At 38.8% G+C, this 71226-nt stretch overlaps 7 protein-coding genes, 1 non-coding gene and 1 pseudogene across 10 annotated transcripts; 2 read left to right on the plus strand and 7 right to left on the minus strand.

Moving 5' to 3' along the window:
* Nucleotides 1–3769: 3769 nt before the first annotated feature.
* On the minus strand, nt 3770–8942 carry LOC122667813 (cell cycle checkpoint control protein RAD9A). Of its 3 annotated transcripts, none has more exons than XM_043864253.1 (10): nt 8645–8942; nt 7808–7927; nt 7616–7724; nt 6876–7127; nt 6670–6785; nt 6243–6307; nt 5396–5646; nt 5165–5318; nt 4151–4191; nt 3770–4054 (listed from the first exon to the last, which is right to left on the minus strand). In XM_043864253.1, the coding sequence occupies exons 1-10, from the start codon at nt 8747–8749 to the stop codon at nt 3930–3932; spliced, it is 1338 nt and encodes a 445-aa protein (XP_043720188.1). In that variant the 5' UTR covers nt 8750–8942; the 3' UTR covers nt 3770–3929. The 3 variants fall into 3 exon arrangements, with proteins under 3 accessions (XP_043720188.1, XP_043720187.1, XP_043720189.1); XM_043864252.1 differs by having other exon boundaries at nt 5396–5652; XM_043864254.1 differs by lacking the exon at nt 6876–7127 and having other exon boundaries at nt 5396–5652.
* A 2191-nt stretch (nt 8943–11133) lies between these two features.
* Nucleotides 11134–32873, minus strand: LOC122667814 (protein LOW PSII ACCUMULATION 1, chloroplastic). Its single transcript, XM_043864255.1, has 9 exons — nt 32616–32873; nt 30657–30760; nt 30200–30335; nt 14189–14420; nt 13609–13766; nt 12747–12935; nt 12198–12298; nt 11626–11722; nt 11134–11307 (listed from the first exon to the last, which is right to left on the minus strand). Exons 1-9 carry the CDS (start codon nt 32829–32831, stop codon nt 11233–11235), a joined length of 1308 nt encoding a protein of 435 aa, XP_043720190.1. The 5' UTR covers nt 32832–32873; the 3' UTR covers nt 11134–11232.
* On the minus strand, nt 17438–18359 carry LOC122667233 (glyoxylate/hydroxypyruvate/pyruvate reductase 2KGR-like). The gene has a single exon (XM_043863480.1). The coding sequence runs from the start codon at nt 18263–18265 to the stop codon at nt 17438–17440; it is 828 nt and encodes a 275-aa protein (XP_043719415.1). The 5' UTR covers nt 18266–18359.
* A 2529-nt stretch (nt 32874–35402) lies between the features above and the next one.
* LOC122670205 lies at nt 35403–35495 on the plus strand. Its single transcript, XR_006334179.1, has one exon. It is a non-coding gene; the product is annotated as a small nucleolar RNA Z103 (small nucleolar RNA).
* Nucleotides 35496–39442: 3947 nt separating this feature from the next.
* On the plus strand, nt 39443–41408 carry LOC122668494 (annotated as a pseudogene).
* Nucleotides 41409–62804: 21396 nt separating this feature from the next.
* On the minus strand, nt 62805–63788 carry LOC122670084 (E3 ubiquitin-protein ligase APD2-like; the record flags this gene model as incomplete). Its single annotated transcript, XM_043867047.1, has 2 exons — nt 62805–63380; nt 63469–63788. Coding segments are annotated over 2 exons (393 nt in total), but the record flags the coding sequence as incomplete, so codon positions are not given.
* Nucleotides 63789–65749: 1961 nt separating this feature from the next.
* On the minus strand, nt 65750–66358 carry LOC122670082 (endoglucanase 6-like). The gene is made up of 2 exons (XM_043867045.1): nt 66140–66358; nt 65750–65818 (listed from the first exon to the last, which is right to left on the minus strand). Exons 1-2 carry the CDS (start codon nt 66323–66325, stop codon nt 65750–65752), a joined length of 255 nt encoding a protein of 84 aa, XP_043722980.1. The 5' UTR covers nt 66326–66358.
* A 2051-nt stretch (nt 66359–68409) lies between these two features.
* LOC122668495 (protein FAR1-RELATED SEQUENCE 5-like) lies at nt 68410–69018 on the minus strand. Its single transcript, XM_043865053.1, has one exon. The coding sequence runs from the start codon at nt 69016–69018 to the stop codon at nt 68410–68412; it is 609 nt and encodes a 202-aa protein (XP_043720988.1).
* A 543-nt stretch (nt 69019–69561) lies between these two features.
* Nucleotides 69562–70171, minus strand: LOC122668496 (protein FAR1-RELATED SEQUENCE 5-like). The gene is made up of 2 exons (XM_043865054.1): nt 70050–70171; nt 69562–69979 (listed from the first exon to the last, which is right to left on the minus strand). Exons 1-2 carry the CDS (start codon nt 70169–70171, stop codon nt 69562–69564), a joined length of 540 nt encoding a protein of 179 aa, XP_043720989.1.
* Between the last annotated feature and the right edge of the window lie 1055 nt (nt 70172–71226).

A 71226-nucleotide genomic window follows, 5' to 3' on the forward strand; every position in this document is an offset into this window, starting at 1 on the left:
TTATTCTTTTTCGAATTGATCTCAACTGTATGCCAAAAAAGGCCCAAAAAATAGTATAATTTTTAAATGGATTTAAAATACATGTTATTTTTTATTTTTTTTATTTCTAAAAAAAATTAATTTAATATCATAAAATTTTATGGTTCACAATCTCACATTTCAAATAATAATATTTAATCAAGGAGACATGAGTTGGTTTTACTATTCATGTTTATATTATCATTTTTTTAAGTCCAGTATTTCTCAAATCTAAACATTTGTCGTCTATTTTTATTTTTAATTCCATTTTCGAAATGCTTGATTGTATTTTTTAGCACCTTATTCAAATTTAGAGTTATTTTAAATACGACGTACTATATAACTCTTTTTTTTCTTTTTTTTTGTCATTTCCATTATAACTGTACTACAAAAAAGAAAAGGACTAAGTTTTTCGTCGCCCATGATGAAGAGATTCCCTATCTTTATCACGACTAGATGGGTTCTCAAAGGTAGCATGATTTTCGTACAATAGGGGAGACTTAGTCACTAGAATCTTTTGTATCCATTTGGGAAAGGCGGAGAAAGTCACTAGTTAGATTCTATTTGGTTCGTCCTTCATATATGGACTTCAATGTTACAGTTGATGCTGCTGAAGCTTTAGCTGCAAGAAAATTCTTTCTTGAGGGTGAGGCCATACATACATGAAGGTTCTGCTCAATTATGTTTTGTGTGGAATTGTGGAAATAAGAGGTCATTATTTAAATGTTACTTTATCATTTTAAGACTCCATTATGGGCCAACGGGCCATTACAATTATGATTTATAGATTCTAGATGAGTACTGCATCAGCTTAGGGCAGTTTATGTATATGCCATATAAAATGGCTTTGGTTCTCACCATTGCATAAATAAATTTAGGGAAAAAGATCCTCACAATGCTAAAGCGGGGGAATCCTTTTCCCGCTCTCTCACCATAATGAGCCGTGTGGTTCACACTGGCATTCTCTTTCAAGGATTTTAAATTTAAAATCAGTCACTGTCAATTCTTAAAAATCTTAGAATCGATTACTCTGGAACAACTGGAATCATGATCAGTTCAAATGATTCAATTCCGATTCTTAAAACATTGCTCTCTTCTCAAACAAAATGTGGATTCCCTTATTGAACAAATCTGTCTCCCACCCTCTTATTGGTGCAATTTCTCATTTTGATTTGTGCACTAGGGGAAGAGAATGTCACCCAATTGTGCAACGCACGCTACCCCTGCGCCCTGACACATGGACTCGTGAAATGACCACAACACCCCTTGGAACCCTAGAAATGATCAGGGGTGCGACAGTCATTTCACATGCCTTTGAGTCAGGATATAGGGGCGGCGTGTCTGACGCAACCGAGTGGCATTCTTTCTCCCACATATATATATATAATTGTCAATTTCCTATAAAGGTTAGGTGGTGAAAATTGTGAGCACACATTAGCATTTAATTTCCACAAACATATGATAATGAGTGTAGCGTAAACTCGTACCTAAATAAAGGAAGGGAAGCTTCTTGATCAGGACGAAAATGACTGGATATTAGTGAATTGGACCTAAGAATCTTTTAGTTGGCTGGTTTCTTTAACACCTATTAAATGGGAAAGTAATTAAAAAAAAAAAAAAAAAGGGAAGGTGGGGAGAATGTTCATCTATGCCCCTCGTGCTTTCATGAATGAATGCGGAAAACAAAAAAATCTTATAGTTACATATCAGGGACAGGGAACCAGCCAAGCTAACTCAATTTCCTGAAGAAGGGTGCTCTTCCAACATCGAGCTCCTAGCTCTCCTTCTCTATTTTCAAAAGTATATAGAAATCGTAGCCAAGGGAAGTGAGTGAACTAGCCGGGCAGAAAAGGGCAATTACCTCTCTCTATAAAAGGGAAAAGAAAGGTTTATCCGCTCAACGATGTCAGAGCCTCTCCGGGTTGGAAGTCTAATAGTAATCACACAACTTTCATCACATTTGATAATGATATTTTTCAATGTAGAATTTACTTTATTTTTCAAATAAAAAATTGATTGTAGAATAAAATATAAAATTTAATGTCCATATTTAAAAGAGCAAAGTTTTCTTTCATCCATTTCACCGTAGGAGCTACCCTATGCCAATTGGATGGTCAGTAACACTCAGTAACAAATAATTAAAAATGAATTGGTTGGGAGGACAGTTGCTAGCGCAGCTGGTTTGAGGGTGATGCAATAGAGCCTAGCCCCCGGTTCAAGACGTTCTGTTACTCATCTAATCTAGGCCACCCACCACCTCCCACCAACAAGGGGAAGAAACAAAAAATCTAATTCCCATCTTTCCAAAACTACCACCCATGACCATGAGAGAGAGACGACTTGTTATCCTTGATCCTGGTGGGTACAACTACTCAATTTCCTTCATGGACCCCTTTGTCTCTTTCTCTCTCCTTTTTCTTCCCACTCCATTTGTTTTTTTTTTAATTTTAAATTTATATATTTGCCTGGTTTAAGGAATTTACTTACAGGTTCAAAACAACTACAATAGCTGCAAAGAAAGAACCCACTTTAACAACTGACCTTTTCAATACCTACCGACCAAGCATACATTATTTAACTTAGACTGGTAAAGAAAATATTAGGGTCAATGATAATAATCCATTCCCAGCATGGCATGTATAGTAGTCTTCAACTTAGACATTTTTTCTTGACCCATATTTGTCCAAGGTGATTTGACATTTTTATTAGACTCCTTAGAATAAGGAATGCTATCATTAAATCCTGCACTTTATTATTGAGGATCTGAAATATCCTTTCGCAATTAAAAAGATCAGATCTCATGGATTAAGAGATTCTCTCTTCACCATTGATGAAAAGAAACTTGATGAGAGAGAGATCCAATGGCTAACATCTTTTTATTTTCTTTTCTTTTCTTTTTTTTCCGCGGGGGGGGGGCACTGAATTATCGACATCTGATTTGATTGATCCTGATCTAGAAAATTCTCCCAATAGAAGGAGTTGTTGGATCATTAGTCCAACCTCCTCCTCTGTCTCCAGTCCACACTTAAATCGGAGAAGAGTTCTAAACTAGCTCGCTTTCCAGTCAGATCTCACAGTCAGAGTTTAGCAGGATCACAGTAACAGGTTGGCTAAAAACTCATCAGTAATGTTAATTTCTCATTAAACTTGCCACACTAGATATGTGCTACAGTGATTCACACACAACCTGAAATTCAAAGATTGCTGAATCCTTTGAGGTAGTAAGATCACTTGAGCTTGAAGATAACTGTTAAATAACATCAAGTTGGACTAAAGACTGGCACTTCCATGCAAGGGTTTTGTCAAACCAAATGCAGCTAAAATATGCACAACTAGTTTGCATACTAATTGTTAAATTAACATTTTTCTAGAACCTTATCATCTCACTCTGATGAATCTACAAAATAGTCTCCTAATCACAAGAAAATGTACTCTGCTGTAATACTTATTCTGTTTTGAATGCAAGTATTCTAATTCATATTTAATATTTGAATAACACTGAAAGAGTGTTTCTTAGGAAAGCATGCTACAAATGTTGTGAAAAATGGTTTCATCCAGCCCAAAGTGCCAAACGAGGAAAATTTTACCTCTCTACCTTGGGGACATGTAATGGATCGAAGTATTCAATCAGCCAACCAGAAGACCCAGATATCAGAAAATTGAAGATATTATCCCCTTGGGCATCCTTGAAAGAAAAAGGAAACACACACACAAACTAACTCATCAACCTTGGAATTAAAGGAACAGACATATCTAATTGAGATAAATTGATGTAAAAGAAAGGAGCAGTTACAACAGTACATGTATCACGAGGAGAGAAATGGTCATTTACAATAGGAAACAGAATGAAAACATTTCTTTCCATTTTCTCAAAGAACTGAAACAAGCTTCCGCTAGAATAATTGCTTGTCCTAGTATGGAGGTGTTGACTGAACAAATAATTCACCTTCCTCTTCTTCATCATTGTCATCACCTGTGCCTACCCAATTACTACGGTGATGTTGTGACCAACTTGGATTGTTCATTTCAGCCCTCACTGCTAAGGGAAATGGAAGAATGTAACTTAAAACATATACTAGTAACATTTACATCTCAGTAATATTTTACCATGCAAAATAGTATTTCCACTAACCTTGTGGCTCTTCCTCGTGATCTATTTCCACGCGATGCTCGCTACAGTATCTAGTGAAGATAAACATTATTGATTCTAAGGGAATCGACCAATATTCTCAAACATGACATGAAATCAAATACATGCATGTTAATGAAATATTTCCTCCATCACACAATTACCATCCACTTTGGGAACCCCTCTAATTTTCAATGTTTCCCTTCCATACTAGCACAAATTTTCTTCATGTTTGGTAATAATGAATATGCCAAACAACATAAGATGGCAAAACATAAACTTCATAAAGCTAATAACTTATTTGTGAGATGACAAAGAATTGGATAGATAGAAACACCATATGTGCACCAAATTACTCTATTTCCATTTCTGCAGCAGAGGATAGAGCTACATAAATTGAACAGCTTTCATTTGTATTCTGACCTATTTAGACAACTAATCCAAGCTTATCACTTGATTCTGTTCATCTGAAGCTTAGATGCAGCTTCAAGATCCAAGGATAAGAGTATAGGTTTTTGCTGCAAATCTGCAAATTTATATAGAGCTGTAAACTGAAGTAAGCATCTCATTTATCATGTTGACTCCATTACCAGACTCATCGATGGTTGATAGTGGTTTAGCATAATTGCGGTTCTGAAGGTTAAGTACAATTTCCTCCACACCAATCCCTTTCACAAACCCTTTCTATTTATTTAGCACGTCATCTATACTCCTGGTACTCATTAATGGATAATGGGAGATACTACAAAACCTTTAACATGTAGATTTTTCTTCCAAGTGACCTTAGAGATGGAATTTTTCTTAGAAACCAGCTTACTAGGAACAATAAGATGATAGCATCCCCACGCAAGTGCACTAAGCACATAAAAATCCCTTATCTAGGCCTGCTCAGAGTCTATATGGAAAGGACTTTGGACTCAGAAACACATCACCAGGGGAGTTAATCAGAGTAAGAATAAGTTAACAAATACTATTCCTATTTTAATATATTCTACCAGAAGGAAAATTTCAGGATACAGATCAGACCCATCAGGCATATTTCTTATTGCAGATCCAGTCTTTGAATTATCCACTGTCTTAGACCTCCCCCTTCCAGCCAGCACATTAGCATTTGAATTCATTTCCACTTGAACATGTCTTTCTTCCGCACCATTGCCACTTTTGGCACTTGCTGTTATAAACCAGGCAGGTTAAAATTCTTGAAGATATATATTGTAAAAGAGTTGGTTAAGCGATGAAGAAGTATACCTGAAAGTTCAGACCAGATTTTGGTGTGGTCAGATGGATGCTCAGAAGTTGCAACTCTGAATCTTTCTCTTTGTGCTTGAGATCCTGTTCCTTGATCAGCCTGACAGTGTGAGGTGGTGGCCAAGGGTGGATTCTCTGAAAGGTTTCCTTCATGAAGCTGTGACGCAAGCATGGTTGCAAGGAACAGTGTTGCATCAAAGTCTGAACTGGAGCCATCATCTAGACCAAATTTTGGAGCCATTAGAATTGGCCTGTTCCTCCAAAACCAATTTCTTCAATATCAAAATCATAATCTAGGTAAATTATAAACTTTCAAAAAAAAATATATATAGAGGAAGAGAAGATGAATCCAGTGAGAATTCTAAACCATCCAATAAACATTATATTCCTTAATTAGTAGTAAAAAAGGTGTGTGCCATTTATTTAGATAGGCTAGAAACCACCAACTAAATGATCCTGACAGTGCCAAGAATTTTTAGTGATCATTAATTCCTATCTCTTACAAGAATCCAAATCAAGTAATTTATGGAATGGTATATATATATATAAAACAAAATTTCCTTAGTCCTTTTCCTGTGAAACAAAGCCAAGCCTTTTCCGCATTCCATATAAATAAAGAGATACACTTCACACTTCACAGAAGTTAGTTTTCTTGTCTGCAGCACAAGCATTGGCTGGAAAGCTAGTACTCCACCAATTAACAGATTTACTAGATGATAAAAGTATCAGGAAAATTAATTTTTTTTAAACTTCCCTCAGCATGATCACAATAATCAATAGCAACAACAACAATGGAACTACCAATAATAAAAACAAAAAGATGGCTCCGGGATTATAAATATCTTACTCGCCAGCTTTTTCAAAAAATAACTGAATGTCAACCTCACATCCCTCGCAGAAGGACAGAAATGCCTGGCATTTGACAAATAAAAAAGAAGACTATGCTTCAGAAGGAGAAAACAGGAGGTTGGGGGGAGAGATATTCCCGCAACTAAAAAAAATGATGGAATAATAATATCGGCAAAAGAACTTGTCAAGGCTAACTCTGGATAACAGTGAGATACTGATAGTGATGGTGAGATATTATCTGACATCCAACAGATGCGTTGCTCACAGCTCGGCAACCAGAAGGAGGGGCTCAACAACCATCATTGCACCTCTTTCCAGCTATTGAGTTGTGTGCATCACTTGTTTCCACCTCCAATCATTTCACTGGACATAAGATTTCTAGTTAAACTCAAAACAACTGAGTACAAGAATGTGGTTCACTATGCCTTCAGTTCCTTCACTCCAAATGTCACATCCACAGGATCACCGCAGTGTGTATATTGCAAAAACTCTTCATTAGGATCTATCCACAGTTGGGTGTGTAAGGCTGCATCACTATCCTCTGCAATTGAAATACAAAAGAAGCTTAAGACCCATAGAAAAATAAAAAATTATAGAAATGAGAATATGACAACAATAAATCTATAAGGACCTTTCGTTGGGTCAGTATAACTTCTAAGCTCAACTGCTTTCCCTCCTATATCACTTGCTGCATCAGAAGGTAAAGAAGTGGGATTGGTGGCTATGATTATAATCTCCTGAAGGGATGACTGGAAGTTTGCTAGCAATCTGTTGAAATCTCGAGGCCTCACTACAAAGTTACTTGGAAAGCGTGTCCTATCAAGAGAAAGATGTTGAATGTCTGGTTCAATGTTGCAGGTAATCCAGTAGGCTTTCTTCACACCTACATCAGGTTTCTCAAACAATGGTTACCATGAAGGGCTTACTAGAATAATCAAATATTGATAAATATGCACCAACTGATTGTCTATATGCAGCCTGCCACCCAATACTAGATACCTATTCCAGCAAATAATCAATTTCTAGTTTGAAGTTAATATGTATCTCCTCAAGGGACCATAGCCAATTGGCCACAAATTCTACCAGACAAGCCTAACTATACAATGTAGAGCTAAAACTTAGACGGCTACTTAAAGTAAGTTCAGAGTGTCATTCATATTTTTACGATAATGCCAAAGTGATGTGTCACACAAATTCAAATTTCCACCTTAAGAGTCGATGTAAGTAAAAGGTGGCACAATGCTCCAATGCAGTAATTGAGACACAAACTCAAAGTCTGAATTTTGAAGTGAGGAATGTCCAACATATGTACTTACTCCCCGGACGTTTCCTGTGCAAAAATGAGAATAAGAAAGGAAGGCAGGATTTTACCGTTAAGGCAGTCTAAAGTCCATTGCACTTTTGATGCATCAGAGTTGGGCAAACGAATGCTCAGATGATCAACACTTGCAACAGGCGTCCTTAGAACAGAACAAACAGCCTAAGCATGCCCAGTCAGGAGAAGCAGTAGCATAGTACAAGCCCCAAAATTTTTAAGGAACATATTCAAGTTCACTGTAATACCTTCAAGAGCACGCTACATTGCACCTGGGCTGCCATTATTGTATAAACATCAAAGAAATGAGGCTTAAATGTTATAGCCTGATAAGCGGACCGTGATGAATTGAGAGTGTAAAAAGCAAGCTGCACAACACAAAAGATATATGTAAAATAAGAAGAATCTACTTTGCATCAGATAAATCAGGCTTAAATGTTATAGCCTGATAAGTGGAGTGATGAATTGAGAGTGAAAATCAAGGTGCACCACAAATAAACACATACAAAAAAATAGAAAATCTTGTAAGTGCTAGTTTGGGCAATTCGGAAAGACAATAGCCCTCAGGAAACAGGAGGGTCAACCTCATATGATCAAATTCAAAGTGTGGACTAGCAAACTCATATTCTATCCCTCCTAATCTTCCTTTTGTTTTTGGGTTTCAGATCCAGCAAAGAATGTAGCTATAAAATATACGCACTAATGATCAAAATGTCTGTTCTTCAAAAACCCTAAGAAAGTAAGTATACATTATTTCTTGCAATCAATATTTTCCAACTTCCTTATAATCTCCTTAACACAATTAGTAATAAAACCACCCTCGTCATGGAAATTCACAATTTAATCTAGTAATGAGTTAGATGAAATTAAAAGAAAATGCTTCAACGTATCGTCGGAAACAAAATGCACTGCTATATTTGATTAAGAGCGTCCCAGTTGAGGGTTGAAATCCCTACAATCACGTCATTAATTGAACTCGAGATCGATGTGATTTCAAGTCAAGACTATACAGGGAAAACAAGAAGCCAATACCTAAGTGTTGTGGGTGTGAGATCGTGAGGGGTTGAGGAGTGATACATTGGTACCTGAGAAGGAGAAGCTTCGATGGCGAGCTCGTGACCGATACGTGCAAGGCAAGTGATGCAACGAGCAAAAGTTTTGAGAGAGTTGCCGCTCAGACTCAGCTCCATCGGCTCCGATTTGCTTATGCGATTCTGCACTGAAGCTCTATTTTGCTTACTCTATCAAAGATCGTTCTCCTTTCTTCTTCACTGCTTTCATTCTTACCTGAAAACAATTCACTTCTTCTTTATTCACCTCAAGAACAACTGCGAGAGGAACAGAGACATTAGATGGCTTTGATTTGCGCGGGAGGCCTCGCTCAACCTCTTCAGAGCGGCAAAAGTACAACTCACTCGTCGAGCCAAGCGACTAGCGAAGGCTGTCCCAGAGGCGGGAAAGAGAAAGTACACGGGTTTTGCGAAGGTTAGCACCTCTCACGTATCCAATACAAACACGTTATACAGGATCTTTGGGCATTGTGAACAAGGGCCGGTTTGGGTCGGGCCTAATCAGTCCCCTATCAATTTAAGGTCCCACATCGTTACCGACAAGGTTCGTAATCTCGGTATGGGCTGGATCGGATCGGATCGGGATTGCCAAACCCGGGCAAATATGACACTTTTGTCCCTATTTTTTTTGACCTTTTTACCCTTGTCCATATAGCTGGATCGGATCAGATTGGTCTTGGCCGATACCGATCTGATCCATCCAAAATCGACTTTAGTTAACCGGACCTCGTAGGACTAAGCATGGACACACTTTTATTCAATTTCTAGAGTTGGGAGAGGGTTCTTTGAGCAAAGAGCATATAGGAGCGCATCAAAGAGGTGTGACAGAATGGTTTCGTACATGGGAGGGTAGCAAAGTCATGTCATATAAAGAAGAGAGAGAGGATGGTTGCGCACACTCTCTTGGTGGTTCAGAGAACCTTTTCCCTACAAAGTTATAGTCCTCACTCGGTACTCCTTACATTGGTTGGTTCAAGTCCTCTCTGCCTTTATATATTTAAGGGTAAATTACATGTCACCCCCCGATTTTCAAATGAAACTCAGATCACCCACTGATGTAGACCCCAATATGACAAATTAGTCTCTACCATTAGTTTTATGCTATTAAGTGATGATGTCAGTCAGTTAAATAAAATTAAATCCCTAAACTACCCTTGACCAATGTTGAAGATGAAGGAAGGGTAGTATTATAAATTTAATTCTAATGTTTTAATACAAGGGTAAAATAGTCCTTTCACACCAATAACTAACAGCAGACTAACACCGTTACTATAAACTTATAGAGGGGGTGATCTGAGTTTCGTTTGAAAACCAGGGGTGATGTGTAATTTACCCTATATTTAAAAAATCACTCCTCTTAATGAATTCAAGTTTTGAGTTGGACCTTTTAACATTGTATTAGAGCTCATGGGTACTTAGTTATTTCCTCGAGTAATTTTTCCATGTGTACGACAACATGTCATTCCACCTACACTACAAGTGAGGAGAGTATTAGAATTATAGGGATAGAGTTTTAGTCTCACATCAGTTTGTTCAAGTCCTTGGTGCCTTCATATACTTGAGGAGTTTTCTCCACCTAATACTTTTAAGGTTTTAGGTTAGATCCTCCACCATGTTGAGACTTGAGAGTTGAAAGAGTTATAATCTCATGCTACTTTGTTCCAGGCTCTTGGAGCTTCAGATACTTGAGAAATTCTTACCACTTAATACCTCAAGGTTTTGGACGTAATCCCTAGTATAAAGAGGTCTACATGCCAATGAGGAGAGACTAGAGAGAGTCAGAGAGAATCCTGCCCGTATGGGGATCATTTTCCCTTAACAAATACCCTTCAGATTGCTATCTCCTGCCCTTCCATTAGAATATGTGTCAAGAGGGAGTAGGGACTGCTCCCTTCCTCACCCCTTGCATGGTTTTGCACCTTCTTGCCACCAAGTAGGTGAACTAGAAGTTGTAACCTTGTTTTTTTTGTCTCTTATGTTCTTCCCAGAAGTCTTTTAATTCAAGGTAACCCTATCATTTTACATAGAAGCTGCATCAAGTGACCTTCAACTTTTTGAAAAACCCTTCTATCCCTACATAAAATTCAACATTAAATGACTTTTGGGAACAAGACAATAGGCAAAAACGTAGGGTTAAAATCCTGTTGTAACCAACCTTGATATCTATAAGGGAAAATAACACGCTGCCTGCTCACGTGGACCATTGGGGGAACCTAAGATGGCCTTTTGAAGATAATAAAGCTGTGCAATGCATAACAATCTAGTAAATATCATGTCGAATTGTAGACTCTAGCGGGGAAGTTGAAGTATTTCAATGGGGTTTAGTCAATTTTAACACTCTCCACTACAAGCATTTCCCTATCAATTTATAACACTCATTCAGTGTCTGCTTATTTACCTGATAGGGTCCAGTTTGATTATCATTATGATGCAATACTGAAGATTTGTGCCCTAAGATTTTGTTAATAGATACTCCAATGGAACACCTTTCTCATTATAAAAATTGGTTAATATTCGGAATCCAGATTAAAATCGATGTTACAAAGGCATTTTTTTGGCACCTTATGCATCAAGAATATTCCTCTCTGATTTGAGCGGCTCTTTCATCTCTCTAGCTTGCTCAGCAACGCATCCATTGGAGGTAGTTCCTTCACAATCTGCGGCCAGTCAGGCATACCCTGCAAACAGAAGGAACTGATTATTAACAACAGCACAGCTCAAGTAGTTGGTAGTTCCTCTCTCTCAAAGCCTCACCAAAATACTTGGTGCGAGCAATATAATCTTATGCACATTGATTGAACTTGAGCAGCACTCTCACAAACCATGCCTAAATTTCTGGATTACACCAGTAATCCATTTCATTCTTCCATTATGCTCCCGGCTACCCAATGTTGATTGTAATACTACTATTCCCAGAACTTCCTATTAGTGATCATTTAAATTTCCATTCAAGGAATTATGCAACTAAAGACAATTCATTATATATATTTACTAACCTTTCCTGATCTTCGAACACGGCCATCTAAACGTAATATTATGTACACATCCTCACCAGGAGTAACTCCTTCAGATTTTTGTTGATCACGTATCCACCTAAAAAAAAAACAGAGATGGAAAAATCAGTACCTAGAAGAGACCAAAACAAAATTGGAATAATAAATCGAGTAGTTAATCACTTCTGAACTTTGAAGTGAGCCATAAATCCAGAGTACAGAGCAAACATAAATCATTTTAGGGAAAAGATTCACTGACTGGCAGTGGAGGCTATGCCAGCAGCCTCTCTCTCTCTCTCTCTCTCTCTCTCTCTCTCTCTCTCTCCTCCAACCTCCATGCCCCTTATTGTTAAACTGCAGTCCCCCCCCCTCTGGTGCATTCTCCAAGGTGCCAGCTTGGATAACCCTCTCCCATAATTGTATCATCAAAAGTACAACTTCAAAATGTATTTATTAGTGCAAATATAGTGTTTTCCTTACATAAATGTCAGGACATAGTCAGATGATTTTATGACTGATAAACCATAGAATAACCATCTGATGCAAGAAATTGGCAAGGCATATCAGTATGTCACCTTTCCCATTCTGTAGGTGATACAATCTCAGCCTTAAATCGCACCTCCGCTTTCAATCGTGACTTTGCAGCTATAGATTGGGTTCGTTTGTCAAAATCTTCCTGCAATGTTGCCATCAAATTAAGTGTCAAAAACAGAAAAGCAGTTACAGATTTCAAGTACGCAACGAAAAACACATGAAATATTACATATAGCAATACCTTTTCCTTTTTTCTATTCTTTTTATAGAAAATTTCAGTATTCTAGAACATACTATTGTAATTGACTAAGTAAATGTGGTGCTGAGCTCTGAAAGGTTCAAGAAAAGCAGACACGTTTATCCGCACACAAATAGTTTATTTGGCACATCACAAACACATAAACTGATGGCATATAAATAACATTGTGTGGAACTAAATCACATTATGAAACGATGGTAGATATATTAAATGGTTCATAGAATGTATTTATCAATACAAGATACGTGATGACATATGGACTAGGGAAACGTTGCACCTTATGAAGGTTCGGCTCATGATAGAGTGATAGATGAGAGATTTCACACCTTACCCCAATAGAAGGAAGAGATGCAGCTGCCTTGGCAGGGACACCAAAGCCTTTCTTCTCCACTGGTGGTGTTTTTTCTTCACCCCAGAATACAGGAACTAAAAGAACACCTCGTTTAAGGAGCTCAGTTCGGAATCTTTCAGCCTTCTGAATAGCTGCCGAAACAGTCCCTTTTTCCCCAGCTAAAATAACCTAAAAGCATGCTTCACTTAGAAACAAAATACATAAAAGACAGTACTTATAAAAAGCAGCAATTTCTTGGAACACTACTCAAGAGTACAGCAAATAAAAGCAAGAATACCTCCAACTTGTCCCATAAATCAATTTACAGACATGTGAGAATGGTCTCCAATCAGGAAATTTCAACAGGGAATCCAACAAGATTGTGAATTTATTTCTTTTCTGGGTTTCAATTTTTTATCAGGAATATCTCCTTAAGAAAACAAAAATAAGAAAATATAATTTTCTTATGGGAAAAAGAACACTGTCTGGTCGAGTGGATCCCGCGCCCAGACACAGGAGCACACAAAATAACCGTCCCTCCCCTGTGAAATAAAAAATTCCATCCATGTTGATACCCCTGTGTGCGATCTCATTGGCCCCCAGCTGGTGCAGGGGCTACACAACCAGGCAGTGATCTCTTGCCCTTTTACTTATTTAGACAAGTATTCTTTGAAAAACTGAATATAATTTTTTTGAGAAGAATTAAATGCTTATTTTCTTCCAGAAATCTGGTTTGATGAAAATTGTATAACCTTTTTGTGAGGAATTAAATATTTATTTCCTTCAGAATATTCTGAAACAACAGAGATCACTGTCAGAAGAGCATCTTGGAAAGGGAAAGGAAAAAAGTATGGATACTAACTGGTCTAACAGTGTCCCGTAGCTGAACAAGTTCAACAATTCGATTAGTTGAAAGGCGCAAAGGCAACCTTGACAGAGTTTCATTCCTGGATATTTGTGCAAGCTGTTCCTCTTCTTTCTTGCTCTCCCAAAAGAATAATGCCACAAGAACAATAATACCTGTAGTGCTGATTCAAAAAATTAGTCAATTTTAGAGCTAGTTATTATCAGGTATACTCAGGACTCATTTTTTGGTTTTTTTAGGTACCTTATGACCAAATCTCAACAAAAACACAATATTACACAAATCAAGTCTCAAAGTTGCCTCAATGGTCAAAAACTATGGAACAGTGAGTTAGTGAACCACATGAAACTCAACGGAGTAGGATCCTTTCCAAACAGTGACTTGATAGTAATAGTGCCAGTAGCAGCAGTTGTTGCAGTAATGTCAATAGTAGAAGTAGTAGTGGTGGCTTTGGAAGTGGTAGTGATAGTGGTAGTAATAGACTCATAATGGTGGTACTGGTAGTAGTAGCAGTCGTCATAGTAGCGGTGCAGGTGGTGACGATAGTAGTAGTATGATGATAATGATCACTGCTTACCTCCAATATTGATGGCAGCATTTCCAGCAGTTTCCCAGATATCAGGAGCATCTTCACCACCTTTAAGTGCACGAAATAGCCTTGGTACAGTAAAGAAGGTTGAAATCCCTGCTGCTGCAGCAAATGCCAAATAGAAGAATCTGCGAACCCCACGAAATGGTGCTTGGACTTCACTAATGAGTTTGAGGTCTCTCCTGAAACTGTAACCAATGTCTTCGCCACCCAGCCTAGCCTGTACAATAACAAATAATAAGTCTGAGGCTTGAATTTTAACCAAAATTAAGACAGGAACTAAACAAATGAGTTCAATTAGAGGAGGTTAATGATTTTTAGAAATGAGGAAAATCAAGCAGAATCATGGTACGAGGTTTCTTGAGATTTCAGTGAAATCTCGGGTTTCGTTTCAGTTTGGCAAGGTCTTGAAACGAAACCTACTGTGATATACAAATAATACATGGTTTCGACCGATTACATATTTCGTTTTGTTGAAATTTCGGTCGAACAGAACAAACCCTTTACTATAAATACCAGGCTTCGAATAAAATGGGTGGAAATTTCAACCCATTTTGTGAGTTCTGCCTGATTTCGACAGAAAACCTCCAAAACTCCATTTTTCTTGCTATTTTGCCCAAATAACTGCTGTACAAGCTTGAAACCAGTGCTTGGACAGTAGAGGGATGTAGTGTAAACGATGATTTGCTGCCCGACAACAAGATTTGTGCAAGATCCAAAGTTGGAGGTATCTCACTTTCCCAAAACTAATTTTTGCAAAAAAATAGGATTATTGCTTGTTGGTTGGAATTCATTTTTTTATATGCTGAACATTGTACCCCAATCTATGACTTCACGGAGCCAGATTTCATTTTCTGTTTTTAAACTATTTTTAAAATTTTCTGGGAAAAATGATTTTCTTGCAACAAAATTGTGAAAAAAAAGGTGTTAGATATCGAGATTTGGCATCTCGGTATTAGCGCCTAGTGCTAATATCGAGATTTGGCATCTCGGTATTAGCGCCTAGTGCTAATACCGAGATGGGTTTAGTGGGGTTATTTTGGGGATTTTATCCCTTCTTATCTCGTGTACCCTATTCTTATATTAATTAGTGAAAGGGGGTGTTCAACCTCTATCGGTTGTTCTCCCCAAAGGATTGCAGCCTCTTCTCTTCTTCCTCTTCTTCCTCTCCATCTTCTTCATTAAATCTGGTTTTATTTACATGGTATCAGAGCTAGGATCTTGGAGTCGATTCTACATCCTAGGACCTACTCGATTACTCTCAAATTACTCAAGACATTGTTGCAGTTTTGAAGGCTTCAGGTTTGAAGGTGTTTGAGTTAAAATAAAACCGCAAGCGTACGGGTCAATCGTAGCTACGGGTCGAACACGAGGAGATATACGCCACTCTATTTAACTAACTTAAAAGTAATGCAAAATTAACCAAATTAAAGTGTTAAATTAAACTAATTAAACTAACGAAAATCAATGCATCCTAACTCATAAGCATCTAACAAAATTAAGGGATTAAATCGGCGTCCTAACACATGAGCATCTAACCTATCAAACTAAAGCGAATTGAAAGGAATAAAAATGCAGCCACACATACTAACCACATAAAAAGAAATAAGGGAATAAAAATGCATCCATAAACCACAGCCATATAAAATTAAAATAAAAGAAATAGAGGGGGAAGAAGAAGAAGATAGAGAGAGATAGAGGAGATGGAGAATGAGATTGAGAGTTTAGATAGTAAAACCTGGATGTGCTTGCATGAATGTAAATGAAAAGCTTGAATACTTGCATAAACTTACCATGGCCTCCTCTTCTAAATCTTCAAGTCTTGTCATCAACTTAAGAACTTAGACTAGAAGGCTTAAAACCTAAACTAGAATTAAGAAATTACAACCCAATTGAAGACTTAAATTGAAATTAAAGCATAAACTAAACCTATTATAACCATTAACTAAAAATTATAAAAGCAAACTAGAACTTAGAAAAGCCAAAAATCACAAATTAGAAGGAGAAGAAGAGAAGAAATTTCACTAAGTGAATGAGCAAATTTTTACAAGAGAGGTAGGGGGTATTTATAGGTGGAAGAGAGGAGAAGAGAGAAGATGGAAGTGTAGGAGAAATATTCCCTAAGAAAAGAGAATATTCTCTTCTCTTTCCTCTTTTACAATGCCTTGAATCCTAAGAAAAAAGAAAAAATAGAAAGAAGAAGAAGAGAAGATTGTTTACATAGACTTTCTATTTCTAGAAAAATAAACTTCCAATTCTAACAAGTGCTTCCTTTTCTTTGTAGATATCTTCTCCAAGCAATAAAATCAAAGCATCTTTGATTTTTCAACCTTCCATAGATGAGAAAATATAAATCTATCCCAAGTAGAATTCCAGAAGTGCCCTTGAGAAGTTGGAAGAAAGAGAGAGTAAGGGTGATGACTAGGATTCCTTCAAGAATAAATAAAATACCCATTCTGTCCTTCAGAAAACGTGGAGCATGGGGTGCTTATATAGGTCTCACCATTGTGTTCCTTGCGAAAAATCACACAAAATAGACCCAAATTTCATCCAATTCGGAGTTAGGGAGCCCAAGATATCTCAAGTTGAAGTTGGACTGTCCGAGCCTTCCAAATGGAATCTTTCGGTCAGTAAAGTAACTTTTGATAATTGCATTAAGGCCCCTAAAATCCGAACTTCCGCTTCACTTTGTCCCCATCCATTGTCAATAATTATAAATAAACCCCTACGGACCATTTTCACGCGTCGTTACGGAAACGGCCATAACTTCTTCGTTTCAACTCGGAATTAAGTGCCGTTTGAACCATTGCGAAGCGACTCGATGGGCTATGCATCCATTTACACTTCTAAAAAGCTTAAAAACATCTCCTTAGCATCATCTCCTTCATTTTCACAAGAATTCACCTAAACCCTGAAAAGCACAAGAAAGCACCGAGTAACTCTGTCCAATGTGGTAAAATGTATAATTTATGCCCTAAAATTTCACACATAAATGTGCTCATCAGAAGGTTTTCGTGATTACAGTTTGAAGGGGTTACAGCACCCTATGCTGCGTTTTGCTGGAGTTTGCTGTGACTGGTTCATGATTATATAAAAGAACTGTTGGAACCGCTTCCTCTAAAAGGCCAACCTTGTAGAAAAGGGAGGAAACAATATGTATATCATACAAGAGCTCTAACACGGCGGACTATCCAAAGGGGGACACGGGTGGATAAATAATTCAACACCTGCCCGCTCCTAGGGGGATTCGACACCGTGATCCCTGCTTACTCTGATACCATGTGGCTCATTTTCAAATACATCAAGCCCAGCCCCACCCAACTGGCCTTCGATCAGTGTTGACACAAGCTCTGGTTCATCGATGTGAGGGCCACACCCAATGTTCACAATAATGCCCTTTGGAACCACAGCTTCAATCACTTCACGGTTGACAATGTGGTATGTTTCTTTTGTCAAAGGGCATGCAATTACAATTATTTGACAGTTCTTGGCAAGTTCCAAAACACTCGGATAGTACTTGTAATTGGTATTTGGCCTCTCTGATCTGGAGTAGTAACTGATCGGGCAAGCAAATGCGTCAGCTCTTTTTGCAATTGGAAAACCAATCCTGCCCAGCCCCAAAATGCCAACTGATTTGCCACTGAACTTCGTAGTTAATTTGTAATCCCCTTTGACCCATAACCCATTCACATAACGATCAGACTCGCAAATCTTCCTCAACATCCCTATAATCAATCCAATAGCTAAATCAGCGACATCGTCGGTGAGCACATCAGGAGTGTTGGTAACCCTAATACCCTTCTCCTTACACTTGACCAAATCAACTTTATCCATGCCAACACCGCGATTTGAGACGATCTTCAATTTCAGCAAGATATTAATGGTCTCCACTTCGGCACTGACCGTAGCGTTACCAGCAAGAGCTCTAATAGAATTTGAATTCTCTTTCAGAAATTCCTTTTGGTTGGGGGATTTCCAGCATTTGAAGAGCTTGAATAGCTTGTCGAGCTCTTCTTCCAAGTATGACGAAAAGGGGTACATCAACGCAACACCGATACTTTCCATCCTTGCAAATATGAAGGAGAAGGAGATGAAGAAGAAGAAGAGGAAGAAGTGACAACCAAAAGTTCCTTCTTCGTCGCTTCACTTCGCTTGTTAATGGCGAGTCTGAATACTGAACTTAGAGAGATATCTCAAGTTGCAATCTGTAACTCTATAAGGATGTCTCTATCCCAATGTTTTGGGAAGATATCACTTCGCTTTCACTTCGTAAGCTGGTAGGTAGAGTTCAACACTTCAACGGTTATGTATTTCATCACGTAGGGGTAGAGGTGATGATAGAGTGGACCACTACCTCGGAATTATATTATACTTCCCACTACCTCTGATACCAGGTTGGAACAGCTTCCTCTAAAAGGCCAACCTTGTAAGAAAGGGAGGAAACAATATGCATATCATACAGGAACTCTAACGCGGCGGACTATCCAACAGGGGACACAGGTGGATAAATAATTCAACACCTGTCCACTCCCAGGGGGATTCGATACCGTGACCCCTGCCTGCTCTGATACCATGTTGGAACCGCTTCCTCTAAAAGGCCAACCTTGTAGGAAAGGGAGGAAACAATATGTATATCATATAGGAGCTCTAACACGGCAGACTATCTAAAGGGGGACACGGGTGGATAAATAATTCAACAGGAACCTAATCTCGTTTTTATGGTGAATGCTTAATATCGATTCAAGGTTTTGGGAAGAGAATATTTTTCGATTTCAGTTCCTTTTTTGGTGGTTTGAAGATTGTTTGTTAGGTTTTCCCTGAATTGATCTTTGCTGGATATTGAGTGTGCATTGATTTTTGTTCTAAAATTGATCTCTGAATTTTTCGGTGGCTGTTGGCGATCGTGTTTGCTTGCTGGTTCATCACTTTTGCTCAGTTTTTATTAGTTGTTGGTGAACTTCTGCATCAGTTTGCTTGGTCGAAATGGGTGACCCAACTGAAGATTCCAAAGGTGTTATCTCTAAGGTTGTTTTGGGCTCTTCCAAATCTATTACAGAGAAGAGATTGGAAGGGGTGAGTAATTTCCGGCAACGGAAGAAAATTGTGTGGGTTGTTGACTGGTTGTGGCCAACAGAAACATCTTACAAAGGCCACCAGGGTATAATGAAGCGTGGGAAATTGTAGATGCATGCATTCTGGGACAGATTTTGAATAGTATGGACTCACAGATTGTTGACTTAGTGACTCACATAGCTACTGTGAAGGATTTATGGGATTATTTACATGTTTTGTATTCTGGACAGAATAATCTATCCTGTATATATGAGCTGTCATAGGAGTTCTATCGTGCTGATAGGAAGGGGCGTCCGTTGACCCAATATTTTGCCGATTATAAACGAATGTTTGAAGAGTTAAATGCATTGTTGCCCATTAATTCGGATGTGAAATAGATGCAAGATCAACATGAACAGCTTGCAGTTATGGGATTTTTGCGAGGACTGGGCTAGTAATATGACTCAGTATGCTCTACTATTCTTGGAGGTGATAAAGTTGCCTCACTTGCAAAAACCTTTTCTCGCATTCTTTGTGTTTCTCGTGATAGTTCCCATGAACCAGCAGTTCAGTACGCTCCACTATTCTTGGAGGTGATAAAGTTGCCTTACTTGCAGAAACCTTTTCTTGCGTTCTTCGTGTTTCTCATGATAGTTCCCATGAACCAGCAGCTGCTCATGGTGAGAGCTCTGCCTTGTTGCTTCTAGTCAAGGGAGAGGTAATGGCGGACGTAATGGGGGTCGTGGTGGTGGTACAGCTGGCTGTGGAGGTGGAAGAGGCAGTGGTAATGGTAATGCTGGTGAAAATCCTGGTTCTATGAAGACTTGTAATCACTGTGGTCGACCAGGACACATCCAACGCTATTATTGGAGACTTCATGGGAAGCCACCGCAACAGCAGTATGCTAATTCAACAGCTAGTACCAAGTCTCCTGCTACACCTTCTGAGGGTAAGGTGGTAAGATTGTCCGATGAGGATTATGCTCGGTTCACACAGTTTCAGATTTCTCAACCCTCTACATCTTCCTCCACAGCTACTTTTGCCCAGCCAGGTAATGCCACTACGTGTTTCTCTACTTCTCGTCCCTGGATCATTGATTCAAGTGCTTCTGATCATATGTCTGGTGTATCAGGTAATTTTTCTTCCTTTTGGTCTTCAGAGTCTAGTGTTACATTGGTTGATGGTTCCCTTGCCAAAGTCACTGGCATGGGTACTGTTAACCCAACCAAGTCCTTATCCTTGTCTTCTGTTCTCCATTTACCTAACTTACCTTGTAACGTGTTTTCTGTTAGTAAAATTACTAAAGCCTACAATTGTTCAATGACTTTTTATCTTGATTCCTGTGCTTTTCAGGATCTTATGATGAAGAAGATGCTTGGTAGGGGACGTGAGCAAGGGGGGTTGTATCATCTTGAAGACTCTCTTTCAGTTGCTTATTCCAGTGTTTTGTCTCCACACCAAGTTCATTGTCGGCTGGGCCATCTGTCTTTGCAGAGCCTACAGAAGTTGGATCCTTGTTTTAGTTCCCTTTCTAGTTTAGAGTGTGAGTTATGTCAGTTTGAAAAGCTCCACCGTGTGAGTTATTCCCCTAGAGTCGATAAACGGTCTACATACACTTTTTCTTTAGTGCATTCTGATGTATGGGAGCCTTGCCCTATTACTTCTAAGATGGGATTTAAATATTTTATTACTTCTGTTGATGACTATTCTAGAGTTACCTAGATTTATTTCATGAAAAGTCGTTCTAAGTTGTTTGCCATTTTTCGTGCCTTTGTTACTGAAATTCAGACTCAGTTTAATAAGAATATTCATGTTTTACGCAGTGATCATGCCCTTGAATATTTTTCTGCTCCATTTAATTCTTTTATGGCTGACTGTGGTATGTTGCACTAGCCTTCTTGTTTAGACACACCCCAACAAAATGGTGTGGCTGAACGGAAGAATAGACATTTAATGGAAGTGACTCGTTCCATTCTTTGAGATGAAAGTACCAAAAATCTTTTGGGCTGATGCTGTTTTGACTGCCTGTTTTCTTATAAATCGTATGCCGACATGCCGTCTTCAATGTTAAAGGATGGGATTCCTCATTCTCTTTTATTTCCTACTGAACCTCTCTCTGTTTTACTGCCCAGGATTTTTGGGTGTGTTTGCTTTGTTCGAGATCATCGTCCAGGTCTGTCCAAATTAGATCCCCAGTCTATTAAATGTATTTTCTTAGGTTATTCACGCAATCAAAAAGGTTTTCGGTGTTGGTCACCAATTCTTCGCGAATACTTTGTCTTTGCTGATGTTAACTTTTTTGAGTCCACTACTTATGAGATACATCTTTTGCTCCTTCGGAATTGGATGAGGATCTTCCTTTATATGTGGTGCAACGTACTGTTTCACAGCATCAACCGAATGCTGCTCCGTCTCCGCCGCCTCTGCCTCCACCTCCTCCTGTTTGGCCAGCTCATCCTCCTGTTAAGGTCACATTTGTTCGGCGTCCTAGAGATGATCCACCACCCTCGGTCTCTACTGATCCTCCCACTTCAAGTTCGTCTGTGGATCCTATTCCTCAATTAAGTATTCCTTCTTCTGATCTTGATATTCCCATTACTCTTCGTAAGGGTGTTCGTAGTTGTACTCAACATCCTTTGTCTCATTTTGTTTCTTATACGGGCTTATCGGCTAACTTTTCTGCTTGTCTCTCTACTGTTGAGTCTTATCCTACCCCTAAGTCTGTTACAGATACATTATCCCACTCTGGTTGGAGGCCAACAATGGAGGAGGAATTGGCTGCTTTAGCTGACAATCACACTTGGGACTTGGTATAGTTGCCTGCTGGCAAGAAGGTTGTTGGTTGTCGGTGGGTACATGAGTTAAAGTAAACCTTGATGGCTCCTTGGCTCGTTTGAAGGCCCGCTTGGTTGCCAAAGGTTATACACATGTTGATGGGGTTGATTATCTTGACATTTTTTCACCTGTTGCCAAGCTTGCATCTGTACGTCTTTTGATATCTCTTGCCGCATCCCATCATTGGCCTCTTTTTCAGTTAGACATGAAGAATGCTTTTCTTCATGGTGATCTCCATGAGGAAGTTTATATGGAGCAACCTCCTAGGTTTGTTGCTCAGGGGGAGTCTGGTTTACTGTGCAAGCATAAGAAGTCATTGTATGGTTTGAAACAATCTCCCAAGGCCTGGTTTGGGAGATTTTCGGATGTTATTCTGGAATTTGGAATGACTCGGTGTGGTAGTGATCATTCGGTGTTCTACCGGCATAGTAAGGTTGGCAGGATATTTTTGGTGGAATATGTAGATGATATAGTCATCACTGGTGATGATGTTGAAGGCATTAAGCAGCTAAAGGTACATTTGCAGTGTAAATTTCAGACCAAGGATCTTGGTAAATTGAAGTACTTTCGTGGAGTTGAGGTAGCTCAGTTTAGCAAAGGTATTTCTCTCTCCCAGAGGAAATACATTCTTGACTTGCTTTCCAGCTTGAATCTAAACCTTTGGATACTCCAATGGACCCAAATTTGAAGTTAACAGCTGATAGTGGTGATGCTCTTGATGATCCAGAAAATATAGAAGACTTGTTGGAAAATTAAATTATCTCACTGTGACTCGACCAAATATTGCCTTTCCGGTTAGTGTAGTAAGTCGGTTTCTGTCCTCTCCTAGGACGTCACATTGGGATGCTGTGATTCGAATTCTGAGATACCTCAAGAAAGCTCCAGGTCATGGTCTACTCTACACTCATCATGGTCATGGACGTGTTGAGGGATTTTGTGATGCTGATTGGGCTGGTTCTCCTGTGGATAGAAGGTCTGCTACTGGGTATTGTGTCTTTGTGGGGGGGGGGAATTTGGTGTCCTAGAAGAGCAAGAAACAGTCAGTAGTAGTAAGATCTAGTGCAGAGGCAGAGTATCAGGCTATGGCATAGGTTACATGCGAGCAGATGTGGATGAAGCAGTTGTTGACTGAGTTGAAATTTACGAAGGAGTTACCTATACAGCTGTGGTGTGATAATCAGGCTGCTATCCATATAGCTTCCAATCCTGTGTATCATGAGAGGACGAAGCATATAGAGGTTGATTGTCATTTTGTTCGAGAGAAACTACAAGAAGGTTTTATTGCTCCACAACATGTTCGTACAGGAGAGCAACTTGCTGATGTTTTTACTAAGTCTTTGGGAAGTGTGAGAATTGATTATATTTGTAACAAGCTGGGCATGATTAACATCTATGCTCCAGCTTGAGGGGGAGCGTCAGGTATCTCGGTATTAGCGCTAGGTGCTAATACCGAGATGGGTTTAGTGGGGTTATTTTGGGGATTTTATCCCTTCTTATCTCTTGTACCCTAATCTTATATTAATTAGTGAAAGGGGGAGTTCAACTTCTATCGGTTGTTCCCCAAAGGATTGCAGCCTCTTCTCTTCTTCTTCCTCTTCTTCCTCTCCATCTTCTTCATTAAATCTGGTTTTATTTACAAAAGGGTAATACTTAGTGTTTGGAGGTCAATTTTACATATGTTGGACACCATTGGTCATAAAATTAATTATTTTAATTTCTGAATTTTAAATTTACAGAAAATTCGGAAAAATAGGGGGGCAAAATTTCTGTTTTGATTTGAAAATTATTTAAAATTGATAGAAGTATTGTTGTTGTATTTACAACTGAAAAGAATGATTCATGTCTCATTCCATTATTATTTTTCATAAATTATAGTGGTATTATTATACCGGTTTTGATTCCGATTCCACACACACCATCTAGTAGCAATGGCTCTCGATCGAGTTCCTTATAATTGGTAGATATATACCCTTGGTTAAGGTACCTCGAGTACATTGAAGATTCCATTTATTGTCTGTTGTGGACTACTTCAAGCATTTCTTCCAGCATACTATGACATAGCCAGGTTTTGTGATTCAGTCGAAGAAAAACTTGATTTGTCAACAACAACATTCTAGTGGTTTTGATCCAGCCGACACTCTTTTCAATACTAGGAGTCTAGGATGAGCAAGGGTGGCATTGCTTGTATTGTATTATTGTTGACTTTGATATATTTTATTTTTTGTAACAATGTATGATGCATAATTTATGAAATGGTTTATAATTTGATGTGTATTCGTTCCTAAGCATATTTAAATTGTTTTACTCGAAATTGTTGAATAATGTACACCAGAATTTCGTGGGGGTATTCTGGTCCTTTTGGGTTTTATATTTTTATGTTTTATGCACTTCCGGCTCTCTTAGTAGAGTCGGCTAGAGTAGGGACAATTCTGTCCTTTAAGTTGTAATTCTGATATTATAAATATAAGAGCTTGCTTGGTCCAATTGATCATTCAAGCCATTCATTCAAAGATGTTTTGTTAACATGGCATCAGAGCCAAATTCTCTGATCTAAGTTTTCAAAACCCTCCCCCCCTTCCATCATTTTTCTCCCTCCCTCTTCCTCTTGATCTCTTCTTTTTTCTCCTTGGTTCTCATTCTCCACCTTAGGGCAGCACTAATGAGGTGATCATATGATCTAGATGCTGCCCTCAATTCAACCTCTTCACTTAATGTTCTAAACAGAATTTCAGATCGATAGCTGCTGCCTTTCTCCTCTGCGATTTTTGGAGATCTCCTTTTTTTGAAGATCAAGCCTCTCTCCACTTTGAAGGTTGATATTCCTTGTTGGAGATCCATCCTGGCAGTTCTGGACAGCACCTATCACAGCTCTGCAGCCTTTTTTGAAGCCCCCTAACAAATATTGATCTCCACTTTCAGGGTTTTTTAAAACCCCGACACTGATCAATTTGTGGGTTAGGGCTGTCTCCTATTGCTGATTTTTTCAGGGGTGTTTTATTCACACAAGAAGACCACTCGACCTTGATATCAGCCAATTCTTTTAAGTTTGTTGGCAAAATTCTGGTCTCCCTCTCTTTGGCTCGATTTCTCCCAATATCGATCCCTCTTTTTCTGGGTCTCCTTTGGCTGTCTGCATTGCTTCCTTGCTGGTTCTATTTATTGTTTGGTTACAACCATGTCAGGCTCAGATATCACTACTGCTACAACTTCTGGGATTGATGGACAGACCAAGACTGAATTTTTACCTTTTACTGCTCCTATCAAGCTTGACGGCACCAATTACTTGATGTGGTCCAGGTCTACTTATTTGACCATTGCTGGTCGAGGCCTTACTGGATACTGGGAGTAATACAATGCCAACTGAACCTGGAGCTCTACAGGATCGATGGGTGTCCAATGATGCTATGGTGATGTCCTATTTGCTACACTCCATGCAACCAGACCTATCCGGCAACTACTTATTATTGGATACAGCCCATCAAATATGGAGTGCTACCAAGGAGACTTATGGGCAGGTAGGGAATGATGCTCAGGTGTATGAATTCACAAGAAGGTACATGACACCACTCAGAAGGAGTTATCAGTTTCTAAATACTATGCTGCCCTTAAGAGTTTATGGCAGCAATTGAATCATTACTCGGACTTTCAGCCCTCTACTGCAGCTGACATTGCTGCCTATAGCAAATAGGAGGTGTATATGGATATTCCACCAGGGTTCTCTTGTGACAAGACCTACGGCAAAGTGTGTAGATTGAAGCGTGCACTTTATGAGCTGAAGCAGTCACCTCAAGCATGGTTTGGCAGGTTTCACAAGGCTATGAGTATTGTAGGCTACAAACAACACATAATGCTGATCACACTCTTTTTATTAAAAGAGTTGGTGAAAAAATCACTGTTCTTATAGTCTATGTTGATGATATTGTGGTAACTGGCAATGATGGTGATGAAATCAGCAGCCTGAAGAATTTTTTGGGTCAAGAATTTGAGATTAAGGATCTAGGACAGTTGAGGTACTTCCTTGGAATTGAAGTTGCTAGGTCTTCTAAGGGCATCTTTCTCTCCCAAAGGAAGTATATCCTAGATTTGTTGATAGAGACTGGTTTGTAAGGGTGTCACCCATCAAATACTCCCATGGATGCTAATGTTCGTCTCAAAGAAAATGAGGGTAAACCTGTTGAGAAAGGCCGGAACCAAAGGTTGGTAGGGAAGTTGATTTATCTCTGACACACACGTCCTGACATTGTTATAGCAGTGAGTACTGTGAGTCAGTTCATGCATGATCCCTACTCTTCTCATATGGAGGTTGTTCTTTGTATTCTTCACTACTTGAAGTCAGCTCTAGGGAAAGGTATTCTCCTGTCTCCTCATGATCACCTACGGATAGAGGCCTATACTGATGTTGATTGGGCTGATTCTCCTGACCGCAAGTCTATCTCTGGGTATTGTACTTTTGTAGGTGGCAATCTTGTCACCTGGCGTAGTAAGAAACAGATGTGGTAGCTCGTTCCAGTGCTGAAGCAGAGTTTCGTGCAATGGCACAAGGTATTTGTGAGCTATTATGGCTGAATGGTTTATTACAAGACCTTGGTGTTCCTATTCGTCTCCCTATGATGTTGTACTGTGACAACAAGGTTGCAATCAGCATTGTACATAATTCAGTACAACATGATCGTACCAAGCATGTTGAGGTGGATAGGCGTTTCATCAAGGAGAAATTGTTTCCAGCTTCCAGAGAATGAAGTCGGAGCTATCAAGTTTCATGGTGACAAGATTTAGGATAGCGATAGATGCCATAGGTCGAGATTAGAGAAAGAACAGGGGCAATTGCTGGCTTATTCGAAAAAAGCCTTGTTCTTTGGAAGATCTATCTCGTGTCTGGTACTGCATGGCCAACCAATCTTGCTTGCACAATGGAAAGAGCCACTGGTTTATCTCTCCATCGAATCAAATTAGCCAAAGGTGTGCGCGTTCATGAGCCCGTTCCTATTTGTCTCCCTATGATGTTGTACTGTGACAACAAAGCTGCAATCAGCATTGCACATAATCCAGTACAACATGATCGTACCAAGCATGTGGAGGTGGATAAGCATTTCATCAAGGAGAAATTGGAAGAAGGACTGATTGATGTTCCCATTGTGAAGTCTGCTGATAAGCTTGTTGATAGTTTCACCAAGGGACTGTCCGGAAAGTTGTTTCATCCTGCTTTAGTCAAGTTGGGCATGTTTGACATTTTTGCACCAACTTGAGGGGGAGTGTTGAATAATGTACACCAGAATACTATGGGGGTATTCTGGTCCTTTTGGGTTTTGTGTACTGCAGACTTTCTTAGTAGAGTCCGCTAGAGTAGGGACAATTCTGTTCTTTAAGTTGTAATTCTGATATTATAAATATAAGAGCTTGCTTGGTCTAATTAATCATTCAAGCCATTCATTCAAAGATGTTTTGTTAACAGAAATATATGTATTCTAGTACTAAATATTGTGTGGAATAAGTCATATTAGAGAATGTATACAGTGTACACTACCAACCTAGGGGTCTGAAATCAAACTACCATTTAAGGGTTCCACTACGTTTAGAGGACCTAAAATAGGGTGTCCTACAAGTTTCAAGACCGAATTTGGCCATTTGGCCACTAAAACTTGAAGGAAAAAAAAAACCTAAAGGTACAAGTTTCAGCTGAAATTTTGGTTTCGACTGAAACCACAAACCTTGAGTGGAATAGAGTCGATATACCATAATGAACATCTACTAACCACTTCCATGTACATGTAAAGCACATGTGGCAAGATGGGTTGCATTGGTAAAGGTGGATGATGGGGTTTAAGGTGATGAGCGCATGTCAATTCAAGTTATAGAATTCCATGAAATCACTCTCCAATTTGTTACGTGCGAGATAATCTACAAAATAAAATAACAAAAAGAAGAGAAATAATAGGAAGAGGAAGATATGAGACAGAGATAATAGGGGAAGATAAAAGAGAGAAATAGGGGTTTGGGGGTTTTATGGACAAAGCCACCGGATGTCCTGGCACAATTGGGTGGCGGCCAATCCTCTTCTCAAGATAGCTCTTAAGAGATAATTTACGATTTCAAAAGTCCCTTCTTTACTCGTTACTCTACTATTTATAAAACTCAAATTACAATAGTAGTTAACCATAACTACTTACCCCTTCCCTAATTTAACTCTAACTACCACACTTCTCTCCACTACTTATAACTATTTAGCCACGTATTGCAATACCTACAATAATTAAACACAATAATAATAATAATTAAAACATATAAAATCTTAAATAACTACTCCCTCCTAAACCAAGAATAGCCCGTCCATTACATACGTAACAATCCATCCCCCTAAAATCTTGTCCTCAAGACCACTAAATTACAAATACAAATTTTAAATAATTTCACCCGGATCCCAAATCTTGTTGGCGTAATTCCTAAGTTGCTTCCGCTGATTACCAATGTTACGCCCACGAACTTGTCAGTCCAACAATACTTGAAGAACCTGATGAAAATCTCGTACGGACCCGAGACCTCTGTTGAACAAATCGCTTCCATCCAGTTAAACAGAGGAGGATATTCCCATATAGACCCAGGGCGGTCGATTTCCTCCGCCATGCCTGGCTCTGATGCCATTTGTTGGGTGCAAGATAATCTACAAAATAAAATAACAAAAAGAAGAGAAATAATAGGAAGAGGAAGATATGAGAGAGAGAGATAATAGGGGAAGATAAGAGAGAGGGATAGGGGTTTTGGGGTTTTACGGACGAAGCCACCGGACATCCTGGTGCAATTGGGAGGCGGCCAATCCCCTTCTCAAGATAGCTCTTAAGAGATAATTTACGATTTCAAAAGTCCCTTCTTTACTCGTTACTCTACTATTTATAAAACTCAAATTACAATAGTAGTTATCCATAACTACTTACCCCTTCCCTAATGTAACTCTAACTACCATACTTCTCTCCACTACTTATAACTATTTAACCACGTACTACAATAACTACAATAATTAAACACAATAATAATAATAATTAAAACATATAAAATCTTAACTAACTACTCCCTCCTAAACCAAGAATAGCCCGTCCATTACATACGTAACACTCTCTCTCTTAAGGGGTGCATCGGGGGGTAGGGTGAGGTGATGGCCTTCCCCTTACCCCTCTAAGGGGTTTGGGGAGCTTTTTTTTCTTTTTCTTTTTTTTTTGGGGGGGAGGGGAGGGGTTGGAGGAATCTTAAGCATGGGCTATGGGTAAAAGGTCCATATACTTGGCAGGGAAAGCTTCAATGATGCTCTTTTAAGCTGTAATTTCTTGTCTTTTAGATTTGAGTTTGAGATTTCAAATGGGCAGGTTATAATCATAAGAATTAATAGTATTTGGGCTGAGGTTGGTGGGGCCTATATCTTTGTGAAGTTACATAAATGTCCGTATCTAGATGGGTAAACAGGCTGGCTAAAACTCTCTTACCCTTAGCCTCACAATTTAGCTATGGCTCATGTAATTATGCCATAGGAAAGGATAATTTGGAAATTTCGACCACAGTATACATAGAATATTGTCTGGATATGCCACATGTCAAATTATAGATCCACACTCATTCATTTACCCCTCATATATTAGCATCTTCTTTCTGTATTTTCAGCATCCATTTTTTTTCAACAAATTTCAAACAGTTCTTTTTAATGGATTTTCAGAGCTTCATTCTGCCCACGTGGCCAACCCTGTTTGCCATGAACATTTACACATGCACAGGAATTAGGAAAACCTGGGCCCTACAGAACAAGTAAGGTTGGGTTATGTTTAATCAATTCAGGTTTAGGCTTACCAAGACCCGTAGGCAACCTGTCCCTAAATGATGTTCAAGGTTAAATTCAACATCCATGGGGGATCCATGTCAAAACATAACCCAACAGGACTAGTGCAAGTCCATGACTATGTATGAGATCAATAGCTGTTTGCTCTTCCACTACCACCAGGGAAAATCAATTCAGAACTTAATATGCGGGGTAATCTTTTGAAAAAAGGTCAAACAAAACAGGTAGCTTAAAGGGAGGGAGTGGAAAGAAGAGGTAGCATAAAATATAAAGATCAAATGAAAAAAACAGACCTCCTCTTGCATTTCTTTAAATTCAGGCAAAGCTCTGAAGGAAGCCAAGTCTGGATCATTGAGAATGGTTCCGAATTTGAGGTTGTATTCTCGTAATGCAGTACGCAAACAATCTGCAGCTTTCTTTCCATCCCCTCTGCCTCCAGGGAGGAACCATAAAAGATGAACCATCAGTCCAATAAAGAAGACAATACATTACAAGAAACAAAAGGAACATTGATAATAGACATCAAGGTTTCCATTCTAGACTCACATTTTTACAACTGTTATACTAACCACTCATCCAAATACTTCAACAGAAACCCCATTATAGTTGACATCAGTACGGAGATTGTAACAGTTATAACATTCTAGGATTTCACTTTAAGGTAGTTCAGAATGCTTTCACTTGCCACAGTTTATCGCTAATCATTTCAGGAGGAAAAAGTGCCAGAAGGTGCAAAGCAGAAATTCTTACCGGTAGGCATGACAGCAGGCCTTGTTATAAAGGGCAGCTTGAGCTTCCATTGGGTTTGGATCTAAATCAAGTGCTGTTTCAAACTGGGCAAGAGCATCCTTTACCTGGTATACCCATTCACAATGACACTTGGTAAATTGGAGTCTGTTATAGAAAAATATACTAAGAATTACATGCAACCATTAAAAAAATTTATAATTAACCAGAATATCACATAATTCATTGTTAACAGCAGCCTGAGGAATTTATAAATTATCATATTCATCACATAATTTTTTCCTAAATCACAGCTTCATGTTCGGCAATCCTGTTATTACATAGTTGTCATAACCACTTATCCCAAAAGCACGAGCTACCAAGTGAGAGCCACAACAATGTATATCAACCACCTCTTCCCCCCCCCCCCCCAACACACACACATTGCAATGCACGTGGCACCAAGGGTACAAGGCATAGGGTACCAACAACACACCACACACACCCCTTTAATATAGTATGGATCGAACACCCGATCTCCTAGTTCTAATACCATGTCATAATTGTTATCCCAAAAGCTCGAGCTATTAAGTGGGAGTCACAAAAATGTATATCAAGTTATCAACAGCAGTAATTTGAGAATCTCAAGTGTGGAAGTGGTCATTTAGAACCTACACATATACTCACTCTAAAAGACTTATCTTTTGGTGAATATAAGTACTGAAAATATTACACCAAAGACCCTTCTCCTAGAAAGGTCCAACTCCACACCATTGCAATTGTTCTATTAAGAAACTTATTAGTGGAAAGTGGAGATACAAAGAAAAACAGGGAATTTAACACCATAAGCAGCTTCTGATCCAAAAGTGGCCCTTCAACATCCATGGTAACAGAGTCAATTCATAGAAGGCACTTTGGACACTGGAACTGAAATATCTATTCTGGTTTTGATTCATGACATTCAACCTAGTTCAACTGTAGATACCAATATTTGGGATATCCACACTAAACTATCTATAGATTCTCGTTTTCCTAAATAGAAGAATTTATTAGTTAAATGGAATATACTTGTAGCATATAGGGTGAACCAGATTCTTGCAGGCCAAAACAAATGGCAGAGACCGGACTTGGTGTTGACGGAAGCAAGTACTCTGGATAACGGTGGAACTTGGGTAATTATAAACTATCCACTGAATTCACCAAAACACCCTCATGATGCTCTGCCATGGCTAATAGCTGGAGCGGAAGGAGGTAGGAGGTGGGTTGGGTTGGCAGCTAGGACGCATGAACCCCAAGGCGAACTCTTTAAACATGGATCCTAAAAATTTGAGGTTTCAACCTTATTCTAGAATGTTAGAGTGGAATGGCAAAGTGGGTTTTGCGTAGCCAACTCCAAAGAAATTGGGAGAGAAAAAGAAACTGAAGAATCTCATGTCAGCAGAAGTAGCATTATATAAGGTCTAAGATGTCAATCTCAGTGTTTAACTTGGCGACACTGAAACACACACAGTGCTTGACAAAATTTTAACAGCAGTCTGAGTCTTGTCATGGACAATTCCTTTTGTCTTGTTCATATGGTTTCAATGTATGATTCAAAAACCATCAAAAACCTAGTTGACTTGTATAAATAGGAAATTGTGAACTTATGCAAATATTTGTTTATCAGCATCCATTTTAGTTTGAAAGTTCCAGCTCAGGGTTTTCATTAAGTGATATTGAACCACAAGTTTCATTACAGATTAGTTAAATTTTGTCAAAGTAAGACAACACATTCATTACAAGAATAGATAAATAGTAAGTTTTGTTAACATTTCTCATTCTCCTTGTTTCTAGCCCCGTGCCGGCTACAATCCATTACTTAGTCTTAAGGTTTGAACGAGGTCGACTGTAAATTGATAAACCGAATAGGTTACAAATTGTGAGCATTCTCACCTCAAAACTTAAACATGAATTTAGGTAAGTGCAATGGAGAAGGTCAATTACCCGTCCTTTCGAGAAGAGGGAGAGACCCAAGTTGACACACGACTCTGCAGTAGTCCCTGTCTTAGCTTCCGGGGACGACGACGGCGGCAAAGAACAGGAGATGAATGACACACGGCCACCCTTTACGGATTTCAGATGGGTTTTGTTGGGAAGCCATGTCGTTGGCTTCGAAAAGTAAAGCAAGTGCTGCTTCGATGCAATAGCAGCAACGGCCATCGATAAGGGTCGACTGAGTAAGCTCGTTATCTGAATAGAGCAGATGGGTATCCTCGAGGAGGAACAGATCGTTTGAGGTCAGTATTCACGTCAAATTTTGACACGTGTTCAAGTTAATAGTAGGATTTTCTTCCTGTCACTGTGCATAGTGAATTATAATACTTCACTATCTGCTAAATGGGGGAGTACGTAGAGCGTCGAGCTCCTCTCTTCGGAGGCATCCCACGACTGGGCTGCCTGGCACACATCCCGGTGTGTGCTCAGGGATGTGTGCCAGCCAGCCAGCCAGCCCAGCCTTTGGATGCTCATTGGGCTGACGTGCTCCAAGGAGAAGAGCCAGATCTGTAGATGGATTAGTCCATGTGATAAAGGATCAGACAAACATAATTTTTGACAGATCCTATCAAAAAGCCATAAGCAGTGGGTGACTGCCCAAGAATCAACTCCAGGTCAAGCCAGTGTTGAGGCCTTGGGCTCAGCCCAATCCGCCCCTATCTTATTATTATTATGACTACTACTACTACTACTACTACTACTACTACTACTATTATGATTATTATTATTATTATTATTATTATTAGTATTTACCCTTCCTTGCCCAACCCTTGCATCTCCCTTCCCCCTCCTCATGGTCAGGGCCAATCAAGGTCAGCCTGGCCTAGATCGGCCCTGAGGGCGGGTCAAGGTTGGATTTTTCAGACCTTGAATCGAGAGTGAGCTGGTCTGAGTCCAATTAGGGGACCTAGGGTTGGGTTAGATTTTAAAAAGCCCAGCCCAATCGAAACCAAACCGACCCTATTGTAGCCCTAATCAGAGTTTGAGCAACTTTTCCAACTTAATTTTTCACTAAAATTTAGCCACTAAGTGTATGGGGGTTCTCTATCAAATGACTTGACCCATGTACTACCAAGTGACAAATAGTGAAAAATTATACTTCACTAAGGATAGTGCTTAGAAGGACCCTAATAATAATTGGGCAATGATTACATCATTCATTGTTAGGGATGTAAACAAATCGGATACGGATTGGATGTGATCGAATCTGGATATTCCCTGCTTGAATACAGAAGATACCTCTAAACTGATTCGAATGGATTCGGATGCGGATTGAATTCGGATTTTCGATCATCCGTCTACATCTTTGCCTTGTGTAACCCCGGACCTTCCTCTTCCCAGGGGATACAATTCACTCTCAATCCATATCACTTAGATCATGATTCTCTTTTCCTCGTATTATAGAACCTGTTGAATCTTAAAAACCCTCAAGATCATTATTTACTTAAGGCTAAAAGTTTCATGCACGGTCGTGTATAAGAGGAATCTTTTACACTGATTTTTAGTAACCGTCAAATTAAAGTGTTTTAATCTTAACCGTCCAAGGATAGAGTAATGGTAGATTACTCCTATATGATTACCTTTAGTATTTTTTCAAATACGTGTAAATGACTTTTGTATTTATCAACAATGATTAAACAAAAGGGAAATTTTCAGCACCCCCCCTCCGTTGGACCATGGAATTAATGCCAAATCATTAAGTCCCAATAGTTCAATTTGGGTCCAAAAACTAATGGAAATAACCGAGAGTTAACTAAGTGGGAGTAAAATATCTAAACTACCCTCAGTTAAACAAAGGGACAAAAAATGGAAATGGAAAATGGGGACTTTCTTCCCAACCCCATCTCATCCAGCCCTGATCCAACCATTCTTCTCAACCCCATCTCATCCAGCCATGATCCCAGCCTTCCCCGAACAATTCAACCTCCAAGGCTGCCCTCTCGACCTACCTAACGAGCTCTTCCACACCCTCAACAACGCTTGCGGTGCAATGAAAATAACCCAAATGCACACACAGGGCTGAAACAAAGCCGCTGCTGCCCTATGCTTGCCGCTTGGCTCTACTCTGCATACTCTGCATACTGATAATACTCAGACTTGCGTTCTCGTCTATTGCTATTGTGGTACAAGGCTCCAAACCTTGAGCTGTCCTGATGCGTTCTCGGTGTCGAAAGAGGAGAAGCTTTTCGGTGGTGAGAATGTGAATCGCCTTGAGAAGGATTGCTTGAGCAGCAACAAGGTAAGTTTCAGATTAAAGGAGAGGGAACAAGCTTTTTGGTTTGCTCCAATTGATTGAACCCACTCTACCAGGTGAGTAAGTTTCAAATTAAAGCTCTTTTTCAATTCTCTCAAATCGATCCATGGTTAACGGAGATAGCTGTGTGAATGAGAATCTGGGGAGTGAAGAGACAAAAGTCCCCATAATGGAATTTTCCATTTCCATTTCTTCTCCCAATTCCAAAGTCCCCATCTCCTAATTCCAGGAAAATTATCTGCTCCAATTCCATGGTTGGTATTTGGGGGAACAAAACCCTAAAGCGGACACAGAGGAAAAAAAATGAAGAGAGAGAGAGAGAGAATTCATGATGGTGCAATGACGGCATCAAAGGTGCCATTGCAGATCTGGAGAAATTCTATTTCTCTTTTTTATCTTCTCATTTTATTTCTTTCTGAATTTCTGTTTTTACGTGATTAGGGTTTTAATTTGGGATGAAAAATGAGATTTGTATGGAATGGATGGAAGTGATGATTCTTTCCCCAACTTCTGGACTCTAATGATACTAAGCTATTTTTTCTCTTCGGAGAATCCAAGCCAAGAGTCTGATCCATTCTTTCCCCAGCCTTTCTGTTTTTTCCTGTGAATTTTGAACCCTGAAAATTTTCTTACCTACAACCCGCTTTTAGAAAGGTTGGATTGCTGAGAATATGGTGGGGCGGGGAAGACTGGAGAGGGTGGTGGCAGGGTTGCAGGGGAGCGAGAGAAGGAGGGTTGGAGGTGGCAGCGGCAATGATGGCAGTGGAAAAAACATCAGAAGGAGAAGAGGAAGGAGAAGAAGGAAAGAAAAAGGAATAAAAAAAAAAAACAAGGGCAAAATTGACTTTACAAAATTACTAACATGATGACATCACTACTTAACTTGTATAATGTGATTTCCGTTAGTTTTTTAGCCCAAATTGAAATATTGGAACTTAATGAGTTGGCATTAATTCCACGGTCCAACCCAGGGGGGACGCTGAAAATTTCCCTAAAAAAAAAACCGAAACAACTTCCTTCCTTTGTTTCATTGCTACTCCCTTTTTCAAATACTTTCCCTCTTCAAACAACTTCCTTTTTTTCGTATGCAACTCCCTTTTTCAAATACATGGAGGAATCCATGAAAATAAAGCATAGATAAAAATAATTTATTGGACTTGACTTACTACGAAGATGCAAGCTAAGAAGGTGAGGAAGGTTGAAGCAGCGGAACCCACACACGAAGAAGAACCAGTAGGGCTTGACGACGCCCACAATGGTGACGAACCCCATGTCCATTGCTATTGTTTCTGATGTTTGGTGCTCTCCGGGGATAACTTTCGTCGCCGATGCTGACCCTGTTGGTTGTGTTGAAGCGAGGAAACCTGTAGCAGGAAGAGGGAGAATCAAGAGAAAGGATAAATCACAGAGAGGTTTGCCTCTCCCCTCAACCCCTCCCCTTTTCCTACTTTTGCTTCTGGTAATTGTGGTTCATTCATATTGGGTTCCTGTCCTCATCCATGTTGACCTATTCTCTCAATTTGGGTTTGTGATTGCTTTTTCGTTTTTTTTTTAATGGTAGTGACTGCTTTGTGAATTGTTAGGGACAGTTTCTGATTTCTGCGTTTTACTGTATTTTTTTCATATGATCATAAGCTTTCAGATGGAAAATGTAACATAGTTTTTTTTCCCTCTCTCTCTCTCTGTTCCCTTTCCTTATTAATTTCTTTCTGATTATTTTGGCTGGTTGGTTTGGAATTTATTTTGTACAGGTATGCCCTATTTTTAGGTTTGTGGTTTGGTGCATTAGTATCCCAAAAGGGAGAAGAAATCTTTCCAATTTTTGTTTTATTTATCTGTTTTATGCACAAGCTGCTGATCGATTCCCAATAACAGCCAGCTTTGATTTTTTAGATTGAGATAATGCGGTCAATCCCACTGCTCTTGTTTGGGAAGTGCTCCTGTGGATCCATTTCCATTTTTTATCGTCAAATCTAATACTTCTTAGCCTTCCAATGTCCATATATCATTGTAAAATGGATTTACATTGCCCCTTTCACAAAATGGTTTTATCCTGAGTTTGAGAAGAGAGACAATTGTTGAAAAGAACGTTCTGAAACTATTTTTTTCTTGATTGCCTTGATAGTGTTATTATACCATGAGGAGAATTTCCAATCTTGAACAAATCTCAGTATTAGATTCTCCATCTGTCTTTGAGACGCTACACTCTGGATCTGATGTATTTGGAGATAGAGATAGGCAGACTGTAATTTAGATGCAAGGAAACAACTTGCTACCCAGCTTGTAAGGTTAGAGAAGAATGGGTTAACTTGATCACACTGTAGCCTCCTACCCTGCAGCTTATACTCCTATACTAAAATCAAATGAATTTTCAATAAGGAGGTCTGCTAAAAGAAGTGGTAGCCTTTGTTGCAAATGACCTTGTAAAGCCAATCTAGTTTGCAAAAGGATGAATTGTTGGTTGTATCAATTCTGTGGTGAGTTCGAATGTATGGTTTTATCAATTCCGTGGTGGATTTGAATGTAAGCCAGGGAGCCAGATGTGAAATATTCTTTAAAGGATTAAGAAGCTGGGCACAACTACAAGAATGAATAAAATCCAAGCAAAGAATTAGAGTTCATGGTTATTGACTAAAACTTGGTGAGGAATATGAAGGCAATTGTTGTGCCTCTGTAGGTTTTTCTTTTTGGCCCTGAAGCATTTGTCTTGTTCACAATGGAGGAAGAAGCATATATAAATCCTATATACTTGCATTGTCTATTTTCATTCATAATGTATCTCAAATTAACTAGACTGCTTATCTCAACCAGACAACAGTATTGTAGATAGCTTTGTATTGTGGCTAAAAGACTGAACAGACCTGCAGTGAGGCACCAATCACCATGGAGGAAGAAGCAAGGCAGGTTCAAATGGCTCATGCAAGCACTTATCCCAATATTCATTGAAGGTTGCAAAAGCTTGGCCCTTCTTATCATGCACTTCCCATGGTTCATACAACAAATCTCTGTTAAAGCTCTGCACAGAAATTCCACTCTGCCAGCATCTGTTTAACATTGTGATCACCTAGTTTAGACTTTTAATTTATTCTTTCATAATCATACTTTAGCTATTTCAGATTTCACCATCATTGAACTCTAATTGTTTGAAACACCTATTTGGACTTTCAAATGTAGTGTTTGGTTCTATATGTGAATTGAAAGTTAGTCTTTTATCTTCCCTCGTCTCCCTCCTAAAAAAACTCCACCTTTGAAGCACTCTTCAGATTTACAGAGGGAAGGTCATGGACAGGCTTAACTATTCTTCTCTTATACCTTCTAAAACCCTTCTTCAATCTTATCCTTCTCTCCCTCATTGCTGCTCCATTTGATGCTAGAAAATTTCAAATTTCTGTCATTTCCTCAACTGAATTCAGACGGGTGAGTTCATTTTTCTACAAACAGGTAGATGGCCCACCATCATCTTCTTGTTCCTCTTGTCAAAATTTCCTGAGTTTGAGAAGAGAGACAATCGTTGAAAAGAAGGTTCTGAAACTATTTTTTTCTTGATTGCCTTGATAGCGTTATTATACCACAAGGAGAACTTCCAATCTTGAACACATCTCAGTATTAGATTCTTCATCTGTCTCTGAGACACTACACTCTGGATCTGATGTATTTGGAGATAGAGATAGGCATTAACGTCATTTCTACCATTGTTCTCTCTCTCTCTCTCTCAGTTGTGGGTGTTTGTTTTGTTTAAAAAATTATTTATCCACCCGTGTCCTCCTTTGGATAGTCCGCCGTGTTAGAGCTCCTGTATGATATACATATTATTTCCTCCCTTTCCTACAAGGTTGGCCTTTTAGAAGAAGCGGTTCCAACATGGTATCAAAACAGGCAGGGGTCACGGTATCGAGTCCCCCTGGGAGCGGGCAGGTGTTTAAAAAATTATTTATCCACTTGTGTCCCCCTTTGGATAGTCCGCCGTGTTAGAGCTCCTGTATGATATACATATTATTACTCTCTTTCCTACAAGGTCGGTCTTTTAGAGGAAGTGGTTCCAACAGTTTCAGAATTGATCTTATCTTATTATTGTATTTGAGTCTTTAGCTCAAACAGGTAGAGCAGTTGGGCATTCCCCTAAAAGATGGTGGTTCAAATCCACCAAGACTCTTTGCTTGGTTTGTAGTTGTTGTCCTCTAAAATCATATTTATGTTTGTATTATTTCGTTTAGATTTTGCTAATTATGTATGGCTTTGGTTTGTATGGATTTTGTAAATGATGAAAGGGGAATTATTAACATAACAAGGGTTTGTTATTTATCCAAACATAACAGGACACCTACTACCCTCTTCAAACTACAGGTTAGGACGCAGTTGGAAATAATTTTGTAAGGATACTCCTGTAAAATCACATTCATTGCTGGAAAATCCAGGAACCCAAGAATATTAGATTAATTTTTTAGTAAAGGGTTTCAATGTAATTCTGCACTATCCATCTTCCCCAACCCAAAATCAATACCCAAATCTCTCTTCTACGACGATGAACCAACCTCTTTCTCTCTTTTTTCCGGTGAGCTAAAAGTCCCTGAAGAAGTTGCAATCTCCAAAACCATCGCCCTCTTCGCCAGTCTCTCCTTCCTACATCCCTAATTCCTCATTCCCTCGTTCTCTCCACACCGCGTGATAGTTGCACGCTTAAGGGTTGAGACTTGCAAACATGGCCAATTTATCATTAGTTCTGTGGCCGAGAGAGTGAGAGTGGGAGATAGAGAAGATAAGGGTGAGTTTGGAGGGAGAGAAGGTAGCACTGGCTCCTTACATGAGAGAGCATGTGCCCAGGTATCATGAATGGATGCACGGTCCATCACTACTTCAAGCTACAGGTTCAGAGCCACTAACATTAGATCAAGAGTACGACATGCACCTCTTTTGGGCTCAGGACCCTAATAGTAAATCTAATCTCTATTTTGCTCTTCCTCCAATTTCTCTTTATCTTCTCCTTTTCTTTTAATCTTTTCTTAACAATGTCTTCACGATACTCTGTTCTGCCTTCCATAATTAAATAATTGTAGAGCACACTTTCATTGTCTTGGATAAGCATTTGAATTATAGGAGAATTCTTCCATGGAGATCCCCATGTTGAGGGTAAGTAAATTTATTTTCTGGATTTCATGTATAGGGCTTTATTTTCTGGTGTTTTTGACTATTCTTTTAGTAATTTGGACAGTTTTTTTATATCTACTGCTCTAGTTTTATTATGATTTCCTTTTTTATTTGGGTATCTACTATGATTTTATTAAGTTTGATTAGTGAATTGAAGCTGAGTTGCTCAAATTCTCATTACTCAGCCTCATATTCATCAACTGCATATTTTAGGGAGTGAATTTTGTTTCAGCTATGGTTGGTGATGTGAATATATACATGAATGACTTGGACAATTCACAAACGGCAGAGATCGAAATAATGATAGTCGAACGCAAGAGGTACCAACCACATACTATTCCTTGAGTTCCATCAGCATCATACCTTTTGTGCTGTTAGCAATCTTGATTTCCTATTTACTCTACTTCACTTCCTGTAAAAAAAATTATGTTAGAGATGAGATAGCTTTCAATATGGGTTGGCAGTAGTATCACTTGAGGTGATTTAACCAGAGTAGCAAGTTTGTGATCCTAATATTTCCTTGCCTCTGTTTAGTCTGATCCAAGAGCACTAGTATATCTTCCTCCATTTGAATTGACCTTAGGAGATTTACATTGGGATTTTAAGAAATCCAATATGCAGTCATGGATACCATTACTTGATTCATGGAAGAAGCCTACTATTTGCCTTCCATGGTCTAAGATTCAAGTGATGGTACTTGCTTACAAATTTGGGGGGGGGGTGTAGAGGGGCTAATTTCATTGATTCTTCCTAGGATAGTATAATCAATTCAAGTTCAATTGTGGAGAAATGGTTTTTCTTTCTTAAATTGCTTATAATCCTATTCTTGTCAGCATAGTTGTGGCAGGGGGCTCGGAGAAGAATTAGTCTTGATGATGATGGCTTTTGCATTTAAGAATTTTGGGATCAACAAATTTCGTGCTAAAATTGCAGAATCAAACACAGCATCCCTCAAACTGTTCCAGAAACTGGTCTCTCTCTCCCTCTCTAAATGCATACTTTGCCATTCTCTAGACAAAAGGACCTCCAATTTTTATGCTTGTGGATGAAGTGAAGATGCATGTTTGTACTTATGCATTCATGATTTCATATTGAATTCTTTTTGTGCATAACTACCCATTAAATGGAGTACATTTCTTTCATACAGAAGATGATTGATTTCTAACGTTCATTTGCTATGCAGGGCTTTGAAGATGTTTCTTATAGTGAGATCTTCAAAGAGGTAAGGATTATGAGCTTCTTCCATGGTAGAGCATAACTAAAAATCAATCATTTATCCTCATTGAATAAATATTCTGCTTTTTTCTTAGCTTCTCAAGTTGCAATCTGTTATAGTGCAATGACAGATTAATTATTGACCTTATTGGTCCGTCCTTAGAGGTACATATGGAGACTCGATCCATTAAAATGGATAATATTGGCAGAGGAATTTTACAGCTCATTGTTCAGTATGAGATCATAAAGCTTGTCATGGGAGCAACAATAGACAATAATTTTTTTAAGTTAGGAGATGGATTTTTATTTTTTTTGGGATACCTTGTATAAGAATGTTCTAGATACATGTACAAAGATGATCATTTTTTGTAAACATTTGGTTGTATTGTTTAATTTGGATTGAAATGAAAAAACTCCTGGTATATGTTTAAAGTTTTGTAAGTATATGAAGCTGATGATACTGAGCTGGCTGGTAGTCTGTCCCTTTCCAACTTCCCTGTTATTTTCTACCTTGTAAGAACGGGCATTTTTTTTTTGTATGTGGATCTTTAGCTCAAACAGGTAGAGCACCTGATAAATTTCCAAGAGACGAATTAAAATGTTGAAAAAATTAATTGGTGTTTATTATTGCTTTTAATTTTATTAGGATAATAGAGGAGGCATCGTATGATTCATTGGGTCGGGGAATTTGGTTAATAAATGTTATTGGCACGCTAACACGTATGGTAAATGGCAAAAAAGAAGAAGAAAGAAGTCACTTTTTTCACACACAAAAATTCCATTAGTATATTTATTTTATATTAATGAGATCATAGTGGAGGCAACGTAAAGTCCATTTGAGTCATGGATGATCGTGGATGCAGAGGTTGACATTTAAAGGCCCTGTCTTAGTGGTGAGTCACAATCATAGTTAGCAAAAATGGGAACGGTAATAAAACGGAGTTTTACGATACGAGTTTTAAACGATAAAAATTTGTAAACGGACGGTCAAATAAAACGGTCAAAAAAGCAGAGAACGGTAAAAAACAAAAAACGGATGGTACGTGTTTTAAACGTTTATGTTTCAAAAAAAGGGAACCAAAATAACGCCACTATTCTCCTATAAATTGAGGAATTTTTATTTGAAATACATGCTTCTATTTCCGGTATCCATGCATTGACTTTGAGTTGAAGGTGATATCATGAAAAATGTAGCCCTTCAAGTCATCTTTACGTCGGTGAAAGAATCAAGCCGATCGAAGTTCGGGAGAGAGAGATATGATCAGTTAAGCCCAAGGTCTTAAAAACGCCAAAAAAAGGGGAATGTGTTTTAAACGCGTTTAAAACGGGAATGCTTGCCGTTTGCCATTTTTTACCGTATGTTTGGAAAGCATATGGTAAAACGGGTTTAAAACGGTAAAAAACTGGAACGTGTTTAAAACGGAGTTTTAAACGCGTTTTTGCTAACAATGGTCACAATCGGTCGACGTTCCTCTCTGTCGAGGGGATCCCTTCAAAGTGTCAAACAGAATAGAAATATCATTAATATGCCCTAAATGATCATAGTATCCCATTTTTTTTACCAATATAAGCCAAGTTTGACAGATATGACGAAATAATCATAATTTCATCAAAATCTCTGTCATTTGACCCCCAAAAAAAAAAATTTCTTCCATTAGTGTCTACTTTGTTGAAAAAAAATTCGTTAAATGACGATGCTAGACGAGACATCATATGATCAACTCGGATCAGGCTACACAGCCAACATGTCAGAAGTTGTGAATTTTTTTTTTTTTTTTTTTTTTTTTTTTGTCTTTTCGACATGTCGACTCATTGAGATTTTAATATTTATTTAATTTTATAGAGATCAAAGAGGATACAATGTCGGATCCATTCGGGTTGGTTTTAAGGATCAGTTTCCCTTATCAAAATCTCGGCGCTTGTGACAGATGACGAAAAAATGCAAGGCCTATATACGGTGTTAAATTTTATTTGCAATAAAATATCCATTAGTGTTTATTTTGTTGAAAAAAAAAAATCATTAAACGACGATGCCAGACGAGACATCATATGATCCACTCAGATCAGGCTACACAGCCAACATGCCAGAAGTTGTGAATTTATTTTTTTTGTCTTTTCGACACGTCAGCTCCTTGAGATTTTAATATTTATTTAATTTTATAGAGATCAAAGAGAAGGCAACATCAAATCCATTTGGGTCGTTTTTAAGGATCAGTTTCCTCTGTCAAAATCTCTGCGCTTGTAACAGATGACAAAAAAATGCAAGGCCTTAATACGGTGTTAAATTTTATTTGCAAAAAAATATCCATTAGTGTTTATTTTTTTGAAAAAAAATTCGTTAACCGACGATGCCAGACAAGACATCATATGATCCACTCGGATCAGCATTTGGATCAGATCCATTTAGTTTCCTCTAGTCGGCATCTCAATGTTTCTGACAAATGGAGAGAAAATTGAAAAGTCTACATACCATAGTTGGAAAACCAGGTTTTTTTTACTCGAATCGTCTTTCAGAAAAAACCTGGTGAGTTGGCCTTTTCAAACCCGGTCAAGGCGAGTCACGTATATTTTTTCAAATTTGTCATGACTCGGATACAAATACCGATTCTTATTTAACTCGGACGATTTATGACCTAGTATCATTATTTTTTACCTTGACCTAGTCTACACAACTCTTAACTAGGGTTTTCCAAATTTTGACTCGACTTGAGTGACTCACCTTAGTCAAAACCCGATTTTTCAACTATGCTACATACTGGGCAGCGTAATTTTTTCCATCTCAATTACTTAGAAATGTGCCGATTTACTTAGAAGTTACAACAATAATTTAATGGCAAAGGTGATCTTTCTGAGATTGTGCATCTCTCATAGCGAATCGGGTATCGATCATCTACAATACTGAGTTGATGCCAATATGGTATCGACATGGATCAGCTGTATTAGACAAATTTGCCCCTGATTTTTCTTTAAAAAAATGATTTTTTTTTACTGATTTATCCTTTGTCCGCACCGTTTCACCGATACGATATCAACATAGTATCATGATTCACTATGGAAATTGATACTTCAAACCAGTATAGTTTATTTTTTTCCTTGATTTCGAATCAACAAATCCAGCAGATTTCGACTCTTCAAACACTAGAGCACAAATTGGAGCTGATTTTGTCTTTGCCTCCATTAAGAGTAGAAAATCCATATTTTGAGAGAGAGTTAGAGTGGCTTTTTATGATGCATGGGATACTACGGTTATGGAGATGTAGTTCCTTTTTCTCAGATTTAGTTCCTTTTGTGAAGCTTTCTTCCCGGTTTAGGTTTTCCATGCCTTCTCCATCATCACAGATCCCTTTATCAAAAAAAAAAAAAAATCATCACAGATCCCTGTTTCCGGTGCCTACTCAATTAATGCATGTCTGGTTCCTTTATTCCCAAGGATCATAGGTTCGTGAAGCACCCCCTCAATCTTCTTCATTAGGTATGCTTTTTCTAAGTTTGCTCTTTGAGAGACTCTCCATCTTTTCTTGTTTTCTAATGCTTTCATTTGGTTTACAGTTTCTATATAAGAATGTATCAGATTGTACCATTTCATATCAACCATTCAACTTCTTAGCCTTTCATTGACAATGAATAGTTTTTCTCTTGAAAAAAAGAGCCCCAAATCCCCCAACCCCATGAGTTTTCCTAGGCATTCCCTGAAGTTCCCCAACCCCATGAACACTCCCAATCATTCCTTGAAGTTTCCCAACCCCATGAACACTCCCAACCATTTCTGGAAGTCTCCTGGCACTATAGAAATTGATACATTCATATCTGTTAGGTTTAAAATATTTAAAATATATTTTATTTTTTAAGTTTAAAAAAGATTTTGATTGCTTTGTTATGATGTGGGACCCATGGGATCAAGGTAATATTTGATCAAAGTTATGGCTGAATTCCAAAGGGTTTATAATATCCTATGGGTACCCTAAAGAAGAATCTCCTTACCATTGCGACTAACAGGAACTCCACCTTCTTAGATGTTGATTGTTCCTTCAATACTATTGTTTGAAGGATCTCCTTCGTTGACAGTTCCATCACTGAGATTGTTGTTCGATGCATCACCCTTGTTGTTTACATCTCCAAGATCAGCCATGAGATCTTATAACAATCAATTACCTTAAACTTGTTGTCAAGGGTTTTAGGTAAAAGCTTAATATTGATTATTTTGACACATTTATCCTAGTGTCTAGAATTGTCATAATAAGGGTTATGTTGGCAATGGTGTCAATACATAACCTGGTCATCCATCAAATGGATGTGAAAACAATATTTCTTAATGGGGACTTAGAGGAGAAAATTTACATAAAGCAACCAGAAGGTTATGTTGTAACTGACCAAGAGCAAAAGGTTTGCAAACTTTGAAAATCCTTATATGGATTGAAGCAGGCACCAAAGCAATAGCATGAAAAGTTGGACAAGGTTCTAATTTCAAATGGTTTCGTTGTAAACAATGCTGAAAGATGCTTATATATATCAGATTCTATGGTGGTAGTGACGTCATACTACTATATGAAGATGATATGCTTATAATGGGAACAAACTTAGAAATAATGAATCAAGCTAAGAAACTTTTGATGTCTAGTTTTGATACAAAAGACTTAGGAGAGGCTGATGTGAGATCCTTGGGATCAAGATTATCAAGCAAAAAAATCATATTTCACTATCCCAAGCCCGTTATGCAGAAAATATACTTAAAAGGTATGGGTACCATGAAGTTTTAGCGGTTAAAACACCTTTTGATATGGGGTGTCATTTGAAAAGAAACCTAGGTGAACCAGTGAATCAAAAAAGGTATGCTCAAAATATTGGTTCGGTCACATATCTAATGAATTGTACGCATCCAAATATTATCCTTGCGGTAGGAAAGTTGAGTCAACATAATCACAATCCAAATAAGGAACATTGGAGCGCGGTTGATAGGTTGCTAAGGTACCTAAAAGGTACTATAAACTATAGTTTACATTATAGTGGTAAATCGACAGTTTTGGAAGGGTATTATGATGCAAATTGGATCTCGGATACAAACGAGTCCTTAGCTACAGGTGGGTATATATTTACATTAGCAGGCAGTGCAATCTCATGGAAGTCCACAAAGCAATCTTGTGGGACGGGCTCTACCATGGAAGCTGAGTTCATAGTCTTGGAAAAGACAAAAACGGAAGCTGAATGGCTTAGGAACTTAATGACGGATATTCCGTTATAGTAAAAACTGACGCCATCGGTGTCACTACATTGTGATAATCAAGTGACTATTCATCTAGCCAAGAACCAGATATATAATGGTAAAAGTAGGCACATACGTCTCAGACACAATCTTGTGAGACAGTACATAGATGAAGGAATGATAGCTATCGATTATGTGAAGTCAGAAAGTAACCAAGCTGACATATTCACAAAGTCTATGTCTGTCAAGAACTTGTGCAGTACTTCTACAGGAATGGGGTTTAGGCCTAATCCTTAGGTCATATGATGGACACATGTGAAGAGACTAAATGCCTGAATTAGGTTTAAGAGGTACAAACCAAGTCACCGATTGACCTGTTTTGTACTACTACTTGTATAAATATTCATTCCAAGCTGTAGATGATGACAGTAGTACTACCACAAAGAAAGAGGTTGAGCGATAGCTCTTAATTAGTCTAATCCCAGAAAATGTGGGGGTGTGTCAATTGTGGTACACACCAGGGACTAACCTAAATGAATGTAGGGGTGTGGCCGTCGCCAATGAGAACTTATAGGTAAATTCTCTAAAACATTCATGAGTTCAAAATAAGGGACATGGCCGGTTCAAAAGTCCAAAAGGATTATATGATGGGTAGCCCAAAAGTCGGCCTATGGGATATGATTGATGGGATGGTCAGCTACACCAATGAGGAAAGGTTCAAGGAGTCTAACTCCAGCTCTACTCTGTAGCGCGATCCATTAAACGTAGTGTAGGTTCAAGTCTGGAAGACATCTACAAAGATGTGTCCTATAGTGTCTAATTCAGTCACAACATGTGTCTTTCGTATCATTTTGAAATTTGTGGGGGATTGTTAAGTTTAAAACATTTAAAATGTATTTTATTTTTGAAGTTTCAAAAAGGTTTTGATTACTTTATTATGGTGTGGGACCCATGGGATCAAGGTAATATTTGATCAAAGTTATGGTTGAATTTCGAAGGATTTATAACATCCTATGGGTACCCTAAAGTCCATTCATGGTCATTATTATGAGTAGGAAGGTGGGTCAAGAATATTGATTGAGATTAATTCTATTTATGAAATTAATTCTCAATTCATGGTCATGGGTTATATTATTTTCTTTATGGGTTTTAAGGCCTTTCATGGTCTTTAGTGGGGAATGACCATGAATTAGGAATTAATTTTCAATTCATGTCCATAAGTCTCATTCTCCAATTAAATTGGTCATTAGTGGGTGGTTATTCTTGGGGATTCCAAGGGTGTGCAAGGGTTGGTTTTGGATCTATATAAACCCAATCAAATACATTACAAAACACACATCTTGATATACATCCATGCCCACACATTGCAATCACTTGAGGTTTATTTTTCTTTTCCTCTTTTCTTTTAAGTCTGTGTAAGGTTAGTGGGTTGCTGTGCTGAAGCTCTTGGCTCTTTTAAGGGACTAGAAGAACTGCTTTATCTTCTAGTTGGAGGTTATTTTATCTTGGGGTAGTGGTGTAGAACAATCCTTGGTAGTAGGAGGCATCAATTACCTTAAAGGCAGCACCACAAGTGTGACTCAACCTCAATCCTGTTCAAAGCTTGTTCAAGTTATTGCGGGTGTGAATCAACATCAAATTCAAAATTTGGTCTTCTCATTTCAGCCAAAGGTCAAAATAACAACAACCTAGTTTCTATTGCTTAGCTATTGTAATACAATTTGTGTTATTTCAATTGTTTGCAAGAAATTGTAATACAATTACCCAACAATATCTAATCCAGCTATGGCAAGCAAACGGGGTCGACCTTCTAAGAAAAGTATAAAACTTTAATGGGCCTGAGGCCCAACTGATCCACCCACATGGGGCAGGCCGGCTGAGCTAAAAATAAGAGAGAGAGAGGGACGGTCACTTAAGTGACCGATCCCTCCTCTAATTGGCTTATCTCAGGGTTTAGCCTATAAATAGATATAAGGCATAAACCTTAAGAGTGTGCATTAATTAATTAGAATCTCTCTCCCTCTCTTTCAAGTTCTGTGTTTTTCCTAGGGTTTCCATTCAGTTGCCTAGGGTTTTGTGGTGTGGAGTTCTCTGCGGAGAATCCTGTCATGATCGTGGAGATTCGTTCGTGTGCTCGTAACCATAAACTTGGTGTTTGATCCTTCTTCCGCTGTATTTTCGTACACATTCAGGTATGATCCAAACCTTAGATAATTTGGATCTTGGATTGTGTGACCTAACAATGGCATCATAGCCGATTAGGGTTTATGGTTCGCTTTTGATTTGAGAAGGTTTTTTTTTTTAGGTTTCTAGAGATCTGTAACCAACGGCGGTGCATGCTGCCAAGGCAATGCTTGCATTGCAACTGGCTACCGCTGCCTCTACCGCTATCGCACAAAGGCCTACATGCACGCTCCTTGCTCTGCCACTCTACTGGCACTTGAGCATGCTCCTAAGCACTCACGGATTGGGTGCCTTAGCCGATAGCTTTGCGCACTCATGACTTGCTTCCTCAAATGCGTGTGATGGTTGCAGCCATGTGCACTTGCAGCCTTGAGTTTCCACTAAAACCTTGTATTTTTTCTAATCTATAGAAGTTAAAACAAAAAAAAGGAAAAGAGGGTAATGATGGGATGATATCATGGTGAGAGGGGTGAGGCCATATTTAATTTAAAAAAACAAAAGGGTCATGATTGGAGTTTAATGGTGGTGATGTCACGGTAACAGTGACCTCTCTTCTCACTCTCTCCTCTTTGCCCCATTTTTCATCTCTCTTTTTCCCTTCTGTCCGTATCCATGGCTATATGTAGCCAGGCCATATGGTCGCACTAGCAGTAGGCCGTGGCCAGTGGCTGCTGTAGTCATATGTTGATAAATTAAAAAAAAGGGGGGGGGGCGGGCAGAAATATTTTTAGGGTTTTTTGGGAGAAGGAGATGGGTGAAGTGGGAATTCCTTCACCCACCCCCTTACCTTTTTTTCCTAATGGAAATATATGCATGATTTAGGTTTTTTTTTGTTATAACAAAATGCATATGATATGGTTTTTGTTATATGCATATGCTTTATTTTGTTATGCATGCATTGGAGTTTGTCCATGATATGTTATTCATGTGGTTTCTTAATTGAAGCATATCTTGTATTTATGATTTGTTTTTGTGGCCCCTAACAAATTTTGGGGATCTCCCCTGTAGGGTTTCTCATTTTTGGGGAGTATTTTATTTATGTTATGTGCACCCTCCATTAGTGAGAAATCATTTTGTGAGATCTATGAGAGAAAAATGGGAGATAGGGTGTTGCTCCAAATCTTCCCATATTTTTTCCATGTGTATTGGAGATCGCCCAAAACCACTTTGTTAATAAAGAAATATATGATTCCCCCCATTGCGGTACAGACCTATTTGACGCTGCCATTAGGGTATCACTGTCAAACACCCCATCCCATGCACACCATGTGTTTTATTATTTATTTTTCCATGGGATGGATTTGGTACTTGTCAAATGATATGTTTATTTGGATAGATGTGCGTTAGAGTTGGTACCTGGAAGTGATACAAAGTGCAGTGCTCGTCGGTAGTTTGTAGTAGGATTCTTGAATGTAAAGAGCCAGTTGTAATTTTTAATATTTTATTTTGAGAAGCCATCTAATGGGAGCTACTGCACTGCGTATCACAACCTCGTATCGACTCGGCATATCACTTCAAGTACCAAACTGGGTCTCTTTGTTGAGTCCCTTGTGCACCCGTATGTATGGCGCATTAAATTGTGATTGGGAGATGCCATTTCTTCCCATTTTTGTTCAAAATCAATTAAAGTTATATGTCCTCAGACCTACACAATATGAGATTTGATTACCAGTTTAGTGAAATTTTTGGTCTCACCTTGGGGAGAAGGGTACCATTAATTTTAATTAGGGTTTCTTGAATAAAATTTTGGATTTATGGATGTATACTAAATATCCTCCCTTGCACATTGTAGTGACGTCCTCGAAGAGTGTTGTTGCTGACCTTAACCAAGGCAACAAGTTGGATGGCACCAACTATGACATGTGGCACCGAAAGGTCAAGTTCTTGCTTAATGAGCAAGATTACCTTGAACACCTGACCACTGAAATGGCCCCACCCGAAGTGGGTACTACCGCCCGTCACCGTCAAGAAAAAGAGGCTTACGACAATTGGTTTAAGAGAGATCGTAATGCGCTTTCTTATGTTAAACATGATGCACGATGATTTCATCGGCCAGTATGAGAAGTGTAAGACTGTCAAGTCCATGTGGGACCAGGTAAGGCTCCATTATGGTGGTACATCCACGACCAGACTTAGGTCCATGACCTTGAAGTTTGAGATGTACCGTAAGGACCCCGAGCACATTATGGTTGAACACCTCAGGGTCGTGAAAGACATGATCTGAAAATTGGATGATGTTGGGGTACACCTTACTGATGAGCAACAAGTATAAGCTGTCATCAGGACGTTGCCTGAGTCCTGGGGGCAAATGAAGATAGTTCTGACACATAACGACACTGTCAAGACATTTAATGACATTACCGCTCATGTGGAATTAGAGGCGGAGCGCCTAGAGGTGACCCAATCACATGCCCTTGTAGCCCAAGTGGGGCAGCGCAAGAATGGATTTAAGTGCAAGAGACAAAGGACCACTGGGAATCAGGATCAAGCTCAGAAAGCTGCACCAACTGGGCATAAGACCACCAAGCGCTGACATGGCAAACGAGGTGGAAAGAAAGATATCACCAAGATCAAGTGCTATAACTGCCAGAAGATGGGGCACTTTGCTCGTGATTGCACTGAAGCGAAGCAGGTACCATTTCTGCCTCTCTTTCCTTGTACTTTTATATGTACACACGTTTTGGTTGCCTAAACCCAATCTGATTGGATTGTAGATACAGGTGCAACAAGACACATAGCGCGAGATCGAGGAGGGTTCGTAGATTATAGAAAGATTTCGGATGTCGCCCAAAGTATTTACATGGGGAATGACACAAGTGAAGCAGTTCAAGGAGTTGGTACCTACCAACTCACATTGCACCCTGGACGCATCTTGCTACTTCATGATGTGCTATACGCACCAGAAATCCAGCATAATCTACTTTCCGTTACTGCATTATTGACTTTAGAATATTCCTTTATTTTTTATGGTGACTCTTTTGAGATACGATTGGATGGTAGTAGTTGTGGATATTGTAGGCTTGAGAATGATTTTATTAAATTAGATTTGATAATTCCTATTATTTCCTCTTCATTTTTTGTAGTTGATTCTAATACTAGTAATGATTCAATTACTTGACATACTAGACTAGGACACATAGGTCGAGATAGAATGGGACAACTAACTCAAGAAGGCCTTCTTGGCTCACTCGCTAAAGTTAACCTACCGACATGTGCGGCTTATTTAATGAGTAAGGCCCACCGAAAGCCTTTTGGAAAGGCTAAACGGGCAACCCAGACCCTAGAGCTTGCTTATTCAGACATCTCCGGACCAATGAACGTGAACGCATTGTAGGCCAAAACTACAAACCATGGGATCAGGGCGGTTCACCTAGGCAAATCGATTATAAACCAATTAGGGTTTTACACCCCTAGAAAATCAATATACTGAAAATTAGGGTTTTGCACCCTGGGGCTAATCCATGGGAAGCCATGGGTGCCCTTATTTAAATTTTTAGGGTTTTACATGGTTGCCCATGAAACCCTGGTGCACCCTAAATTCATTATTTCATGTTCCCCATAATTATGGGATCCGAACATAAATAAAACAAACATCTCTGTTCCATCACATGGAGGGAGGGATCCATCCCATGCCCGAATGCGCGGCGAAAATAAATCGATTCGGATTTCTTTCGCATCCTATGAATATTAAAAATTAATAACAATAAAAAGAAATTAACAGAATGTTGCTAACCTGGTGAGCCTCTCAAGTGTTGCTCCTCCAATAGACAGAGGTTCTTCCTCCAAGAAGCACTCCAAGCAAACAAATCTGAACCTCCAATGGTGCTACCAAGGTTCTCCAAGCCAATCCGAATGTATCTTCAACTAGACCTGGGTTTCTAAAACCCTAGCTCTCAAAACTAGAGAGCAAGAAGAAGAGATCACAAGAGAGAGAGAGGGAGAGCCAAAACCGTGGGAGGGGGTGGCAGTGAAAAAACATGGAAGCCTTGCTCCCCTCCTGTGTTTTGGCTTCTATTTATAGATGGGTTTCCAAAACCCTGATGGGAAGAATCCCTGTGAAAGTCTGACACTCTCTCTCCTAATTGGCTTTATCTATTTATTTGAGATAGGCTTTATCTGTTTATCTCAGATAAGCTTTATCTATTTATCTCAGATAAGCTTTATCTGTTTATCTCAGAGTCCTTTACTTAGTGAAGAAGCAGAATCTAATAGGGAAAGTATTAATTAGTTACTTTATTTAATATTTATGGATAATTACAATTAGCACCATATCCAATAATTAAATAAAGAATCAATTAAAATAGCAAAGTCCAAATAGCTCCCTATATGATAACAATTTATCATATACAACCCCCTCACTAATCAACACCATCATTATGGAATCTAGGGCATGTACACATGTACTGCTAAACCCCAATCCATAGTACATGCCCATATAAGAGCGTCTGTGCATCTGATCGGGTCCCGCAAAACTCGATAAAACACTTTGTTCAAATAATTATAAATAATCTATTATTTTATGTAAAATAGATTTTTGCAAAACCATTTGCAAAACGGCACTGGATCCAGATTCTGATCCGACCATACACAGACAATATCGATCTTGGTGTTCCCCAATCGGGTAGTGGTAACCATGTTGAGTAACTCCTTCACTCACAAAGTGTTCACGCATTCCCAGAACACCGGCTTTGACTCGCTTGAGTCTCAGTCATAGATGAACCAAAGAATGCGGTCACACTTTGCAGTGACAGGGTTCCCTCAGGCAAAAGGGTGTCGGTGACACATGTCTATCCCTTCCTACATCTAGCAGTAATACATGAGGGAATCGACAAAGCAGATTCTTCACCAATACACACATCAACATGTGAGTACTCGCATTCGTACCCTGACATCACATGTCTAGGCATACGCAATGCGACGACCATATGATAAGGGTGCCCAGCCCAAACCCTAGTTGTGACTACCATTTTAAGTATAACTTACGGACACATAATGCTCAAAAAGTTTATATCGCATGTGATAATATTAAACTAAAATGTATAAAAGTTCAATACAAAGGTAAACCGGGTTGAACCGGACCGAATCGGGTTTGATGGATACACATATCCAACAGGTGATGGTGCTTCCTATTTTTTCACTTTTATCGATGATTATTCATGATATGATTATGTGTATCTGATCGCTTACCGCTACAAAACACTAGATTGCTTCAAACGCTTTGTAGCAGAGGTTGAGACTCAGCAAGGCGAGAGGCTAAAAACTCTACGCACTGACCGAGGATGCAAGTATTTGTCCGATCAATTTAAAGAGATGTGTGAGGAAAAAGGAATCACTAGGTAGCTGACTATTCCCCACATTCCATAACAAAATGGTGTAGCAGAGAGGAGGAATAGGACGTTTTTAGATATGGTTAGGTCGATGATGGCGCAGACCAACCTCCCAATATCCTTCTGTGGGGATGCTATGTTAACCGCTGCCTACGTCCTTAACCGCGTGCCATCACAGTCAGTTTCCTCTACTCCCTATAAATTATGGAAAGGCGCAAAGCTCACTTTGGGGCATATGCGACCATGGGGATGTGCAGGATATGTTCATAGTACCTCCCATAAGTTTGGGAAACTTGGCCCTAGAGCTAAAAAGAGTATCTTTATAAGATATTCCGATACCTCGAAAGGCTATGTAGTGTACGGTGAACATCAAGATGGAGGAATGACAGAGAGTGAGCTTCGAGATGTGGATTTTTTAGAGACTGATTTTCCTAGCATTAGTGACGCTTGCAGAGACCTTGATCTTTTTGAGATAGAGACTGATGAAAGCGTCTCACCTACTCTTAGCGAGGGTGAGGAATTAAACACTCATCAAGAGATTGCCAGAGAGGGTGAGAGTGATCATCAGCCCAGTGGGAGTATGCTACATAATGAAAGTGCACAACCCACGGGTCAAGAACCCTCTGCGCGTAAAATGGCACATGGACACATTCCCGACGTCATTTTGAGATTGAAGGGGACGCTGCCCTTGTCTTTGCCCCGAGGGATGAGGATGAGCTAGCCTCAGTGAGTAAGGCACTCTCTTCTCCAACTAAGGAAATGTGGCAAGCTGCTATGGAAGATGAGTTGAGTTCTATGAGCAAGAACCAAGTCTAGGAGTTAGTTGATCTTCCACCTGGGCGCAAGGTCATCGGGAACAAGTAGGTCCTGAAGGTCAAGCGAAAGGCAGATGGATCAATTGACAGGTATAAGGCACGTCTTGTGGCGAAGGGATATACCCAAAAGGAGGGTATAGACTATGATGAGACGTTCTCTCCTGTGGTGAGAATGGCCTCAATACGCCTCATTCTAGCCATTGTCGCAAAGTTGGATTTGGAACTCTACCAAATGGACATTAAAACTACTTTTCTCAGTGGAGAACTGGACGAGGAGATCTTTATGGTTTAGCCTATGGGCTTTGAGAAGAAGGGACATGAGCGCAAAGTATGCCGTTTCAAACGTTCCATCTATGGCCTTAAGCAATCGTCCAGGCAGTAGTACATTAGATTTCACCATGCCATTACCACTACGGGTTTTGACATGATTGAAGAGGACCACTGTGTGTATGTTAAACGGTCCAAGGAGGGGTTTCTTATCCTATCATTGTATGTTGGCTACATCTTGTTGGCTGGGAATGACATTGAAATGATTGTCGTCACTAAAGAGTGGCTGTCCTCTACTTTTGAGATGAAGGACATGGGTGATGCCAACTTTGTGTTGGGCATGAAGATTGTGAGGGATCATACTAGGAGAATTCTTAGTTTGTCTCAAGAGACTTACATAAAGAAAGTCCTGGAGCGGTTCCATATGAACAACTCGAAACCCATTGACAGTCCAATGGACAAGGCATGTACTTTGAGCCTAGACCAATGCCCTAAGAGTGATGAAAAAAGAAACCAAATGTCCAAAAAACCTATGCAGTAGCAGTAGGCAGCCTAATGTATGCGATGATGTGCACGCGTCTAGATATTTGCTTTGCACTTGGCATGGTGAGCCGTTACCAAAGTAACCCAAGGCTAGCTCATTGGCAGGCAATAAAGAGGATACTTTGATACCTACGTGGCACTGCAGACCTCTCGCTTACCTTCAGTGGTTCAGACTTGAGACTGAGAGGCTACAGTGATGCTGATTGGGCTAGTGATAGAGACGAGCGCAAGTCCATTTCGGGGTATGCGTTTGTCCTGGGAGGTGGGGCTGTCACTTAGAGTTGCAAGAAATAGACCTGCATTGCCCTGTCTACGATGGAGTCGGAGTACGTTGTATGTTAGGCAGCAATACAGGAGGCCGTTTGGTTCAAGAGGTTCTTGCAGAGACTTAGCGTTTCTGCTCACTCAAACGATGTTGTGCTTATACACTGTGACAACACGACAACGCTTGCATTTGCAAAGGACCCCAAGTTCCATGGTAGAGCCATGCACATTGACATATGGTATCACTACATTTGAGACATGGTAGCGTGAGGTGAAGTTGTTCTGCAACATATCTCCACTGGCAATATGTTGGCTGATCCGTTGACTAAGCCCATTGCCAGAGATGTTTTCCTAGTTCGCGTTAGGAACTTGGGACTCAAGCGGATCTGATATGTATTTGCTTTGGGAACACTTTGTCTGTGATGGACATTTATTTGTATTTCTCTTACATTTATTGATGAGCATATATTTATTTGAGTACTCTTATGTGTATACATTCATTATTTGTAAAGATGCCACCAGGCATAGAATCGACCCACTCACAAGAGTGATTTGCCTCGGCACTGGGGTGTAGCGAGCGAGATGAGTCCATGAGCATGTGTGCTCTATGGCGCCTTAGTTAGAGCTAAGATGAGACCTTTACTTGATCCAACTTGGAAGATACCACACTTCTAAGTAGCTTGTTAGAAGCCAGATGTTAGGTTCTAGGCAGAAACCATGAGGGTGACTGCGCTAGAGACTCAGGTTAGGCGCTTAGAGTAGCGACTAGACTAAGATCTGTATGGCGTTTATTTATTGTGAGTGACATGCCCACCCTAGTGGGAGTTACGCCATAGCATGCACATCATACTGCATGTGCTCATGCCGATCGATAGTGAGAGTGACCGAATGGATCCCTACTTCGTCACTGTGTGAGCCACGTGGATTATATTAGTCCCACAGTACTCTTATTACCTAAGATAATATCATGAGAAAGACACCCAATGACGCTACTTTGACGTTCTCCTTAGGACCATAGATGATGCAGTCCAGCGGGAAGCGATTGGGAAAGCAGTTGGGGATATTTGGATTGACATGAGGGGCTTAGGGAAAACCATTGGATGTTACACCTTTGTTATGTGACTCATTGCCCGGGCGACGTGTCGTATTTGTGATCGACACAGTCATGAGTACATTACATACCAAGGATTAACACTGCTCATCATGAGGGATCAAGAGTGTTAGATCGAGTGTAAGTAGATCATTTGGGGTATTTTGAGACTTTTGAGAGTGATGTACTATGTTGCCTAGATGGAAGTTTGATATAGTACTCCTACCTTATACCATCTCGACAAGTCGCACACCCCATTACCTGTATGGAGGATAATGTGGAATGAGAGAAACTTGAATGCATAATTAAATTTATGCGCCCTGTGTGGGCGAATGGGAGATGTAAAACGTTAACGGGCCTTAGGCCCAGCTGGTCTGCCCACATGGGGCAGGCCGGCTAAGCTGAAAACAAGAGAGAGAGAGAAGGACGGTCACTTAAGTGACCGATCCCTCCTCTGATTGGCTTATCTCAGGGTTTAGCCTATAAATAGATATAAGGCATAAACCCTAAGAGTGTGCATTAATTGATTAGAATTTCTCTCCCTCTCTTTCAAATTCTGTGTTTTTCCTAGGGTATCCATTCAGTTGCCTAGGGTTTTGTGGTGTGGAGTTCTTTGTGGAGAAGCCTGTCATGATCGTGGAGATTCGTTCGTGTGCTCGTAACCATAAGCTTGGTGTTTGATCCTTCTTCTGCTGCATTTTCGTACACATTCAGGTATGATCCAAGCCCTAGATAATTTGGATCTTGGATTGTGTGACCTAACAAAAAGAAACCAGTTGTCAGTGGGAGCTCTAGCTACTCCACGACCACTCAAGTCACGTATTATGAGAGTTGGTTCATCAGGTATTAAGCTGTTCAACTCTCCAAAGGGTGAATCATCATCATGTATTGACTATAAAGATGAGTCACCAAAGTGGGTGGATGTAGTGGAAATCCTAGATGATGATGACGAAGTAGATGGCGAAGACAATGAGTTTATGTGGGCTGAGCATGACAATGCTTTGGAGGATAATCACTTGAATGTTGGTGATGACAATCCTAACAATGAGATGGAAGAGCTGTTGACAAAAGTAGAGGATGAAATCGGAAACATGTTCAATGTCATCGAGAACATGGTGTGTTGTGTTGGAGAACTTGCAGATGCAACTGTTGGAATCTTCAAATTTGTGCATCGTGACCCATACTACAAAGGCACATATTCAACTTTTTGGCCAGGTATTTTAATTGTGGTGGTTATTTTTTCCCCTACTGATTCAGATATGAACTTACCATTAAACTTTTTTTTTCATTTTGTAGGGTTCATGTTGATACTCTGTTTTGGAAGGATTTGGAGTGGGACGGAAGTGGTGCTCTATTTTGAAAGTAGTGCTCTATAGTAGGATGATGTATTAGGCTATTAGTATATATTTCCTTGTATGCTCAAGGCAGTAAGTGATGCTCTGTTTTGAAAGTAATGCTCTATAGTAGGATGGTGTATTAGGCTATTAGTATAAATTTTCTTGTGTGCTCAAGGCAGAAGCTCTAGTTCTCTTACTTTTTGTATGCCTTCTTTTGACTTGATGAATTCTTATTTTGACATATCATTTTACCTTGCTTGAATCTGAATCCCATATTTGGAAAATTTGAGGTCCATTGAATTCCTGTAACTCTTTCCAGTGAGTTATGGTAGTGATTTAATTCTTCATATGCATGCTAAGACCGTTATCAACTGAGATCAAAGTAGATGATCTTAAAATTCAAGCTGCCAAGGTAAATGTCTTCACCAGATCTGTAGAGCAGTAGCTTTATACTCTTAATGTCTCTTGCTACCTTTTACAGCATTCACTAATCACTACTACCACCTACCACCACAGTAAAGCAATTAATTTATATGTGATCTGTAACACTATAATCTCCTTAATAATCCATTGCAAATTATTATAACATTGTTCATGGACTAACTTTACTCATTCGGTATTCAAAAGGAATTCATGTGATTCTCCATGTATAATCAGTGTTTGTGAGGCTAATCTTTAAACCCAAATATACCAAAATCATTAAAATTTACAGAGGGATCAGGGTTTTCTAATTTTTTGTAGTATTGAGAATCAGGAGCCACCACTTCTCCACCTTCATAGCTCATAGGTTGATGGAGAATGATTTCTCCTTTTAGTTCTTAAAAGAACAAAATGCTATCACAAAAGAGAGAGAGAGGTGGTGAAAATTGCTATTTAGGCAATTATTGAGCATATAGTGGAAGGTCCTCGTACCCTTGTTTACAATTCAGCCCAGAAAATTGAAGCTCTTTAGAGGTTCTTAACATTCGTCAAGTCCTAATAAAGATGCCAAGGAAAAAATTTACTAGACTGTCTGAAAAGATACCCTCAAACACAGATGAATATTGACAATTTGACATGCTTTGAGTTGACTCTGCTATTTATCTCAACTTTTCGTAGGGATGCTTGTCTATTAGCCTACTTGTATCTCAATTGAAGAAGGGAAAAAATCTCAAATTAGTTGGGCCATGACTACTGAAGTACATTGTTGGCTGCGCTAATACAATGTTGATCGAATTTTCTGAAGCTTGATGACATACTGGCTCTAGAATTCTAACATTCACCTAGTGAGCAGCTGCGCTTAATGGTGTGGAATCCAAGTTTTTGATAAATGTTTCATATTGTTCTTTAAAGGTTACATTTTTTTCTCTCCTGCTTCTAAATGCATGTTTATGTTCTTCCAATGCAATCTATGCAGACAAATCCATGAATTTTTTTTGGGGGGGGGGGGGGGGTGGGGGGAGAGGGAGGAGAAACCCAGAAGAAAATCTAATGATTCTCTCCTCCCCTGGGCATCATTTCATATGGAAAAAGAGTATCTCCTTCCCCTCCCCCATGTTTTCTCAAGAAGATATTGCTCCAATCACTAGAGGTTTTAATTTCTGGCACTACTTTCAATTTTCTGCTTCCACATCATGTTCACTTTTATCTACTTGTTGGAAGCTTATGTCTTTGTAGATAACTTCATCTACAAGAATTTGGTGGCAACCAATTGTGAGTAAGATCAATAGTTGGGATACTTATGTTATAGGTTCTCAGTTATCAGGAAATACTTTGTTATAGGTTCTGAATTATGTTGGCTATTTCAACTTTTCTCTACGAAGTAATGATAGTTTTGCTATTTAATGCAACAGGCATTTCATTTCCTTCCAAAATTTTATCCTTTTTGTGACCCTTGGATGTCAACAATCATCCAAAAGTTTGTATATTCGTTTTGCTTGAGTCTGAATATCTTCTTACCTTTTGAAATCATAACAGTCAAGTGCCTTCTAAATTTGCATTTTGAAGTGTCAACGTTTTAACATGGTCTGTTTCACTTCAATTTCAAACATGCACACAATGTGGCTTTCAGAACATTGGATTTGTTCTTCATATGCATGCTAAGACCATTATCAACTGAGATCAAAGTAGATGACCTTGAAATTCAAGCTGCCAAGGTAAATGTCTTCACTAGATTTGTAAAGAAGTAGCTTTATACTCTTGAGAGAAGTTAATCCCATCTCTATGTGAAAATATCCAAATTAAAATTACAATGTTTGAGAGAATTTAATCCTGTCTCTATCTGAAAATCTTCAAATTAAAATTATGTCAGAGGGTTCATATGCAATATGTTCTGCTACATACAGTTTCTTCCAAGTCCTTTTGACCTATCTCAACGTGAATCCTTGGTGTTTGAACTTTATACTCTAAACCATGAACTGTTTGCACATCCTATGGAGCTATCAAACCAGGCCTAGTTAATTTCTTTGTGTAAAATATTGCAATGGACTTCTGATAAGTGTTCTTGTGCATTCTTTCAGTGAATGCCGCCGACTGAATTTCTCGAGCAACCAATCATCCAAGAGATCAATATGTTCAAGAAAATCATTGATATCTGCATTGCGCGACTGAGGAAATGTTATTGTGGATTACCTGCCCATCAAGTGATCTCAAAGTTTGATGGAAAGTCATCCTCCCTGTATTACAATTGTGTTGAGGCTACAAATTTCAACTGTCTAGGTGGTTATTAATGCCAATCTCCCTACTCCCTTGGGCCCTTTGTGATATGTACTTTTATATTTTTTTATCTCTATTCAGCTTTAAATCAGCCATGGACTTATATAACCAATACATCAAAAAGTTGGGACCCAGCTGCAAGTATGTGGGCTCAATAGTAATATCATTTATTCAGGTATTACAGATGATGTATCATGTATACTATGTACACATGATATTTTCACTGTATATATATATATATATATCTTAGTTCTCTTAATGCAATTTACTGTGTATGAGTGGATGGAAAATAGAACAGAATTGAGATTTATATTTCATTTCTTGGACATTAAACTTGGAAATCTTCCTCCCATTAATCTTCAGTGTTAACTGTAACTCTATAAGCGAAGATTTAGTTTGCTGTTTACATCATACTACGTTTTCCTATCTTTGACTTATGTCGTAACCTACAGACAACAAATGGGTTTATTGCTGACCTAGGACATCTAAAACAAAATTGACTGCTTATGGTATTTTCAGATTTTTTTGAATCAGTTTCTTTACAGGTGGCAAAGATTTTTTAGTACCCAAAAGAAAAAATGACATTAATATGTTCAAATAATGGACAAACGATTAAACTGTGACACAGAAAAATCCTAGTAATTATTTGTACAAACCAAGATCCCCCAATGGTTTGGTTTTCTTTCGAGTTTTGGGAAAGGATATTCTTTTTCCTATTTTAAAATCATTTTATTTAGTTTCAAACTCATTAGGAGTCCATTGCCATCTCGTCTTCGGTTTCTCCTTTTATGCTGTGAAACTAAAGTCGAAAATTTTGACTTTTCAACTATTATTCAAAGATTTATATTGCAACATGAGAAATTGTGCTTCCACTGAAACCTTAAGTTGAGATGTTTAATGAAATTTGAGCACCAACTAAACATGAGAAATTGTGCTTCCTCGAACCATGCCTACCACACTTGACGAGAAACGTCGGAATTTAGGACTAGGGGTGTCAAAACCTAGTCTGAACTGATGAAAGAAAGCCGAATCGACTGACATTGAATCGAATTGAAGCTGATATAAACCCATTCATATTTGATCAAAAGAACAGAAAAAATGAAGCAACCAAATAGGAACAGTCAACATCTCTCAGCAAACAATAGTTGAGGATAAAATTTCAAAGCTTTATGTGGCTCTCAAGTATCAACTATTATTGTACAATCTAGCCCTTCCAAGAAGGATTTGTAATGAATCATGGATATAATAGGTATGACAACGTACAATGTTCACCATGAATATCAGTACAAAGATTAAAAAATTAAGCATCACATCAACTGAAGTGCACGCAGGAAGCAACTGCAAGTTAGCTTTAACACAAGAAATAATATCAATTGATTGATTCCTAGATTATAATAGATGACCTAAATCTCCTGCTTGGACTCTAGAGAATTCCATACTAGTATCTCCAAGTAACTCTGCTGATTTGATTCAGAGTGCTAAAGATAGTACGTTAGAAGGAAATAAGAGATCTTAGGAAGAAACTCTGAACCTCCCTTCCAATGGAACACTCTTCCACCATGACACTTCACCAGTTTAGGTACTCTTGGATAAATTTCAATGCCAAAGTGACTGATTTTAGGGCTTCAAGGTTAAATCCATTCTAATAAGGTATTGATTATAATAAGCCCAAAAAGGTCTAAAAATACAAGGTATGCATCTGACTTCTGACCCCATGATGTGAGCCCTGTTTCATTTATATGGGGATGAAACAGTACAGAAAACTTGTCATTGTGAAGTAGATATTGAAGCAATGTCATCTACCCAAAAATCCATAGAGAATTCTAGGGTGTATCTAAAACTCACAACAACCAGACATGAACTTGAATGGAATTCCAGATTAAGGGAGAACAATTGGAAAAAAAAATAAAATTACTGGTGCAGGTTGTTTAAACAATTTCCTATTTCAATGCAAAAAAAAATTATATTCCTGAATCCAGTTGCATTATTAGATGGTGGCATTGCAACTGAAAAATCTTTGGCTCAACCATTTCCTTTTTGCAGTGGACCATATTGAATCAGAGCATTCTTTCTTCAATCCTGACTCATCAGAAAGGAGAGAAACCCATAGATTGGAGGCCTATACATCTTCAATCAAAGCTACTGAGTATCATCGATCACCTTCAGAATGAAAGCTCACTTAAGTGTATAATTGAAATGAAAGATAGGTTTTTCCCCAAGTGACCAACTGATTGTTGGGAGTCGTTACTACAAGGATGCGACCATTTACACCTCTTAGATTGAATATCTTCCTCAATATACACCTCTCAGACTGTGAATATCTTCCTCACCTTCACTTTCCTGTCACAAATGGGACACATGCCAGCTTCCTCTACAATCCTGCAATGTTATTTTTGAATCAGTTGTCATTGATCCTCAACTAACTTTCATATGGAATAAGGAAAAGAGTACCATGTAGTGTAATCACCTTGTTCCACGTGTGAAACATGCTCCACAATGGCCACATGGAAGGAAGAAGCAGTCCCTTGGTGCATCAGAGCATATTTTACAAAGACAACGTGGATTATTGTTGTTTCCCCCATCTTTTAGGGATTTAGTATCAAGGGAACTTGCTGTAAGCCACTGTTCAAGATACTCCTCATCATGTGAGACAGATTCATAAGAAGAGCCCCAACTTGAAAGATCATCATCTTTCGGTGAAAGCAATGGGGCTCTATCAGATCCCGTATCGCCTGCTTGAAATCCAGTTCCATCTTTAGTAGTGGCATGGAACTTATTACAGATCTTTTAGGCCAATAGGATGAGTACACTCAGTCCATCTACATGCAAGAATAGTAAAATATATAGTTGTAGACTTGTAGTTATACTTTTCATAATCAAACAGAGATATAATGGATATAAGGGCCCACTCCACAGTTTGGGAGTTATGGGGATTGGAAACTTGTGCCTTGGATATGTAAAAGAACAGGAAATAGAGAGTATAAAGAAAATAAATGACTAGAGAAAATACCTGAGCCTTCAAAATATATGATCCATCTCGGTGCATATGACAGCTTGATATACCAGTTCTCATCGATACCCTAAAGCGACCAAAAGAAGTGCAAACATATCAATGAAAATATCTATCATAAGGATATGAAGGCAAGTGATCCCAGGAGTGCATTCTTAGTGCAACAAGATGGAAACTGTGAGATCTAAATCCGCAAATTACCCATCAAGAACTCATAAAGAATATTTACCCATGAAGAATATTTCAATAGTATTGGCAGAAATTTGTCTTGTGCAAACTGACTATTTAGAGCTCATTTGTAGATAACAATGAGTCCTCTGTATCATTTACCCATGAAGAATATTTCAATTAAAAGGGTGTAAGGTTTCCCATGCATCCAACACAAACCTACATTGGGTTGGAAAACAACATTTGATGGGTCATGTCAATGAGATCTCCTAGATGGAATCAACCTGACTTAATGTTCCTAGTCATCTGATCTGCCTACGGAGAGAAAAAAAATATATTGAGAACTCTCCACAAGAAATCAACAAATTGGATGGCTGGGTATATAAGATAATCTCATCACTGACAAATTCCGAAGTAGAAAATCACAGGTCATGGCATATTGAGAGGTAGGGCCACTGATCTTTTGGGCTGTCATTCCAAAAGATGGCTAAGTCATTCACAGGTCATGGCATATTGAGAGGTAGGGCCGGCCATTGATTCATGAAAGGCTTCAGAGTAGGCATGCATAGGCTTTATCACAAATCTGATTATCATATAATCAAGAATCTTTATTATACCAAATCCCAACCAGACAACCAAACCAATAAACCTAGGACAACCCCCCAAAACACTTCAATCAGGCTTGCTTGTGGAAGAGATAGACTGACTGATCACCTGATCCTACCTTCCCCTCCCCTCAAACATGGAGTGTGTAAACTTTGCATACCCAACTAGATAACTGTTTATAGCCCCTCAGTGTAACTTATCATGTTAACCAGTTTCACCCACCAAGATAAAACAAATGGCCTAACATTGACTCTTTTCTAGTTTTCTATCTATTTAAGTTATAATGAATATGCTTTGTACCATTTGGGACCTGCAGGCAGGACCTGAGGTTTGAGATTTCAAAACAATAGAAGACTCAAGCCCACTTAACAGAACAAAATGATTAAATATCTATGGCCCTAAAATGTGTATTAACAAAATAAAATTGGAAAAAACGAAAATGACTGTGCTACCTATTCTGGACCAGGAGAACTTAGAACAACAACAGTTGTCCCCAGAAGGTAAAGCTTCAAACTACAGAGACTACGACTGCAACTCGATTTGCTGAAACTTTCACTCTTGCGAGTTCCCTCTCTAGAGTCCTGTTCTCATCCTGACACATAAAACAGTGGCATCCACTAAAAGACTCCTCACGTTCCTGTTTGGTCTGGCTAAGCTTCTCAACCTCAGCAACCTTTTGACGATTAGTTTTATCAAGGATCTTGTTCTCTTCCTATATTAATGAAAACATTCAGATTGAATGAATGTCTGAGCTTCAAATTCGCCCTAACATCATTAATGAAATCATTTGGGACTTAATGAGCATCTCAATTTCAAAATCATACTAACCACAAAAAGGAGCTATTGGAGCCATGCTTGGCAGATCTCAATTTGCCTCTTTAAGTCCAAATTTTGATTTTAAGAACCTCCTCCACTGAGGCTAATTATAAATAAAATAAAAATAAGAGCTTTAAGTTTCAGAATCTCAGAAGGCCATGGAAAGTCCAAACTTCACGTTGTCCCCTGCATCATAGTAGCCTCCAGCCAAATCCACCTGAAATACAAGAAATGGGGGCGAGGGGGTTTGATTAAATCAATTAGTAACAGAAAATGAACATTAAAGGATGAAGAGAACATTAACTAGAGAAGCTTCAATTTGGTCTCCAATGAAAATTAAGCTGGAACTATTCCCAGAAAGAATCCAGAATTGAATCTTCTCGAAATGTATTTGCAGAAAACACAGAAGAAGAAGGGGTCAATTGGAAAACAGAGTATTTCAAGACAAAAAATTAAATAATAAATGCTTTACCTACAAACCCATTTGGATTATCAGCAATGGAACTGAAACAAGTTATAAGATGGAACGAGAACGTACCCCATTAATCTTCCCATCACGCAAACCACAATCACCTCTCCATGTAACTCCCTGGTCACTGGGAAGGTACCCAGACCTCTGAGCTTCAAAGAAGAGAATGCTTTTACTCAAAGCCTGACTATAATCATGCCCAGCAAGAGCACAAGGAAGCCAAACAAGTAGTACTTGCAGAAGCAGAGGAGCCATGGAAGTGAGTCTCAGAAACCTCCCAAAAAAAGAAAAAAAGGATTTGAACCTCAGAACTGAATATCTTACTCATCGAAGTGATTATATTAGTTGGAGGAACTGTACCTTGTGTTGCAAGGGACATCCCTTATACAACAATGAGTGCCTCCTTGGGCGTCCCAAACCATTTAAATCATCAACTACTTCATGAGTACACCATTCCCAACATAATAGCACAAGATAGAACTACCTGGCACCGACGTTTGTGTCCTTGCTGGTCATGATTGTATGCAAAGGAATACTTGAATAAATAAATAGTTCCAGAAATAAATGTGAGAATAGTGGTTAAACAAAGTGAAAAGTGTGTGAGGATGCTATTTATACCTCTTCAACTGCTTTATCTTTCAAAATATCAGTTGCTTTCAAGGCCTGGATTTCACCATGGGCAAGCCCCAGCTCCTGATCTTTTTTTGGGAATAGCATTTTGAGAGAATAATATAAATTTCTAGAAGAGATGATGAGAATAAAGTTCATAGTGAATAGAATTAATCTCGATTATGAAATACAGAAGATGACACAAGCCTTTACCTTTGAACTCAAAAAGTTCTCTTTTTTTGATAAATTTAATTGAAAAGGATAGAAACATCAAAAGGTACTCTATTTTTAACCACCTCCCATGATTTATTTTTTTCTTTTGCTTCATTACCAAATGAGTAAAGTTAGTACCCAGTAAATCATTTGAAGCCAATAATCCAACTAAATTTAGAAGTTAGACCGGCACTCTAAGTCCTAGATATCAACTTGCAGAACAGAACCAGAAGAAACTGAATAAAGCTGCGTTCAAAAGCAACTAGTACTCATAACACAACTGCAATATCAGAGTACATCTTGTCTCATCATCTCTAAACCCAAGAAAATCACGCATGTAATAAACAATTACATAATGTAAAAAATGAAAATTCATATATGCCTTGAAATGGATAGACATTGGAATAAGAAATTTTAATGTTAATCAAGCTGGGAGAATAATTTGTCTGTCATTGCCCCTGTGATTGCTCCTCTCCTATTCAGGTGTAAAGAAAAATCAGTAGTGTAAATAGTAGTTATGTAAAAGAATAATGAAACAATTATAATTGGATATAAACGGTTCCTATCTTATATTAGTTAGCCCTTTTCTTTTTTTTGGATGAGTATTAGTTAACAGTCTTAAACCAATTTAATGATTCATTCAGTTACCCCAAAACAAACAATTTCAAATCCTACTGAAGAATCTCTATAGTCATACCATTTACTTCACTAATTGTGGAGTGGTACAAGCATGGATCATCCTCCGCTATAGTAACCCCCGTTTGCAACACCAAACATTGAGTCAAATATAACAAAATATTTAGGTTATAAGTGGGGGAAGAAATTTGGCAAATAACTTTACAATTGATTGTGCGTATGATGGTTTAAAAGATATGCAATTAAAGCATACATTCTTACAAGTGAGCCGGTTGTGCCCAAGCTCCTTACAAATCGAACATTTGTTTTGTCTCCTATTATTTTCTTCCATAGGATGCTTCTCTCGGGACTGCTTAGGATGGCCAACTGTTGTAGTTCATAGGGGATTCTTAGGAGCGCCAATACAATCATTCTCATAACCAAGTCCTACAAACTGGCTAGACAGTGTGGAGTCTTGTGAAACATGTGTTACAATAGGAGGTGGCATAAGGGTAAGCTTTTGAAAAAGTTCTTTCAAACCAAGAATTGCACCATCACAATGCTCTCGTGACAAGCATGCAACACCCATAACTTTCTTAATGGCATCTTGCAAATCCCAGAAATAATGAGGAGCGATAGCACCCATCGTATGCTCATCCCTGTCGTCGTGAGCACTCATAATATTCCTAGCATCAATAGTCCAATGCTTTAGTATATACTTCGATGGAATCTCTTGGCAATCAAGCTTTTGGAGGATCTCTAAAATATACTTGCAACAAAGCCCCATGAATTCGTACATCTAATTCATCTTGGGCTTCATTTTATGTCACAACACATCTATGCTCATCTAGAACATTGACAGGGCCAACATAGAATTTTCGACTATCTCCATCAAAGGGTACTCATTCGCAGTCAAAAAAGAACTCTGGTAAAAGTAAAAAAATCTCAAATATTGTTCTTGTATAAACCTTTGAAGCCTGCAACTCAATTAGGCTCCCTGAAGTTAAGTTTGCGGTAGTAGTCAATGTCCTAAAATCCTTATCAACCTCTTTCTCACGTCGACGATCGACTGCCCTTTCATATTGCTTAACAAACCTCCAAAGTGGGGTGGATTGTTTGAAATAACCTCGGAAGTAATAGTTGAGGCCCTCACTACGCTGCGTAGAACTCATACCAGCAAAGAAGGTCCCTCGTAAATAGACTGGCACCCAATGTTCACATAAAGCATACATATTCTTCAACCATTTTTGTTCAGTCAATTGATATTTTTCCAACATATCCATCCAACATATCTCAAATTCTTCCAGAGTCTTTGTCCGATATAAACTATACCTATAATCCTTTTTGAAATCCTCATTTGCATTAAATAACTTCCCCAAGTGTTCTATTGTGTGTTTGCCAATATGCCAAGAACAAAATCGGTGTTTTGACTCTGAAAACACACGAGGGATTGATGCTATGATTTCCTTACCCATATCTGTGATTATTGCAAGTGGTGCTCTATCCCCCATTGCCCTTTTCCAGGCATTAAACAACCACTCAAACGATACATCTGTCTCATCAGATATCAGTCCACACGCAAATAGAATCGATTGACCATTGTGATTAACGCCAGTGAATGGACCAAATGGCCATTTATATCTATTTTTCTTATAGATTGTGTCAAAAACCACGACATCCCCAAACACTTCATATGTAGCCCTTGCCCTCCCATCGGCCCAAAATACTCGATTCAGCGTACCTTCGTCATCTGTGGATATTGAGTACACAAAATTGGGATCTTGTAATTAAGCACGATCAAAGTATTGTAGCGTGTGCTTACAATCTCGAACTAAGTACTTGCTACTCTTTCACTTCAAATAGTTCATAAATACTTGCTCCGACACACCTACATTAGCACAACCCCCTAATGTTTGTTGCACAACATCAAATATTGTTGAAGAACCAAACCCACAACTTAGTAAGTTATCAACCATTCCTTTCACACTATCAGTCATACTTTGATGTGAACGGAGACGAAATGCGCCTTTTTTAGACACAAGGTCATGGTTGTGCTACTTAACAAATCTATCAACAACCCAAACTCCATGTATGGCTCTAACTTGGAAAGAAGCAGGGCATCCAATTCTAACTTCATCATGTCGACTTTGTTCCTTAACTCCAACATTTTTGTCCACCTGCTTGTGACCCTCTCGTGAGCATACAAACTCCCTAGACAATATGACACCTTCTCCATCAAGTTCCATCCTTTTAGGTGAACGCTCTACCCGGGATTTTCGAACACTAAACCCTATTACCCTGGCATATTTGTTATTAAATTGATAGGCTGCCTCCTTATCTAGAAAATCTTGCCCAATATAAGGTAGTAAACTCTCATCAATTTCGTGGACACAAGATGGGTGTGTGGCTTGATGATCAATGGGAGCTTCTTTAAGAGATGAGCTTCCATTATTGTCCAAGTCCAATTCTAAACTATACATGTTTAATTCAGTAGCATTCACATATTCAAAACCATTGTCATCACCCCCCAAAGCAGAATTACTGTGTTTCCCAATGGGTACCAAATTCAAATGCTTCTCTATTAACTTCTGATTCTTCTATTATAGCTTCCTCAGCTTCCACTTCATTTACTTCCAATTCTAATGCTCTTTCAACATCTGTCATGCCAACATTCCCATACACATCCTCTGCTTAGATCAGATATCGCCATTACCAAAAAAAATGGAAAAAGAAACAAAAACTGTATTAAGCAATTAGGCATTAGAATAAATATGAAGTTAATATTGACTACCATATTTTACCTTATTCCATGTAAGGAATGGTATTGACTATTGATGTATCCATATTGAAAGATAAGATCAGAGATGCCTGCATTTACAACAATCAGTTGTATACAAGATTAAATGGTTTCAACTTTTGACCTTACAAAACAATAATCAAGCATCAAATAGTCCCACTTCCTAGAACATAGGCTTCGAGTGTCACAATAGAATATAATAACCCACAATTCAATTACAGACTCTAAGCAAAAGAAGAGGAATTTCAGAAAATTCAGGGAAGAAAAAACAAAGAAGGGAGTGATTTTCTAGACTTCTTCCGTATAAACAGACCAGAGCGTTAGGACATGGAGGGTGATAGCTTATCAAAACATCAACTATGCTCTACGAATATGGAGAAAAAAAAAAGAAACAAGATTAAACTTCTCAGCTTCAAGTGTCGCAAAGAAAACAATAATCCACAATTTGAATGTATACTTCAAGCCAAAAATAAAAATAGAAAGATTGGAAAGTGCTAGGGCGTGGAAAATGAAAGTTTAGCTAAACCATGAGAAAGCCCTAGGCACTATGAAAAAAAAATTAGCTTCTATGAAATGGTGATTTATATAGAGTGAGAAGATACTTCGAGAGTAGTCTCAAAGAAAACAACAACTCATGCTCCAAGGAAAAATAAATAAATAAATTCAGAGGTGCATTTGTTTGTAACCAAGAAGGTTACAAACAGATTTTGTAACCGGATTTTTTTGCCCATCAAATGATGACGTGGCATTAGGATAAGGGGACTATTACTGTAAATTTACAACTTAATCCAACCTCTCTTCTCCCTCTCCCTTCCGATCCGGCACTCCTCCCTCCCTCTCTTTGTATTTCCCTAACCCACACCCTTCTGTTTTCTCAAACCCACCTCCTCCTTCGACCTTTGGCCTGCCCCGGAACATGGGT

Source organism: Telopea speciosissima, chromosome 7, assembly GCF_018873765.1.
Source record: "Telopea speciosissima isolate NSW1024214 ecotype Mountain lineage chromosome 7, Tspe_v1, whole genome shotgun sequence".
In the NCBI taxonomy this organism is placed as follows: Eukaryota; Viridiplantae; Streptophyta; class Magnoliopsida; order Proteales; family Proteaceae; genus Telopea; species Telopea speciosissima.

Coding starts and splice junctions, on each gene's coding strand:
- LOC122667813 (XM_043864252.1), bottom strand. CDS start 8,749: ATGGAGCTGAGTCTGAGCGGCAACTCTCTCAAAACTTTTGCTCGTTGC. Junction 6,786..6,875: donor TTATACTGACCCAACGAAAG/GTCCTTATAGAT, acceptor TTTCAATTGCAG/AGGATAGTGATGCAGCCTTA. Junction 5,653..6,242: donor TTTTTTGAAAAAGCTGGCGA/GTAAGATATTTA, acceptor TTGGTTTTGGAG/GAACAGGCCAATTCTAATGG.
- LOC122667233 (XM_043863480.1), bottom strand. CDS start 18,265: ATGGAAAGTATCGGTGTTGCGTTGATGTACCCCTTTTCGTCATACTTG.
- LOC122667814 (XM_043864255.1), bottom strand. CDS start 32,831: ATGGCCGTTGCTGCTATTGCATCGAAGCAGCACTTGCTTTACTTTTCG. Junction 12,299..12,746: donor CATCTCTTCCTTCTATTGGG/GTAAGGTGTGAA, acceptor GCAACATTGCAG/GAAGATTTTGACAAACGAAC. Junction 11,308..11,625: donor GTGTTCGAAGATCAGGAAAG/GTTAGTAAATAT, acceptor TTCTGTTTGCAG/GGTATGCCTGACTGGCCGCA.
- LOC122670082 (XM_043867045.1), bottom strand. CDS start 66,325: ATGGCTCCTCTGCTTCTGCAAGTACTACTTGTTTGGCTTCCTTGTGCT. Junction 65,819..66,139: donor GTGATGGGAAGATTAATGGG/GTACGTTCTCGT, acceptor CTTGTATTTCAG/GTGGATTTGGCTGGAGGCTA.
- LOC122668495 (XM_043865053.1), bottom strand. CDS start 69,018: ATGGGGGATAGAGCACCACTTGCAATAATCACAGATATGGGTAAGGAA.
- LOC122668496 (XM_043865054.1), bottom strand. CDS start 70,171: ATGACAGATGTTGAAAGAGCATTAGAATTGGAAGTAAATGAAGTGGAA. Junction 69,980..70,049: donor GGTACCCATTGGGAAACACA/GTAATTCTGCTT, acceptor AAACATGTATAG/TTTAGAATTGGACTTGGACA.